This window comes from Saimiri boliviensis, chromosome 7, assembly GCF_048565385.1.
Source record: "Saimiri boliviensis isolate mSaiBol1 chromosome 7, mSaiBol1.pri, whole genome shotgun sequence".
Taxonomy (NCBI): Eukaryota; Metazoa; Chordata; class Mammalia; order Primates; family Cebidae; genus Saimiri; species Saimiri boliviensis.
Genome location: NC_133455.1, coordinates 99,868,456 through 99,921,263, shown reverse-complemented (window position 1 = coordinate 99,921,263; position 52,808 = coordinate 99,868,456). Strand labels below are relative to the sequence as shown.

Below are 52,808 nucleotides of genomic sequence, written 5' to 3'. Positions count from 1 at the left end.
TGAATACAATATAGCAAACATAGATTTTTGTCTCCTGTTTCTTTTAAAATTCCACCAAAATTCTATTGCGTGAATAAAAATTTTAAGTCTAAAACAGTAACACACAGAGTCTCAGGGTTCTATCAGTTGATGAAAATTTTCAACTGATTCCTGGAAAATGGAGAGTAGATGGAGATGCGATCATTGATGAAATAAAATCAGAGAAAAATGCTGCTGAAACCATACAAGGGGAAATAATGGAGGAGAACCTAGCCACCTGTAAAACCATCGTAGGACACAGAACTCAGAAATCTCAGATATGAAAAATGGTGGGATCCATTAGCTTATGACCGGTAGATTAACTGGAAATCTGCGTATGTAAAAATTGGTTTTCTCTATACCCACACAAGTGCATTCTTAATCTAAACTGCAGTCACCTCATCCCTACCCCTCATCCAAGAAATTTAACTTATGTTAATTAAATAGCTAGAAGACAGATCCTGGCTTTACGGCATTTAGGGATCCCTGGATGGGGCTTGAGCATTGACCTCTGTCTCTTAAAACTGCCATGACACTCTCTCTTTTCTGGGTTGTTCTAACACTTTGTATGTGACTAGACAATATCTACTACGTTTTGATCTCCATTTTACACATGAAAACCTGACTTTTAGAGTTTATTATCTGCAGGTGGCTGCATAAACAGTACATTTTAAGAGTGATAACTGAGTTCTAAGTCCATGCCATAATTCAGTTATGCTCTCTAGACTTTGAGGGTAAGAATCAAATTCTATTATTTTTTATTTTCATCGCTTAGTTTTGTATGAAACACGACAGTCACTCAGTAATTATGTGCTAAATTACCAAATCAATTATGCTATACTGAATGTTATAATTAGACTATGATAGTTTTCCAGAATGAGAAAAATCATTTTTCACTAACAAGTAGACTTTTATTCATATGAAAAATATGACTAATGATCTAGTCATACAAAAGTAAAAAAAAAATAGCGTGAAGAGTGTTAAAAAATTACGATAAGCATGTCCATTTCTGCCAAAAAAAAAGTCATCTGGGATTTGGCAGATCAATTTTGGAAATATTGCAAACTAAGTAATATTAATTTTTTCAATTCATAATCTCTTTTTATTTAGATATTCCTTAATTTATTTCAAAGATAGTTTGCATTGCTCAGAGTATAACTCTTACACTTCTGTTATTAAACTTCCATTATTAAAATTATTTTTGATGTAATTTTAAGCAGAGAATTTTTAAAATTTCATTTTTGGATTGTTTATTGCCAGTGTGTAAAAGCACTATTATTTATATTGATTTGTAGCCTACTGTCTTGTTAACCTTGTTTGTTACCTCTAATTTTTGTTGTTTCTGTGAATGTTTTAGGATGACATCATATGCAATATCATGCTATCTGCAAATAAAGATAGTTTCACTTCTTCCTTTACGATTTGAGTCTGTTTTCTCTTTCTCTTATTTAATTGCCTTGGCAAGAAACTCCAGCGTGGTGTTGAATGGAAGAGGTGAGAGCAAATCTACTTCATCATTTTCACCAATATCATTCCCAGGTTGGGTTATCAAGGACTGGTTTTTCAGCAACAGGGCAATGAATCCTTGTTATGTACAGTGTGAAGACTTAGTCAATGAATTTAAAATGATGAAAGTTTATTTTTACCTGGTTCTTTGATATGTGTTACATTTTTAAACAAAGGTTATCCTATTATATTTTCCCTCTGTGTTAGAAATGCTTAAATTAAAATTTAAATGTGTATTGGTGGACCATAAATCATATCCAAATCTGACTTAGACACAGACACATAATTTTGAGATCCTGGAGGTAAAGATAGAGGCAATAATTGCATAGAAGTATATTTCTCTTAATAGAGGGGCTTCATGTTTATTTATGTATACATTTTCAGTAGTGGTTTGTGTAGTTAAGTTTTTGAAAAAGTAGGTTTTTAAATATTTAGTTTGAAAAGAAGAATGTGCCTACATAGTCAATACCTAAATGCAATTATAAAACAGTTTTAACATCTTTGTCTGCTAGTTTCTTCATTTCTGTCACTTCATGGCAAATATATTTTAAATTTACAGTTATTTGTTATTGTTCGTATTTTCTGCTTCTTGGCATGTTGAATAATTCCTTATTAGATGCTGGATATTGTGATTTATGTTTACAGATGCCTTGATTTCATGGTCTTTGTTTAAAGCATGTTATGTTGGTTATCTTAATTTAAAGATGTCTTCATTTAAAGACTATTAAATCCCCTGCATTAAGAGAAATATACTTCTATGCAATTATTACATTTGTCTTCACCTTCAGGATGTCAAAATTATGGGTCTGTGTCTAAGTCAGATTTGGATATTGCTTGTGGTTCATCAATACATATTTAAATTTAAATTTTAATTTACCTTACCAATTAATTTACCTTACCTGGAGATAAGTTTAATGCTTTCGAAAACTGTTTTTAATTTTTGTTAGGTATGGGCTAATCTCACCTCCTCTTCAGGGATAGTTTATTCCTGATACCAAGGTCTGATCTTTCTGAATGGCCTTGGTGATCACTGATGATAACACAATAAGAGATCAAGGGTTAAAAGCATTAAATTGTCAAAGATGCAGAACAGACAGTCAGTTTGATAAATAATTAATGACATTTTAGGGGAGGCTAAGAAAAAGGAAGTTGTGCAGTTACAAAAAGAGGAAATATGTTCTAAAATAAAGAGTAAAATATTAGCTTAAAAGAAATCATTAACTTCAAGTGTCGATAAAAAAAATGGACGTTTACACAAAAGTGGAGGGGCCAGTATTCTCTAGGAAATGATGTCAAAACTCAGTAAGCACACACATTTGCTCAAAAGAGTTTTGTTAATGAAGACAAGATAAACGGGAGAGAGACAAAGAAGAGAAAAATTTTCAGTAATTTAGCTGGAGAGAGTTTTATTGTCCTTATGTACTTGAAATATAATAGTTGGGCTGAATATAGAAGTTTAGATCCATAATCAGATTTCCTCTGAATTTTAGTGGCACTTTCTGCCAGGTGACATAATTGTTAAAAAAAAAATACAATTTTCATTTCTGATCCTGTGTCTGAGGCCTAATTTTTCTATTTGGAGACTTTCAGGATCTTGAATTTATTCTTAGAATTCTGAAATTCTGCAGTGAGGTGTCTTGTAAGTCTATTTTTATCCTTTCCACCGGGCATTCAATGTGAAGCTTTAAACAGGAAACTCACACCCTTAGCTTCTGAGAAAATTTTTTTATACTTACTTCCTAATTTTTCCTCCTATCTTTATGTCTTTTTCTGGCATTTTAATGAAATATTAGTGCTCTTGGGTTGATGTTCTATCATTATACTTTTTCTTTTACCTCTTCCTCTTTAGATTTTATTATCTAGGAAAGTTCTTAAGTTTTCCCTCCACCCATTTCATAGAATTTGTTTTTCTCAATTTATTTAGTTATAACTTTAATTTTCAAGAATTATTTCTTGTTGTGAAATGATCTTTTTTTAATATATAGTTTACTCTTTTTGTTTGATATGGTGTTTTCTCTCTCCACTCCTGAGATTGTGAATTATGAGAATATTTTAAATCTTTCTTTTCCTTTTACCATCAGTTCTAATTTGAACTTCATCTTATATGTGCTTGTTTTGATCTCTACATTTTTTTTTTTTTTTGACACAGAGTCTTGCTCTGTCGCCCAGGCTGGAGTGCAGTGGCGCGATCCTGTCTCACTGCAACCTCTGCCTACCAGGTTCAAGTGATTCTCTTGTCTCAGCCTCCTGACTGGCTGGGATTACAGGCATGTGCCACCACACCCAGCTAATTTCTTTGTATGTTTAGTGGAAACAAGGTTTCACCATGTTGGCCAGGCTGATCTTGAACTCCTGGTCTCAAGGGATCCTCCTGCCTTAGCTCCCAAAATGCTGGAATTTGGGTGTGAGCCACTGGTCCTGGCCTGATCTCTACTTTTATTGGAGGCTCTAAATATCTGGTAGTCCTTAGTTCTCTAACAGTGAGCAAGACTGAGGTATTAAATAAGCAATGGAATTTCTGTGTCTGGGACCAGTGGACATCACTGGATGTTCAGGCAGAGGTTGACTATTTCCTCTTGGTCTCAATATTTGTAGGACTCTATTATTAAGCAGGTCAGTTTTTTTTTTTTCAATCTTCCTGGGCACCTGAAGCCTGATTGTCAAGGATTTTGAGGTTGATTAGCAGATGGGTCAAAGCATCTCTCTGGTTTTCAGAATTTAAATTAATTCCTCAGTCTTTAATAAAGCACTTCTTCCCTTAGCCTTGCCTAGATACTTCTACCCTGAATTCGGCCTCATTTTGGCACAGTAATGCCAGACAATAAATGTCCAATCTTCGGTAGACATACAGGGGTGAAGTTTGGTTTGGTCAAGGTGCTCCTTGTATAGATTTTCTAACAATTCTCCAGTTTTCCCTCATATGGAACCCATGCTGTGTTAGCTTTCTATTGTTAAATAACAAATTATTTTAAGCTTTGCAGTTTAAAACAATGCACAATTGTTACCTCACAATTTCTGTATGCCAGGAGTCTAGGCGTGGCTATGCTTCAGGCACTCGCAAGGTTGCAGTGAAGGTGTTGACTGTGGCTCTCATCTCATCTGAAGCTTGACTGGGGAAGGATCTGCTTCTAGGCTCACATGGTTGCTGGCAGCATTCACTCCCTTGTGGGCCATCAGCAGAGGGCCTGAGTTTCTTGGTGGCTACCAGCCAGAGGTGGCTCTCAGTTTCTTCCTATAAGGACTTTCCCAACATGGTACCTTGCTTTCTCAAAGCCAGCCATGGAGAGAGTTGTTTCTGGTAAACAGAAATACAATTGATTCTTTTTTTTGAGATGGAGTTTCACTCTTGTTACCCAGGCTGGAGTGCAATGGTGCGATCTCGGCTCACTGCAACCTCTGCCTCCTGGGTTCAGGCAATTCTCTTGCCTTAGCCCTCTGAGTAGCTGAGATTACAGGCACGAGCCACCATGCCCAGCTATTTTTTTGTATTTTTAGTAGAGACGGGTTTTCACCATGTCGACCAGGATGGTCTCGATCTCTTGACCTCATGATCCACCCGCCTTGGCCTCCCAAAGTGCTGGGATTACAGGCATGAGCCACAACACCCGGCCTGATTCTTTTATATTGAATTTGCATCCAGCTACCTTATAAACTCCTTTATTAATTCTAATAATTTATCTATAGATTTTCTATAAACAAAATCATATCCATGGTTGACATGTGCTATATTTTTCTTTTCAAATTTTTATAACCTAAAAATCATATTGCATCTGTTAATATCATGAGCAATGATGATAAGTAGAAGTGATCACAGTGAGTACCTTGTCTTTCTTGCTCCCAATGTCAAAGGGAAAGTTTTTAATGTGCTATTAACTGTGATGCTTGTTCCAACTTTGTCTACTTGTTAGATTGATTGGTTGTTTTGGGGGGAGATGCTGAGCATACATATTATCAGATTAAAAATTATTTCTTCTGTTTCTTCTGTGAAATTAATTTTAGTTACTCTGGATTTTAGTTCTAGCGTTTCCATTTTCTCCTTTTTCAAAAATTCCAAGTGTCTTTATAATAGAATGACTTATAATCCTTTGGGTATATACCCAGTAATGGGATTTCCAGGTCAAATGGGATTTCTATTTCTAGATAATTGAGGAATCGCCACACTGTCTTCCACAATGGCTGCACTAATTTACACTCCCACCAACAATGTAAAGGTGTTCCTATTTCTCTACATCCTCTCCAGCATCTGTGGTCTCCAGATTTTTTTAATGATCACCATTCTAACTGGCATGAGATGATATCTCAATGTGGTTTTGATTTGCATTTCTCTAATGACCAGTGATGATGAGCATTTTTTCATGTTTGTTGGCCTCATAAATGTCTTCTTTTGAAAAGTGTCTGTTCATATTCTTCACTCACTTTTGAATGGACTTGTTTTTTTTTCTTGTATGTTTTAGTATTAGTTCTTTGTAGATTCTGAATATTGCAGGCAAGGACTTCTTTACTAAAACACCAAAAGCAATGGTAACAAAAGCCAAAATAGACAAATGGGATCTAATTAAACAAGAGTTTCTGCACAGATTGTTTCTGCACAAAGAAACAATCATTGGAGTGAGCCGGCAACCAACAGAATGGAAAAATTTTTGCAATCTACCCATCTGACAAAGAAATTATTATTTAATGTCCTTTGACAATGAGGTATTTAAAACACAAGTGCAGTAATCTCATACAATCACTAGATGGCACTGCCGCTGTTGGAAGAGGGGACTTTAAGACGGAGGCAGGAGGGGTTCTTGAAATAAACTCATTTTTTTTGGTGACTGGCAAGATGGCCAAATAGGAACAGCTCCGGTCTGCAGCTCTCAGTGAGATCAATGCAGAAAGCAGGTGATTTCTGGATTTCCAACTGAGATGCCCAGCTCATCTCACTGGGACTGGTTAGACAGTGGGTGCAGCCCACAGAGGGTGAGCAGAAGCAGGGTGAGCGGAAGCACAAGGGGTTGGGGAACTCCCTCCCCTAGGCAAGGGAAGCCATGAGGGACTGTGCATGAGTAATAGTGCATTCTGGCCCAGATACTATGCTTTTCCCATGGTCTTCACAACCTGCAGACCAGGAGATTCCCTTGGGTGCCTACATCACCAGGGCCCTAAGTTTCAAGCACAAAACTGGGCAGACATTTGGGCAGACACCAAGTTAACTGTGGGAGGCTTTTTTCATACTCGAGTGGTGCCTGGAATGCCAGAGAGAGAACCATTCACTGCCCTGGAAAGGGGCCTGAAGCCAGGGAGCCAAGCCATCTAGATCAGCAAATCACCCCCACAGAGCCCAGCAAGCTAAGATCAACTAGCTTGAAACTTTCTCTGCCAGAACAGCAGTCTGAAGTCAACCTAGGATGCTTGAGCTTGGTAGGGGCAGGGACATCCTGAGGCTTGAGTAGGTGGATTTCTTCTCATAGTGTAAATAAAGTCACTGGGAAGTTTGAACTGGGCAGAGCCCACCACAGCTTGGCAAAGCCACTGTAGCCACACTGCCTCTCTAGATTCCTCCTCTTTGGGCAGTGTATCTCTGAAAGAAAGGCAGCAGCCCCAACCAGGGGCTTATGGATCAAACTCCCATCTCCCTAGGACAGAGCACCTGGGGGAAAGGACGGCTGCAGGCACAGCTTCAGCAGAGTTAAACGGTCCTGCCTGCCAGCACTGAAGACAGCAGTAGATCTCCCAGAACAGTGCTCGAGCTCTGCTAAGAGACAGGCTGACTATACAAGTGGGTACCTGACCCCTGTGCCTCCTGACTGGGAGACACCTCCTAGCAGGGGTCGACAGACTGCTTTTACAGGAGAGCTCCAGCTGGGGGTGCCCCTCTGAGACAAAATTTCCAGAGAAAGGAACAGGCAGCAATCTTTGCTCTTCTGCAGCCTCCACTGGTGATCCCCAGGCAAACAGGGTCTGGAGTGGACCTCCAGCAAACCCCAGCAGACCTACTGCAGAGGGACCTGACTGGTAGAAGGAAAACTAACAAACAGGAAGGAATAGCATCAACATCAACAAAAAGGACATCCACACATAAACTCCATCTGAAGGTCACCAACATCAAAGACCAAAGGTAGATAAATTCATGAAGTTGAGGAAAAACCAGTTCAAAAAGGTGAAAATTCCTAAAAAAAGAATGCCTCTTCTCCTCCAAAGGATCACAACTCCTCTCCAGCAAGGGAAGAAAACTGGATGAAGAATGAGTTTGATGAATTGACAGAAGCAGGCTTCAGAAGGTGGGTAGTAACAAATTCCTCTGAGCTAAAGGAGCATGTTCTAACCCAATGCTAGGAAGACAAGAACGTTGAAAAAAGGTTAGAGCAATTGCTAACTAGAATAACCAGTTTAGAGAAGAACATAAATGACCTGATGGAGCTGAAAAACATAGCACAAGAACTTTGTGAAGCATACACAAGTATCAGTAGCCAAATGGATCAAGTGGAAGAAAGGATATCAGAGACTGTAGATCAACTGAATGAAATAAAGCATGAAGACAAGATTAGAGAAAAAGGGATAGAAAGGAACAAACAAAGCCTTCAAGAAATACGGGACTATGTGAAAAGACCAAACCTATGTATGACTGGTGTACCCAAAACTGATGGGAGAACGGAACCAAGTTGGAAAACACTCTTCAGGATATTATCCGGGAGAACTTCCCCAATCTAGCAAGACAGGCCAACATTAAAATTCAGGAAATACAGAGAACACCACAAAGATACTCCTCAAGAAGAGCAACCCCAAGACACATAATCATAAGTTTCACCAAGATTGAAATGAGGGAAAAAATGTTAAGCACAGCCAGAGAGAAAGGTCAGGTTACCCACAAAGGGAAACCCATCAGACTAACAATGGATCTCTCAGCAGAAACCCTACAAGCCAGAAGAGAGTGGGGACCAATATTCAACCCTCTTAAAGAATTTTCAACCCAGAATTTCTTATCCAGCAAAACTAAGCTTCATAAATGAAGGAGTAATAAAGTCCTTTGCAGACAAGCGAATGCTGAGAAAATTTTGTCAAGACCAGACCTGCCTTAGAAGAGCTCCTGAAGGAAGCACTAAATATAGACAGGACAACAAACCGGTAGCAGCCACTGCAAAAACATATCAAATTCTAAAGACAATCAACACCATGAAGAATCTGCCTCAACTAATGGGCAGAATAACTAGCTAGCATCATAATGACAGGATCAAATTCACACATAACAATATTAACCTTAAATGTAAACTGGCTAAATGCCCCAATTAAAAGACACAGACTGGTGAGTTGGATAAAGAGTCAGACGCATTGGTGTGCTGTATTTGGGAGACCCATCTCATATGCACTAACACACATAGCCTCAAAATAAATGGATGAAGGAAGATTTACCAAGCAAATGAAAAGTAAGTAAAGCGGGAATTGCAATTCTAGTCTCTGATAAAGCAGACTTTAAATCAACAAAGATCAAAAGAGATGAAGAAGGGCATTACGTAATGGTATAGAGATCAATGCAACAAGAAGAGCTACCTATCCTAACTATATATGCACCCAATACAGGAGCAGCCAGATTTATAAAGCAAGTTCTTAGAAATCTACAAAGAGACTTAGACTCCCACACAATAATAGTAGGAGACTATAGACATCTACAGAAACGTTCACCCCAAATCCACAGAATATATGTTCTTCTCAGCACCACATTGCACTTATTCTAAAATTGACCACACAATTGGAAGTAAACCACTCTTTAGCAAATGCAAAAGAATGGATATTATAACAAATAGTCTCTCAGACCACAGTGCAATCAAATTAGAACTCAGACTCAGAATTAGAAATTCAATCAAAACTGCACAATTACATGGTAACTGAGCAACCTGCTTCTGAATGACCACTGGGTAAAAAATGAAATTAAGGCAGAAATCAAGAAATTCTTTGAAACCGATGAGAACAAAAACACAATGTACCTGAATCTGTAGAATACAGCTAAAGCAGTGTTTAGAGGAATATTTATAGCCCTAAATATCCACAGGAGAAACTGGGAAAGATCTAAAATCAATACCCTAACATTACAATTAAAAGAACTAGAGCAGCAAGAGTAAACAAATTCAAAAGCTAGCAGAAGACAAGAAATAACTAAGATCAGAGCAGAACTGAAGGAGATTGAGACATGAAAAACCTTTGAAAAAAACCTATGAATCCAGGAGCTTTTTTTTTTAAAAAAAGATGAACAAAATAGACCACTAGCTAGACTAATAGAGAAGAAAAGAGAATCAAATAGACACAATAAAAAATGATAAAGGGAATATCATCACTGATCCCACAGAAATACAAATTACCATTAGACAACACTGCAAACACCTCTATGCAAGTAAGCCAGAAAACCTAGAAGGAATGGATAAATTCCTGGATACATACAACCTCCCAAGACTAAACCAGGAAGAAGTCAAATCCTTGAATAGACTACTAACGAGTTCTGAAATTGAGGCAGTGATTTGTAGCCTACCATCCAAAAAAAGCCCAGGACCAAATGGATTCATAGCCAAATTCTACCAGAGGTACAAAGAGGAGCTGATGACATTTTTTTCTGAAACTATTGGAAACCGTAGAAGAAGGACTCCTCCCTAACTCATTTTATGAGGCCAGCATCATTCTGATACCAAAACCTGGCAGAGACACAACAACAAAATTTCAGGCCAATATCCCTGAAGAACATTGATGTAAAAATCCTCAATACTATACTGGCAAACTGAATCCAGCAGCACATCAAAGAGTTTATCCAATGGCATGAAGTCAGCCTCATCCCTGGGATGCAAGGCTGGTTGAACATATGTACATCAATAAATGTAACCTGTCACAGAAACAAAACCAATGACAAACACCACATGATTATCTCAATAGATGCAGAAAAGGCCTTCAATAAAATTCAACACCCCTGCATGCTAAAAGGTCTCAATAAACTAAGTATTGATGAAATGTATCTCAAAATAATAAGAGCTGTTTATGAGAAACCCATAGCCAATTTCATACTGAATGGGCAAACACTGGAAGCTTTCCCTTTGAAAACTGGCACAAGACAAGGATGCCCTCTCTCACCACTCCTATTCAACATAGTATTAGAAGTTCTGGCCAAAGCAATCAGGCAAGAGAAGGAAACAAAGTGTATTCAAATAGGAAGAAAGGAAGTCAAATTGTCTCTGTGTGCAGGTGACATGACTGTGTATCTGGAAAACCCCATCGTCACTGCTCAAAATCTCCTTGAGCTGACAAGCACCTTCAGCAAAGTCTCAGGATACAAAATCAATGTGCAAAAATTACAGGCATTCCTATACACCAATAATAGAGAGCAAAATCCTGAGTAAATGCTGATTCACACTTGCTACGAAGAGAATAAAATACCTAGGAATACAACTCACAAGGGATGTGAAGGACCTCTTCAAGGAGAACTACACACCACTACTCAAGGGAATGAGAAAGGACATAAAGAAATGCAAAAACATTCCCTGCTGATGGATAGGAAGAATCATATCATGAAAATGGCAATACTTCCTAAAGTAATTTATAGATTCAACTCTATCTCCATCAAGCCACCATTGACTTTCTTCACAAAATTAAAAAAAAAACTACTTTAAATTTTATATGGAACCAAAAAAGATAGCCAAGACAATCCTAAGCAGAAAGAACAAAGCTGGAGGCATCACTTAGTTGACTTCAAACTATGCCACAAGGCTACAGTTACAAAAATAGCATGGTACTGGTACCGAAACAGATAAATAGACCAATGGAACAGAAGAAAGGTCTCGAAAATAATGCCACACATCTACCACCATCTGATCTTTGAAAAATCTGATGAAAACAAGCAATAGGGAGAGGATTCCCTATTTAAAAAATGATGTTGGGAAAATTGACTAGCCATATGCAGAAAACTGAAACTGGACTCCTTCCTTATACCGTATACTAAAATTAACTCAAGATAGATTAAAGACTTAAATGTAAGACCTAAAACCGTAAAATCCCTAGATGAAAACCTAAGCAGTACCATTCAGGACATAGGCATGGGCAAAGACTTTGTGACTAAAACACAAAAAGCAATCAATGGCAACAAAAGCCAAAACTGACACGTGGGATCTAATTAAACTAAAGAGCTTCTGCACAGCAAAAGAAATTATCAACAGAGTGAGCAAGCAACCTACAGAATGGGAGAAAATCTCTGCAATCTATCCATCTGACAAAAGGCTAATATCCAGAATCTAGAAGGAACTTAAATCAATTTACAAGAAAAAAACAACCCCACGAAAAAGTGGGCTAGGGGTATGATCAGACACTTCTCAGAAGAAGACATTTATGTGACCAATGAACATACGATAAAAGCTCATCATCACTGGTAATTAGAGAAATGCAAATCAAAACCACAATGAGATACCACCTCACGCCAGTTAGAATGGCGATCATTAAAAAATTAGGAGGCAACAGATGCTGGAGAGAATATGGAGAAATAGGAATGCTTTTACACTGTTGGTGGGAGTGTAAATTAGTTAGTTCAGCCATTGTGGAACACAGTGTGGCAATTCCTCAAGGATCTAGAACCAGAAATACCATTTGACCCAGCAATCCCATTACTGGGTATACCAAAGGATTATAAATCATTCTGCTATGAAGACACATGCACATATTTTTTTTAATGTTTAATCTGTCTTTAATGATTAAGGCCATCATATTACACATGAATTGTCATTATACGGTAGTTGTTGGATGGACATGTCAATAACAGGCATGTTAGATACAGCATCAAATCCTGCTCCATAGGTTTAAATCCTCCACCATTTGCCAACTGTGCCTTGACTCATCTTTGTGCCTCAGTTTACTAATCTATAAAATGGGAATAATACTGTTCATCTCACAGAGTTTGACAAAGACTCTCTCCTTTGATTGAAACTTTAGTCAGGCTCCTCTGAGTCCTCAGCTTGACTGGGCCTGAACTTGGGGTCCCTCTCTGGCGTTGTAGAATCCATTTGAATCAAGAATCTTACTAACAAACAAAAATTTTCAGCCGGGAGCGGTGGCTCACGTCTGTAATCCCAGCACTTTGGGAGACCGAGGCGGGCAGACTACCCAAGGTCAGGAGTCCAAGACCAGGCCGGCCAACACGGTGAAACCTCGTCTCCACTAAAAATACAAAAATCAGCCAGGCATGGTGGCGGGTGCCCGTAACCCCAGCTACTTGGGAATCTGAGGCAGGAGAACACCTGAACCTGGTAGGCGGAGATTGCAGTGAGCCGAGATCACATCATTGCACACCAGCCTGGGCAACAAGAGCAAAACCCCATTAAAAAAAAAAAAAAATCCTCTGCCCTTGGTATCTAATCACCCTGGCCTGCCATCAACAAATATCCCATCATGTTGGTTTAGCCAGCAACCCCCCTTATCCTCAATGTTCCTTCTTAGTTATTTTCTATCCACTGACTGCCACCCACTCCATGGCTATAAACCACTCGTCCTTGTCAGAGAAGGAGTTGGGTCTACTCTCTCCCCTCTTCTGCAAGCTCCACGTGCAGGGATCCCAATACCGATGGCCATGATCCCCAGGAATAAAGTCTGCCTTACCATCTTTAACATGTGCCAGAATACTTTGCATTTCACAGGTTGAAGTGAGAATTTCGCAATTAATGTAATCCAGGTATAGAACTGGATACCATATCCCGACACACAGTCAGCTCTCTGTCAATCATTGCTATTCCTGGAAGACAAGGTGGCACAGACTGCGGAGAAGCACCAACATCTCTCTCACGCCTCACACCTTGATGGTTCTCTCTGGACCCTTGAGATATAAAAGAAGTTTTTGTTGTTGTTTTTCTTCTGTCACCCAGGCTGGAGTACAATGGCACAGTCTCAGCTCCCTGCAACCTCCATCTCCCAGGCTCAAGCCACTTTTCTGCCTCAGCCTCCCAAGCAGCTGGGACCACAGGTGTGCATCACCAGGCTCGGTCAACTCTTTTGTATTTTCAGTAGAGACGGGGCTTCACCACGTTGGCCAGGCTGGTCTCAAACTCCCGACTCCAAGCGATCCAGGCTGGTCTCAGACTCCCGCCCACCTCAGCCTCGACTAGTGTAGCTGCGAATCTAGGCCTTTTAGGATGCTGGCATCTTATCTGACACTCATCACAGGCAGGGCCTGCTGCAGAAATGAGGTGAAGCTCAGCCTCCGAACTTTGAGATCCTTGAGTCTTGCCCACATATATGTTTATTGCAGCACTATTTACAATAGCAAAGACTTGGAACCACCCAAATCCCCATCAATGATAGACTGGATAAAGAAAATGTGGCATATATATACCATGGAATACTATGCAGCCATAAAAAAAGGATGAGTTTATGTCCTTTGCAGGGACATGGATGAAGCTGGAAACTAACATTCTCAGCAAACTGACACAAGAACAGAAAACCAAATATTGCATGTTTGCACTCATACGTGGGAGTCGAGTAATGAGAACACATGGACACAGGTTGGGGAACATCACACACAGGGGCCTGTTGGAGGGTGGGGGCCTAAGAGAGGGATAGCATTAAAAGAAATATCTAATGTAGATGTTGGGTTGAAAGGTGCAGCAAACCACCATGGCACGAGTTTACTTATGTAACAAACCTGCACGTTCTGCATATGTACCCCAGAACTTAAGTATAATAAAAAATTTTAAGAAAAGAAATAAACTCATTTTTTATATTTGTAATTGGCCACTAGAAATTAGAGTCATGCCTTACATAATAAAATTATTCCCTTTAAGAATTAATATATTTGTAGCTATTTAAAGAAAACACTTTTTCTTAAGAATAAAATAACTTCATTATAGGAAAATTCAAAATTGGCCTGGTGTGGTGACTCAGGTAGGTAATCCCAGCACTTTGGGAAGCCAAGGCTGGCAGTGGCAGATCTCCTGAGGTCAGGAGTTTGAGACCAGCCTGGCCAACGTGGCGAAACCCCTTCTCTACTAAAAATAGAAAAATTAGCCGGGCGTGGGGGCACAAGCCTGTAATATCAGCTCATTAGGAGGTTGAGGCCGGAGAATCACTTAAACTGGGGAGGCAGAGGCTGCAGTGAACTGACATTGCACCACTGCACTCCAGCCTGGGTGACAGAGTGAGACTTCTAAAGAAAAGGAAGGAAGGAAGGAGGGAAGGAGGGAGGGAGGGAGGGAGGGAAGAAGAAAAGGAGGATGCAAAATTATAGAAAAACATAAAGAAAATAAATACTTCCTATATCTGTACTTCTCAGGGAAAACCACTGTCTTTACATCAGTGATTGTAATTTCTGTCAGCATATAGAAATAGAAAACATGTTTTTTATATTTAATGTTGAACAGAAAATAATCCTATTGCATATATTATTTTAAACTGGAATAATAGTTTGAGTATTCTTTCATATACATAAATTTTCTTCATTTTTTAAATGTTGGGATACCATTTCATCATGTAGGAGAATTATATTTATTTAACTGAATCTCTGGTTTTGGACAATTAGGTAGCTTCTGATTCTTCACTACTAGAAATATCTCATTGATAAACATTTTTGTGGTTATGTCTTGCACATCCAAGTTTATTTCTTTAAAATCTCCCTCCCTCCACAATAAGTATTGTCAAGCTTCTTTCCAAAGGTTAAATGAGACCAGTTTATACCATCCCCGGCAATCTTACTGGTCATATATTTTCCAACATTTTTCCCTGAAAATCATTTATATCTTAATATCAGTTATAATAAATTTTCAATGTGTAAAAATCGAATAAAATTATGAAAGTTGACAGTGAACTTAAAAAGGTTTCTGTATTAGTGTCATGCAGTTTTTAAATAGTTGAATACTGACTATAGCACCTAATAGCCTTCTTAAAAATAGTTTTATTGAATCTCTATAATTATGTGAAATGTGCGGCTGACATATTCCCTTTCCAGAGGAAGAAGTTGAAATTGTGCTGAAAAACCAAAGCCAAACACGGGTAACTGATGGTTTTATTTTACACGTATTTATGTAACTGTCCAAGATGAAGGTAGCCTACGGAGTTGAAATTTTGATAATTAGCTAAAGGCTTGAATACCGACGTATATCTTTGATACGCTTCCACAGCATCCTACGTTTTTCCTGTTATAACCACACCACATGAATTTACCTTCTTGTTTGTTTTACAAGTAGACCAGGAATTCCACAAGGCCAGTTGCCATGTGGAATTTGCTCAGTATTTTAACTCTTGTGTCCACCACAGTAGTAGCTGCTTAATAATTACTTGTCGCATGGAACTTTAAAAAGGCTTTCTAAAAAATAATCTAAATAAGATATATTATGTAGAAACAGACATGTGTAGAACCCTGCTTTATGCCAATACTGGAAGTTTGAAGACAGTGTTTGCATTTATAATAATCATGATGAATGCTTAATACATGCTTAAGGTGTACTAGGAGCCACATAATGCTTCAAGTTTGTTCTTATGTACTAATTGAAGCTGAATTTTGAACGAGTTCTGATAAAATAGGTAGTCAGTCCGCGAGCGGTAGAGATGAAACTTGGGCGTGCTGGTCCGGGTGCCCCGCCCTGAGCAGCTCCAAGCTCCGCATAGATTCTTGGCAGCACCCTAAAAACAGAAGTGCAGTAATCCCATGCCGCCACCAGAGGGCACAGCAGCTTTTGTAGCAGGGGACTTCGCCTGCGGCAGGAGGGTTCTTGAGACGAGGCGGGTGGATCACGAGGTCAGTAAATCGAGACCATCCTGGTCAACATGGTGAAACCCCGTCTCTACTAAAAATACAAAAAAAAAAAAAAAAAAAAAAAAAAAAAAAATTAGCTTGGCATGGTGGCGCGTGCCTGTAATCCCAGCTACTCGGGAGGCTGAGACAGGAGAATTGCCTGAACCCAGGAGGCGGAGGTTGCGGTGAGCCGAGATCACGCCATTGCACGCCAGCCTGGGTAACAAGAGCGAAACTCCGTCTCAATAAATAAATAAATAAATCATTTTTTATATTCATAATCAGTCATAGCAAGTAGAATACTTTAAATAATAAAATTATTCCCTTTAAGAATTCTATATTTTTTAATCTATGGAAAGAAAACAGTTTTCCTTAAGGATAAAAATAACTTCAAAATATGTCTAAGAAAACTCAATAATCTGGGTTTTGCTTTGCTTTTTCAACATAATTTCAACTTCTTCCTCTGGCAAGGGAAATACATCAGCTGCTCGTTTCACATAATTATATGGGTTCAATAAAAGTATTTTTAAAAATGGTAAAATGCCACTGAATTGTTAGGTGCTATAGTCAGTATTCAGTGATTCAAAAATTGGATCGTACTAATATTGAAATGATATTTTAAAGCTTACTCTCAATTTTCATAATTTGATTTGATTTACGGACATGAAAAATATGTTATAACTAAAATATGAATCACAAGACACCGTTTTCTAAGAGGACTCGGGAGTGGATTGTTGTGAGTGATAGAATATTAGAGCTAGGAGGCCACTTGTTTCATTTTTTCCCAGAGCTGTGGGAACTAAGGAGTACAGAGGTCATTATTTTTTACTAAGCGGTGTCGGAAATCCACATTTCTGTTTGCCGTTTGTCAACAGTTTAAAGATACCATACATATCATACATTTCCAACATGTAGAGTAGTATATGGCAAATTACATTTATAAAACAATTTTGAAGATAATCGAGTGTATTAGGTCATTCTTGCATTGCTATAAAAAAATCTGAGACTGGGTAATTTATAAAGAAAAGAGGCTTAATTAGCTTCCCTTTCTGCAGTTTTTACAAGCATAATGCACACACTGCTCAGCGTCTGCAGAGGCCTTAGGGAGCTTTTAGTTACGGTGGATGGCGACGTGGGAGCAGGCATGCCACATGGAGAAAGGAGAGAGAGAGAGAGGAGAGGAGAGAGAGAGAGGAGACAGAGAGAGAGAGAGAGAGAGAGAGAGAGAGAGAGAGAGAAGAGAAAGAGAGAGACAGAGACAGAGAGAGGACAGAGGGGGAGAGAGAGAGAGAGGAGAGAGGGAGAGAGAAATGCAGGAGAGGGAGAAAGAGAGGAGAGAGGGAGAGAGAAATGCAGGAGGGGGGAGAGAGAGAGAGAGAGGAGAGAGGGAGAGAGAAATGCAGGAGAGGGAGAGAGAGAGAGGAAAGAGGGAGAGAGAAATGCAGGAGCGGGGGAGAGAGAGAGAGAGAAGAGAGGGAGAGAGAAATGCAGGATAGGGAGAGAGAGAGAGGAGACAGAGACAGACAGAGAGAGAGGAGAGGAGAGAGAGAGAGGAGACAGAGAGAGAGAGAGAGAGAGGAGAGAGAGAGAGAGAAATACAGGAGAGGGAGAGAGAGAGAGAGGAGAGAGAGAGAGAAATACAGGAGAGGGAGAGGGAGAGAGAGAGAGAGAAGAGAGGGAGAGAGAAATGCAGGAGAAGGAGAGAGAGAGAGGAGACAGAGACAGAGACAGAGAGAGAGGAGAGGAGAGAGAGAGGAGACAGAGAGAGGAGAGAGGGAGAGAGAAATGCAGGAGAGGGGGAGAGAGAGAGGAGAGAGAGAGAGAGCGGGGGAGAGGGAGAGAGAGAGAGAGAGAGAGAGAGAGAGAGAGAGAGACAGAGACAGAGAGAGACAGAGAGAGGTGCACACTTTTTTTTTTTTTTTTTTTGGGAAATGGAGTCCCACCCTGTCGCGCCATTGCGCTCCATCCAGGCTGGAATGCAATGGCGCGATTTTGGCTCACTGCAACCTCTGCCTCCCGGGTTCAAGTAATTTTCTGCCTCAGTCTCCTGAGCAGCTGGGATTACAGGCGCCCGCCACTAGGCCCAGCTAATTTTTTTTTTTTGTATTTTTAGTAGAGATGGGGTTTCACCATGTTGGCCAGGCTGGTCTTCAACTCCTGACCTCGTGATCCACCCACCTTGGCCTCTCAATTACAGTTGTGAGCCACCAGGCCTGGTTGATGCCGCACACTTTTAAAAGACCAGATCTCCTGAGAACTCACTCACAGGTGCAAGGAATTCAATCCGTGATCCAATCACCTCCCACCAGGTCCGACCTCCAATGACGGGGATTGCAATGCAACATGAGATTTGGGCAGGGACACACATCCAAACTATATCATCAGGTTTTTTGCTTATTGACATATCCCATGAAGATTATGCCTTATTTCTATGCACTGAATTATTTTATGTAAATAACCAAAGTATATATAGCACCTCAGAATTGAACAAGATACTTTCAGAGCATTGACTATGAGGAGTAATTATTACTAAGCATCTGCTATATACAGAAAAATGGATATGGACACATACACCCTTTAACATATATGTATTTGAAAACAATTTGAAATGTATACGCTATTATAAAACTAAGGTTTTACTCTAGATGGAACTTTTTAAAAGTCATAGTACTCTGTTTTCTGCTTTCTTATATAGCATATACTTTTTAATGTATTTTGAAGGAATGAACTTTCTTGGAAACCATTGTTTATTCTACTTTTATTGTCACATACATAAAAACAGCTTATAATTGTACTGAACACAAAATACAAACAAATATATTTTATTGCACATTGAAATACTTTAAATGAAGTATTGCACATAATAGAATTGATTAGGAAAGTCACAAAGACTAGTATTATTCTAGGTTTGAACATTACAGAATATTTCCTGATAGAAACTTGCCAAGTCACATATTGCACGTTTTCCAACACTTTTCTCTGTTTTACAGATATTCCTCATATTCTTTGCTTTTGTCTTTTCTCTGGAAAACACTGTATAAAAGGTTGTAAAGGCAAAGAAATATGTACCATGGAAAAGGATCAGTCTACAACTGAGTAAGTAAAAAAATAAATAATCATCCCATTCTTTGTGGGGCAAAAAATTACAGAGCAAATTGGAAAATTCTCTAAAAAGAGAGAAATATTACAACTCTTAGTTTCGTGAGCATTTGTCCATTTATAAATGCTCTCTGAGCTTAAGAGATTCAGTTAGTTTAAATACCTCTGTTACTGGCCATAATTCCTTTGTTTACATTCAGTATTTAGTACCAACATCTAACTCCTTCCAATAGAGCAAACGCACGAAGGGCTCTCACTCTCAAATGTTGGTAGTCAGTCAGCAATAAATAATGTCTATGCCTAGTTGTTTCATTATTTCTGAATTCAAAACAATGTAAAGTGCATCCAAAAGGTTCCATAGTCATTCTTCTCATTCGTGGGCATGATTATCAGTCAACCTGTGATGCTTTCAGCGCATGGCAATAAGAATCCACAATGCAGATTTTCCTGGAATTTCTTCCTTTTTTCCACAGTTCTGTTTGGAAGAAAATTCCCAAGATACTTCAAAATTTTTTTGACAAAGTCTGTATGGAAAACTTGGGAACCCAGAGCAGCATCAATTGACACAGATTTCCTTGAGTTCCATCCTATAATGGTCAATAAGTAGACATGTTTCTTTATTATTTATAAGGTTTGTTACAGATCCAGTGTAAATTCTTCTCACATTCCATGCTGCTGACCTCTGTGCTTTTCAGAAAAACACACTTCTCAGACCCTGTAAAGTTGAACCTGTCAAACAATAAAGAAACTTAGAATTATTTTCAGCTCATTGTTTTCATTCCGTTATGTGAGAATGAACCCTATGATGGTGACCTCTGCTTCTTTTAAATTCTTAGTAGGATACATAAGTTAAATAATCATTGACTAATCTGTAGAGACAATGGAAAAGAATGGAAAGAAATAGTATGTGGAGAAAACACGGAGAAAAGAGGAAAGCATGTCATTTGTTTGGCTGGCATGGCACCAGAGAAGTGATTGTTGGACATTTTTGAGTTCATAGATTTTTCTTTTTTTTCTTTTTTTTTTTTTTTTGAGACGGAGTTTCGCTCTTGTTACCCAGGCTGGAGTGCAATGGCACGATCTCGGCTCACCGCAACCTCCGCCTCCTGGGTTCAGGCAATTCTCCTGCCTCAGCCTCCTGACTAGCTGGGATTACAGGCAAGTGCCACCATGCCCAGCTACTTTTTTGTGTTTTTAGTAGAGACGGGGTTTCACCATGTTGACCAGGATGGTCTCGATCGCTCGACCTCGTGATCCACCCGCCTCGGCCTCCCAAAGTGCTGGGATTACAGGCTTGAGCCACCGCGCCCGGCCTGATTTTTCAATAAATAATTTCCCAAAATTATATCCACGCAGCAGCCAAGCACACTGGTGCATACAGCTGTAGGGGTCTTATGGCTCCTGATGCCCGTTTGTGGATATGGAATCATAGGACAAATATTAGGAATCCCTTTTCTAGAGACCTGAATTTTAATCTTGATACCTTATCAGTAATTATCATAAAAATATTATGATAGTTGGAAATTTATTCAACTCTTGAGTTTTGGATGCCAAAGATCAACAACAAACTTATAAAATGATCTTCAAACATTAAACATATTTTAAAAATAGAGTGTCTTTAATTCTGGACAAATTTTCTTTCAGCTCTATGGAAACTCTTAATTAGGCATTGAAAATGTTCTTTATTCTGTGGGGATGAAAACTGAGAAATAAATAGGGATTTATTTTCCAACAACTATCTTATTAGTAAAGTCTAAATGTGACACAAAAATGGGGTTTTGTTGCATTATGATAATTATTAGAATATTTCCAAATTAAGTAGATCTATTACTCAATTAGAGTTTGCTGAGAAGAATTAGGATAAGCATTTATTTTATGAATTATAAGTGTAGATAAAGAAAAAGGAATAATAATAAAGCCTGTCTTTAAAGAATTCCAGAGTATACGCATTCAGAAGAGTTTGTTAGAGCTCTTGAAGAGCTCAGCCTTTGTGTCTAAAGTGCTTTGAAAGGAGAAAAGGAAAATGATTGTCCTGACAAGCTACCTTGGTGAGAATAAAGAGACTTCTGGAGACTTACCAGTTGTTAAATTCTTTGCCGTTTGACCACTTCCAAGTCTGACCGGGTTCCTTTTTCAGTCCAACCCAGTGTTCACCTCTACCTGCATACCGTTTTAGAAAGTTCTTTAAAAAAGTACAAATAAGTTGTTACGTTAAACACCTTTGGGAAGTAGATGCTAAATTCTGTTTCTCAAAAGTTGCAACCTGAGGCATGGCAGTTCATCTGACCATCTGCTTATTCGATATTTCTGGTCGTTGAAGCTAAACAATCAAATCAAATTAAAAGATGAAATTAGGCTGGACGCGGTGGCTCATGCCAGTAATCCCAGCACGTTGGGAGGCCGAGGTGAGCAGATCACCTGAGGTGGGGAGTCCGAGACCAGCCTGACCAACATGGATAAACCCCGCATTTATTAAAAATACAATAAATTAGCCAGGCATGGTGGCACATGCCTGTAATTCCAGTTACTCAGGAGGCTGAGGCAGGAGAATTGCTTGTACCCAGAAGGCGGAGGTTGCGGCGAGCTGAGGTCGTGCCATTGCACTCCAGTCTGGGCTATTAGAGCAAAACTCCATCTCAAAAAAGAAGACTAATTTCATTTTGACCTCAGGCTGATCACATGGCTCTCTGAGATGACATTTTTCTACAACTGTGGTAGGTACAATGTTTTTTCACTTAGAAGGAAACCACTGATTAGCCATGTGAATTAAAATAATAATATTTTATCTCTTTTTTGTTCTTACCATGTCCTTTTCAGAGTCAATGACAGCAAGAGTAGCACCATGTTCAGAACAAGCATTTTGGGCAGAAGTCCAGCTCTTCTTCACAGTGGAAATAAAGTAGCACTTCCTCTGGTAGCCAACCCAGTCATCCGGGCACGAGAAACCATTGCTGTCTGGTGACACTGAGAATGTGTATTGACCTGGACAATTGTATTTTCCCACTGTGAACAGAAAAATGCTTTGTTTTAGTAACAAAAGAAACCAAATACCTATAGCATGCAAAACTAGCCCAGGAGTGCTACGTGGTGTTCAGTGGTGAAAAAGCAAAGGATGAAAGCTAAAAAGGAGAATTCTGAAAAAGATAAGAAGAAACGAAGTTCTGAGGAACATATCGAATCTTCCGTTGTGCCTCATCATGATCAGATGGGGGTGTGAGGATAAGGGGTGTACCTTTGGCCCTACTGTCAGAAAATAACAGAAATACAGAAAAAATTCTTAAAATTTGGAATAGATAGTTTTTTGGAACTAAAACAGGTCAAGTGCGTTATACATTTCAAATAAGGTTTTGAATCTGAAAGCAGAGGTGGAGGTATTTGAAGATGCAGTATTTATAGCACAAAGGTGGAAAAATGGAGAGAGTAACTTTTAGGGAACTAATTCACAATACAGAAAGAGGTAGGGCTGAGAGTATCTCAAAAAATGGTAAATGTTCCCATTTGTAAAAGACACAAATATGTCTTGGTATAGCTGTACGTATTGAATAGCATATCATTACCGAGTCTCTGGGAACTTTTAAATATAGTCTTAATTATTCAGAACTACCATTCTGTGGCCTTTGAGAAAAAACACAGAATACTGGTCACTTCCTGATTAATCTATGGTGTTAGATGTGATTTTTTCCCCCATAATCAATGGATGGGAAGTTTACATTTTTTTCTAGCTAATTAGCTATTTATTTGGAAATCAAATCAGCTGCCTTCATTCTAGATGTAAACATCTTTTCAAATGCAATTTTATTCTACAGTAATACATAAATCATAGATACTTTTAATACTTATAAAAATATTATGTTAATCGTTCAAGGATTGTGGAATTATGTTTAGTATTGATTCGGAAATTGGCCATATATGGTAAATGGGATAATTCTAAATTAGCTACAATTACTGATTAGCTAGACCAAACTAATATTGATTTCAGCTGGGCATGAATGGCACGGCTAGGAGGCTTTAAAAGAATTGAAGTACAGACCCACCTGATAAAGCAATGAGGGTTATGATTAAAATGGTGATGAAGACCACATTCACTACAGCACATAGGACAGGAACTTGGAAGAACCCTTCACGTTGTGTTGAAAAACGGGGACTGCTGGCATCATCTGGAAGGGAGAAAGTTGATGATTAGTTCAGACAGTCTATAGAAGTACTATATTAACATGTGATACTATTTTGAGGCATTTAAATTTAGTATTTCCCGTCTCCTTATATGAAATTTCCCTAATCCTTATACAAATTTCTAAGCTAATTTCCCCTCAATTTTGAGTGAATATGAATAGTCTCTTGTTGACTTGAAATAAAACAATTCAAACATAATGATGAGATCATAAAATATCTCACCAAAATATTTACCTGTCACATACAATTTATACACTTAATAGCTATGAAAATTCTAAGTATATAATCAGTTTATTGTTTCAATTGTGACAAGAACATTTATTAAATATCCACATGCCCTAGAAAATACATTAAAAAAGTTGAGGGTGTGGTGGCTCACACCTGTAGTCTCAGCATTTCGGGAGGCTGAGGTGGGTGGATAGATTACCTGAGCTCAAGAGTTCAAGACCATCATGAGCGACATGGTGAAACTCTGTCTTCACCAAAAAAACAAAAAATTAGCTGGTCGTTGTGGCTTGCACCTGTGGTCCCAGCTAGTTGGGAATTTGAGGTAGGAGGATTGCTTTAGCCTGGGAGGCAGAAGTTGCAGTGAGCTGAGATTGTGCCACTGCACTCTAACCTGGGTGACAGAGTGAGACCCTGTCTCAAAAAAAAAAAAATAAATTCAAGCATAATTCCTTAACTTCCTTGGGGTTACTGTGTTGGAGAGAAATAATATGAATGGGATAAACATGGATAATATAATAAAGTAAAACATTGAATTGATATATAAATATCTAATATTAAAATGACTGAAAAAAATTTAAATACGACGGTGTTTTTTGGTGAGGTTGGAATTGGAATTTTCAGATATTATTAGTGGGAGAGTAAATTGGAAAAACACTTTGGAAACTGTTTCTTATAAAATTAAATATATGCCTTTTCTATGACCCAACAAATCTACTCCTATGTATATCCTCAAGAAAAATGAAAACATGTTCTCAAAATGCCTTGTGCAAGACTGTTTCTAGCAGCTTTATTCTTAAGAGCCAAATTCCAGAAATAACTCAAATACTCATCAACAGGAGAATGAAAAAACAAGTTATGGTATATCCACACAAGGAAATTCTGCTCAGCAATTTAAAATAAAACAGCTGATACATGCAACAAAATGACTGAATCTCAAAAAAATAAATAAATAATTTTGAGGGAAAAAAAATCCAGCCACAAAAGACTGTATAATAAATATTTCCATTTATATAACATTAATGAATAGTTTACCTAAGCTCTGGTAACAGAAATCAGAACAGTAGTTGCCTTTGTGTGTGTAATTAAGGTAATTTAACTGGAGTGGGATATAGGGCAAACTGTCTGGGGTCATGGAAATATTCAAATGTTGTCGGGTCTTGTGGTTATACAATTGTCATGACTCATTAAACTATACACCTATGAGCTGTGCATTCAGTGTATGTAAACGAAACCTCAATTTAAAATGATGTCTGAATGAACAGTGAAATGTTTGATTTTTTCAAAAGATGTTAAAATAATAGAGGAAATTTAACAGTATTAGAGAGCAAATATTCAGTGGAAGATTTTTCATTTACCCTCTGTACAGTGGTTAAACGAAGTAAAAGGCTTTTTTTCCCTCCAACAGGTAATGTTTCTGTGGAAGGATTTAGAACAGGAATATGATGTTAATGATAACTGACAGTTACAAAAAAATTCTAGAAGGATATCTGTTCTACAGTGTAAGTAAACAACTGAGGAAAGAGAAAAGAGAATTTTGTGACTTAGATTTTGGATTTTAATTTTGCATGAGAAGCTGTCAGGATTCTTAAAATGGGGCCCCCAAGAAGTACACAGGTCCCTATTGTAGTCTCAAAAACCGAAATGTAAAATGGCTACTTGAGTAACTGGCAATGCAAAACAGTTTCAAAATAAAAAAAGTTCTTTCTTTCGGCACGGATGATTTTCATAACTTAAAAAAAGTTTACGTAAGATGTATGTTGAAATCTACATATTTTTACCCTTTAAACATTTGTCTAAAGTTAAACTGGACCAAGAGATGTTGGCTTTCTTTCTTAGTAATTTACTGGGTACTGGTGTCGACATCAACTTTTGCTTTATCTGGAAGTTATTTTTCCCATCACAGATCTGCACTCAGATTTTGCAGAAGATGTCTTTACTTCACTGCTATCCAGCTCGATTTTCTAGCTTCTCAAAGCAAATTTTCCTTTTTTCACCTATATAGAATCATCATCGGAAGCAGCCTTTGCTGCTTAAGGTAGCAAGTTCGGAGCTCTGTCTAGTTCCACTTCGTGCTACGCGAGAGTCAGTTGTGCTGCTTGAACTACAACAGCTCTGTCTCCTCAGCCAGCACTAACACACCCTAATAACCCATGGGATCCAGGGTCTCACTGAGCCCATTGCCTCAGCTAGGGAGAAAGCTTTGAGATGACTCTCAGATGATACTTTATTCCCATTAATGAGGGCTAGTGTTACCCACAGTAACACCTCTCTCCTAGATGACAAAAGGTTTCTCTCAACAGCACACTTTTGCTTTGATTTCAGGTCCTACACATTAATAGAGAAGTTGAAAATAAACCCAATTTGCTACCTACTGAATCACCCAAGGGTGACATCCAGCGATTCTTCATGCTAATAAATCACCTTACTAGGGCAGCCTAAATTAGACATTCAACAGAAAGTTGAAACAGGAAAAGTTAAGAATGTCTGCATTAGGTCTTTCTTTCAGCTGTGCTCTCTATTTATTAATTATTATTATTATTATTTCTTTTTCACAGTGTGACTGGGTCATAACTAATGGCTCACCTGATTGCCTGAAACTTTGCATGCTTTGCACTTGTTATCTACACTAAATTTTATGTTCTTAAACACAGGATGGATTTAGAAGAAGTAATTGATGGTTTTCAAAAGGAAACTAATACAGTAGACACATGATTAGAAAATAATCCCTTTCTACAAGATTGTTTTAGTTCTGCTGTTTCTAACATATCCCTTTGTTACTGGCTAGCTCTTGCTGACAAGTAAAGTCTAATTACTAAGTGCTAGTGGTTTAGGGTACCTCATTAATTAAGGAGAAAGAGGAATAAATGGAAAAAATCAAGAAATTTTACAGAAATAAGGTATAGAAAAATAATAGGCAAAATCGCAGTAATAGGAAATAAACCAGATATGTGAATATAATAAACAAATAGAAGAGGGGAAAATTTCTAAGATGACTATATTGTGATGAGAAACAAAGGAAAGGAAGAAAAAATTCTGAGTCACATAGACTTTGAAGCCAGAAATTGGAAGGGTTAAACAGAAGGATGAAATGGAGGGAAACTGTCCGATAAACAATACCAAAGCAGATGATTGCGTTTTCGGGAATCCTTTTGTGACATTCTTTAAGTAAATTACAAATGGACACTGTAAAATGTTAGCTGCTGATATACAATTCTCTCAAAGATGGGAAACTTGTACATTTCCAGCAACCAGAAGATGCTGTCATGAGAACTTGTCATAAGGCACACTGAAAGCAGATAAAGATGCAAGGGAAGGCCAGCGATGTAATTGCTTATGTGGAAAATAGAATTTTTCATAGATATCACTTCCTGGAGAGCGTACAGATGGATATGGAAAATGATGGAGACTCACTGGGCTAGAGCAGGGAGTTTTCTAGTTAAATCTAAACACTGAGATAGTATAAACGGAAGCAAAGAGAACGATCTTTAAAGATCTTCATTTTTGCAGCTTTCTCTCATCTCAGGTATTAGAACTCCTTATACATAAAGAGGGATTCACCTCTTCCCTGAAGTAGAACCCGTCTTCTCTAAAAGACAAAGCCTCGCTTTCTTCCCTGACAACCGTTATAGATCACATATATAGAGATTACCAGTATATTTTCTCGACTATTATATATCATATATAGAGAGATTACTAGTGTATCTTCTGTAACTGCTGTTATATGTCATATGTAGAGATATTACAGAGTATATATGAAATCAGATCCAACTTACTTTCTTGTCCACTCTCTGGATGCAAAGAGCTGTTCTCTGTTATGAAACAATTTTCAGAGCTCATCTTTATTCTCAAGATTCCTTAGTTAATCTGAGGTCACGCTGATGGACAGTGAAAGTCTTTGCTGGAGCTCTTGTTCAGTCTCGGAGATGCTGAGGCATCCCAGAATTTATACCGCCTGATGGTGTCTCCGCCCTCTTCCTCTTACTGCCTGCTTGCTTGACTACATTATTTCTCTTTAATTTATGCTTCAGTGGCCCAGACAATGTACAGCGTGTTGTTGTGGTGAAGTATGGGTTTTCCCTGTTGTCTGAAATGTGCTTTCTCACAACTGTGAAGAGGCAAGCGGGATTTTCCCAGACTCTGAGACATCCTTCCTTAAATTTCTGGAAAACAAAAATAGTTTAGAAAACACCATAATCTAAGAAAAGAGTAAAAGTTAGAGATTCCTGTCTTTGAGATGGAAATAATTTGGATACAAGAGAGTGTAGTATTTTCCAGGAATCCCATTCATTTGCTTCTTCATACATTTAACTGATATTTAAATAGGGGGACTATTAACTGATATTTAAATAGGAGAACACCCCCTATGCACCTAGCACTGTCTGGAACCACAGGATTTATTATCGAATATGAATTTTAAGCTCTCTGTGTTCATGGATCTCTTTCCAGCCTGGAAGAGTTTTATTTATTTATTAGAAAGCTACGAATTGGTTTTTGAGTGTGTGTCATTCACTTCTTCCCTGGGGGCTAGATGTACCATCTAGTAAGAAGTTGTTTTAATGCAGGAAACAGAAAGCTTGTGGTTTGGAACTTCCTTGCTATGCTGTAAAACTGTTTATCTTAAATGATCTGTTTCATTTATCTCCTGCCAATTTTCTTGTCATTATTTACTGGCATTTAAACTGCTTTTATTTTAACTTGGTAACATCTTCTTCAATTCTTCCCCTCTGGTCTACGCTATTCTCTTCAGATACCCCTGAGACTTCAGTCATCTGAAGTATAATTATTATTTAAAAATACTGCTGTGGTATCAGTCTCATTCAGATAAACAATGACAGTCAACACAAGATGAATGCAGAGTGCTATGTATGGTGATTTAAGGAGCGAAATCAAAATACTGCTCTGGTTAATAATCTTGGTGCCCAAACTTTTATTACTAATATTATTTCTTTAGAATAAAGACATTCTGCTTTCAGAATAAAGCCTTGATGTGAATTTTATGCATAGGTGGGTTGGAAGTTCATTGGACCATTAGATGCATTTGTCTATCTAATACACAAAGAGGTACATGTTAACCCTAAAGGCTCCCTTTGCTTTCATTCTTTTTTTCAGTTAATTTCTTAGGACCTTTTTCACATGGCAGCCAGAAACATTGTTTTATAATTACGTTATATTATTTTGTAGAAGTGTTTAACTCCTTCCCCCTTCGCTTTGAAAGGCTTCTTATCAAAAGTACCGTAAAACCCAGAGTCCTAATAGTTGAGAAGGCTTTATACATAATATGGCCCCTGGTTATCTCTTCTACCATTTTTCCTGTTATTCACTCTCCTCTCTGACAGTAACCTCCCCCTTAAAAATGCCAAGCATCCTACCACTACAGGGCTTTTACATTTTCTCTAAAAGATTGTTTTTTCATCAACCTGCATGTCTTGCTCTCCCTTTGACTCACTCTTCAGCAGCTACCTCCTCAAAGAAATCGTCACTTGTCATTCTATGTAAAATAGAACCTCACACTCTGTGCCTCTATAGATCGTGGTCAATATCTGATGTTATATCATGGTTTATTATCTGTTTCCCTTACGAGACTGCAAGCTGCTTGGGGGCAAGGGTTTTGACTTGTCTCCTCTGTGCCTCTAACACCTGCCATAGTAACCGGAACATGTATTCCATGAACTTACCTAATGAGTGAATGAATGAAAAATATGCATAAAACTAAAAGTTCTAAAATTTGGAGTGCTATTTATTGCGGGTTTGTAGGATTGTTTGGTTAAGAAGTGTACGGCCTTAGATTGCCACATGCAAAGAATAAGGCAATACATAGGGACGAACGTGAGGTCATTTACACTGGTCATCAGGCATGGTCTTGTTGAGGAGGTCATATGTAGAATCAAATAAAAATGAGAGAAAAGATTTAACCATGGAAAATCTGAGAACAAAAAGAACAAGAGCAAGAACACACTCTGTAAAATAAAAATAAGTTTAGCTTCTTTAAGGAAAAGAATGAAGGTCAGTGTAGTAAGCCAGGAGTAGCTCAGGAAACTGACCACACAAATCCACTGAGCTTTGGCTTTGTTATCTGTAAACTAAAACTCTAACATCCAATTTATGAGGTTTTTATAAAGAAAAATTATGAGTTATAACGTGTAATATAGTATTTGGTACATGCTATGCATTCAATGATATGTAAGGGAGTGACAGTTTGATACATGTCATGAAAAGAGAAAGTTCCTCATTCGATGTAAGGAATTCAGAGATAGTAACTGAGCAGTCATAACGTAATTGCTGATGCAATGTGATGTGTCTCTGCTCTGAGAAAAAGACAGGAAACTGCAGTCTCCTACAACGTCCTCTAACAGGTGCATGGCACTAAGACTCATGTGCTCAAGGCTTCTTGCCTCTTAAACCATAATCGAGTAAATGAATATGTGTATACCCACAAATATATACACACATATATACATGCACATGTTTATATATTTATATATATATATATATATATATATATATGTTATATATAAATATATAGTTTAAATATATGGCCTAAACCACAGAAAATGATACCTAGAAATCGTATTTTTAAACATGTCAACATAGATCAAAATCGATTAACTTTATTTTGTAGTCATTTTTCCCTGCCTTTTTTTTTTTTTTTTTTTGAGATGGAGTTTAACTCTTGTTGCCCAGGTTGGAGTGCAGTGGCCTGATCTCAGCTCAGTGCAACCTCTGCCTCCCGGGTTCAAGCAATTCTCCTGTCTCAGCCTCCCGAGTAGCTGGGATTACAGGCTTGTGCCACCACACCTGGCTAATTTTTGTAATTTTTCAGTAGAGACAGGGTTTCACCATGTTGGCCAGGCTGGTCTCGAACTCCTGACCTCTGATGATTCGCTCGCCTCAGCCTCTCAAAGTGCTGGGATTACAGGCGTGAGCCACCGCGCCTGACCTTTCTCTGCTTTTTTATAAATGGGAACAGTCCATGTATTTTGTTGAAATCAGCACTGGGGTGTGTGGGAGGAGGCAGTCACTGCAAACAAAAGGCAGTCAATTTGCCAAGGACGTAGTTGTCCGTGGTCTCCTGGATAGCCACTGGGCCCGCTGCTACTCAAGGTCTTCAGCAAGAGTCTGAATTAAGGAACTTTTTCTTCATTTCTCTTCCCTCCTTTACATAATTCTATTTTTCTTAAGTGCCAGAAATCTCTTTCAGATTTGAGAAAGCAATCAATTTAAACTCACAATGAATAGTGGTTGCCCGGCACTGTCCTAGCTGATACCTGTTGTTAATCATTAACAACATGTAATTATTAACAGCATGCTATTTACTAATTATTAAGAGTATGCTATTTCACTTGTGAGACTGTCCTCTTAGGTACAGTAAACTCTATGCCCACGTACTAATTAATACTTGTTAAGCTGAAGAAACATATCTCTACATGTGAAATTCAGAGAAAAACAAAGCAAAATGTAGAGGGTCAAGATGCAGTGTGGGAGAGATTTGGGGATCAGGGGTTCTTCAGTGCCCCTTATTTATAAAAACATGGAAGCAAACTTCTTGTGGCCACCCCTGATTGGTTTAACTCTAAACAGAAAGAAATGCATAAAGAAATAGCTCTTGTGCCAATAAACCCTTTTCAATCTGTTTATAAAGCACAGATGTCAATAATATGTAACTTCATTTTAGGGAGACATTTTATGTGTCTTCTTTCATAAATGATATGTAAAAATTAAGGGAATTTCTTTTAGGGCAGAGATTATCATTCACATTTCATAGTTTGGCTGAGAAAACCGAGGCCGAGAGAAATTACGTGGGGGACAAAGTTGGCAGAAGCCATTTAGGGCACCAAAACTCAATGCAGCTCTCCTTCCTGTGTGACCTTATATGATGATTCCGGGATGAGGCGTCAGAAAGGAAATAAAGATGAAGTAATATGAGCTAGATACAAAGCGTGCAGAGAAGGCGGGGTGCACCGTGCTTATCAGACAGCTGCAGCAGCAGGATGCTTTGAGGTACATGTGAACAGGGACCACAGACTTCCGACCTAAGACAATTTCCGGAGACAACTTGCTCATCTTTTTTTTTTTTCCTTTCAATGGGTGAATTAGGTTTCTGAATGGCTTTAATCTTGTGAATCAAAACTTCAATTTAGAATACATCATCCTCTGTTAATACAAATTATGCTAATCGGTAACATTTATTTTTAAACTGCAGGTGCCTGTGTGTTTTCGAACTGTTTACTGTACAGGGTCAGTGAAGGTAACCATGAGTAAATGGAGGATTTCCAGTTTTAAACACTTTCCTATTTTCTCTCCTCTTCAAGTCTTTGAACTTTCTAATTTTCCTCTTCAGTGGAACATCTAAAACACAAGAATGAGCGTGGAAGATGTGAGCTGGCATTTTCTTCTTTTTGACTTGAGGTGGTGAAGGCAAAATATAGTGGTTGTGTACACATAAACTTGGACTCTGAAAAATTTGTTTCTGAAAGTAAAATATATAAAAGAATAAAAGAAGAGCTATACTAAAGATGAGATAGAACGCTTAATCACGTCTGAGTACTTTACCTAAATTAATTCCAGATTTATCCATATAAAACATTTTTGGAGATTACTCTCAAAGATAATGGCGTGAAAATGGCAAATATATGACATAGAATTTTGGGGTAGGCCAGGGCCTGGTCTACTACGTCGGTATAAAATGTATCCAGTTGTACTTGGATCTTGCTTGATAGATGCATTATGAATTTGAACAGAGCTGCTTATCCCACTTCCTGTGGATCTATGTGCACCTAACTTACCTAGTGCGAGAAACGCCTCCAGGTGGAAGACATTCTGGGACTTTTATCTTTCCTCTGGCCAATCAACCAATGTGAACTTCAAGTGTATTGAAATACTTCTGATGGATGGGATTGGACTTCACTGAAGCGAGATATTAGGAAAGGAAAATGGAAGGCTTAAAAGGGAATTCACAAGAAAGTATTGTGAGAGGTTGAAGCAGACATGAAAAATTACAATAGCATAATGTGAATAATTTTGGGCTGTCATATATTTGACAACATAAAGTAAAATAAACATATCCTAGACAAACGTCTCTTCCAAAACTGAAGCAAGACAAAAATAAAGAATTAAATATTCTATAACTATTAAGTTAATTGAATCCATAATTAAGTACACTCTTTTGGGGAAAGAATAAAACAAAACAGCTAAGCCTCCCAGCACTTTGGGAGGCTGAGGTGGGTGGATTACTAGGTCAGGAGTTCGAGACCAGCCTGGCCAAGAAGGTGTAACCCTGCCTCTACCAAAAATATAAAAATTAGCCAGGTGTAGTGGCAGGTGCCTGTAATCCCAGCTACTCAGAAGGCTAAGGGAGGAGAACTGCCTGAACCTGGGAGATGGTTGCAGTGAGTTGAGATCGCACCACTGCACTCTAGCCTATGCAACAAAGCAAGACTCAATCTCAAAAACAAAAAAACAAAAAATAAAAAAACAGAAACAACAAAATCCCTATGTTCAGATGGTTTTATGTTATAATATAACAAACATTATGAAAAAATAGCAAATTACAATTTATTTGAAAGTCTATAAGAAGATCAGATTAAGAAACCACTGCAATCAAAAGTTGACCAGTGGTTCTTACTTATAAGAATGGATGACAAAAACTTAAAATTAAATTTAGAAAATTGTACTCAGCAACATGCAAAAAACAATACACCACAGCAAAACTTGGTTTATTACAGGAGTCTAATGTTGATTTTTCAAAAATCAGTCAATACAACTTGTCACATTGACAAATTAAGAGAAAAATATATCTCAGAAGATAAATAATATTTGATAATTTTAACCATGAGTCAATAATAAAGGTCTATAGCACACTAAGAATCAATGAACTGCATTATTTAACAGGGTATAGATTATAGAAAATGGTATCCATAAATGATATTATACTTAATGGTGACCAATTGAGAATGTTTCCTGTGAAATCAGAAATGAGATTAGATGCCCCATTTTTAAGATAGTATTTCCCGATTTAACATGCAGTAAAGCTAAATAAATAAATAGAAAAATAAATATATAATGATTCTGGAGAAGAGTAAAATATGTTTTAATTAATATTTTTTTGAATTTTGAAATAATTACAGATTCACACAAAGTTCCCTTTAAGCTTTTAATTTAATTTTCTTTTTTTTGAGACTGAGCCTTGCTCTGTTGCCCAGGCTGGAGTGCAGTGGCACTATCTCTGAATCCCGGGTTCAAGCAATTCTCCTGCCTCAGTCTCCCGAGGAGCTAGGATTGCAGGCACCTGCCACTATGCCCAGCTAATTTTTGTATTTTTAGTGGAGATGATGTTTCATCATGTTGGCCAGGCTGGTCTTGAACTCCTGACCTCAACTGATCGGTCCAAAACCTCCCAAAGTGCTGGAATTACAGGTGTGAGCCACCAGGCTAGGCCCCCTTTAAGCTTTAATCACTTCTCTCATTAGTAACGTCTTACAAAATTAAGGTGCAATATCACAACCAGGATATTGACGCTGACACAGTTAAGATACAGAACAAATCCATCACCACATGAATGTTTTTGTTGTCCTTTAAAGCCAAACCCATTTCCCATTTCCCTTTCCAAGCCCTGGTTTATTAAGAAATTGCCCAACTCTGTTCCAGAGTGGCTATTCCTTTTTACATTACCATCAGCAATACATGAATGATTCAGTTTCTCCACATTTTTGCCAGCACTTGATGTTGTCACTTTATTTTAAAAATTTCAGCCATTCTGATAGGTGCGCAGTGATATCTCCTTGTGGTTTTCATTGGCATTTCCCTAATGGCTAATGATGTTGAATATCTTTTTGTGTGCTTAGTTGCTGCTTATATGTCCTCTCATGAACTATCTGCATCTTTTGCCTGTTCTCATTGATTTGTTTGTGGTTTTACTGTTGTTTTTGAAACAATCAATATGAAATATGAACCCATATTTTCAACTGTTGTTTCTCATACTGCTTGTGCCTGTGGATGTCATTGTTGACATATTTCTACATAAGATTCTTCCCTCAAACTAAAATAAAATAAACCTGAATTTTTTTATGCAATCAAATTATGCAGGACCACTAACACAAACTCTGTAATAGATTTTTAACTAATATCTAATAAAATCAAGACTATTTTTTAAACTCTAATGTATAAAGCTAATATATAACATATGAATCATTTTTAAAAGATTTCACATAAACACAATTAACTGATTAGAACAGAAGTGAACTATATTTAGAGGGAATTTTTAATTATGTGACATCAAAGCAGCTAATAATCTCTGCTATGGTCTCTGCTATTGTATTAAGACAAATACAATGAAGACAGTTAAACAGGAGAGGCAAAGACAATTAAATGTGAATTGCATTAGTGCAGGTGAACCCTTTTGTTCATGAGCTATATTCGCAAGATGAAATCTCTTCTGCAACTAAAAACCCAGTGATAAAGATATAGGGTGCTTTGTACTGCTTAAAAAAAAAGGATATTCACTTCTGTGGGTAAAATAACTGTCCAATACTAATAGAACAAGTACAGCAGGAGCTCTACTCTCGAGAATCGGCCTGTGTAGTTGTTTTTATCTGCATAAACTTATGGCACTGGGAAGTTTATTCTGGGTAATTCAACTATATTGAATTTTCCCCTATCTATAGTGAATAGTGCTTCAACTGTCTTAAACACTAATATGTCATTAATTAATCAGTAAGTTGGTACATTGCACAATTTTTTTTATTGCTTACAAGATTCTGAACAGTGTAGTGGATGCACTTTAGGGGGACAAAGAGAAATGTGTGACCTGGTTCTATTCCTCTAAGTCCTGATGACCTACATAGAATACAGGAATCAAAATAAGTAGGACAATGATAAAAATATATTATATTGTCATACTGGAGTGTATCCCAAATAAAAGGTTTAGGTTAAACATTCTATAGAAAGAAAATAAATTTGTTCAGGTTGCAGTGGCAGGAGACATTTCTCAAAAGAGTAGGAGGAAATGGGTAGAAACTGAAGGCAGAACTAAGTTAATAAATTATATCATTGCAGTATTCTAAATGTGAGATAATTAATTGAATATAAAGAAGAATGTATATGTCTAAAATACCAAAAAGAGCTAGTGAAATGATTTTGATAACAGAAAGTGTGAAGGTGATAAAAAGGAAATAGTTAAAGATGACTGAACTAGAGATTAAAAAAGGATTCTTACCTAGCCAATATTTTCATAGGTTGTATTAACCACAATGAATTTATGTTTTCCAGTTTTCCCAAATGCGATATGCAAATTATTCCCAAGCACAGATGCAACCACATCTTACTCATCCTTTAACAGAAATATCATTTATACACCTATTATTTTATTTTCCATGCCAACACCATATATTCTGTTCTGTTCAACTGTCAAATACTGCCCCATCTGTTGTACAAGTTAATTAAATTCTTATTTTTCTGTTAAAAGAAGTCTACTTATGTGCATCCTCACAACCTTCCTTAACTAACATTTTTTGGAAATCTTCTTTTAAAAATGATCAAGTGTTTGGCTGGTCTTATAAAACAAGTTTGACAGTGTTTCCATACCTACTATTTTTCTGAAAAAGTTTGTGTATGTTTGTTACTACTATAGTTTTGAATGTTTAAAAGAGTTGACTTGTGAAATCATCTGGGCCTAGAGGTTTTTTGTTGTTTATTCTGCTTTTTAAAAAAGTCTTTTTTTTTTTTAAATAGCAACTTCAGTTTTTTTTTAATAGATATGAGGCTATTTTCTGTTTCTCGTTGTGACAGTATTATTAAGTGGTAATTCCAAGTGTTTTGCTGTGTAAGTTGTTAAATTTGTTTATTTTCTGCTTTAGTTATCCTTTTAATGCCTACACAATAGGTAGTAACAGTTCCTCTTTCATTTCTGATAGTGAGAATTTGCAGTCTCTATTTCTTTTTCATTTTTTTTTTATATATTAAAAAAGAAAAGCTTTTATTGGGGGAAAAATTCAGTTTATTTAATGTATTTCTTAGTAATGGAATCGTGGGGAAGAACAAAGTGGGCTCTGGGACTCACATTGCTTTGGGGAAGGCTCAGGCTTCCCAGAATCCCTTGTCCCTCCTCACTTTGGGCACTTAGGGGTGGGGCTGGGGAGCGAAAGGGACAAGGCAGGGCATGATGGAGTAAAGCTGCCAAGCAGACAGAAGGCCCTGGCGGGTCATATCTCAGGCCACGGAGAGGGAGGGCGTGGGCCAGGCCCAGGTATCACCAGGGGCTCCTCGGCGTCCAGGCTTGGCCTCTAGTCCTATCCCTTCCCTTTCTTGGCTTTGGCTTTGGCTTTGGTTTTGGGGGTGCAGGGCTTGGTCACGCGGATGGTTTCCTGGCACTGGGCATTGTAGCGCACCTTCTTCAAGGCGCCCTGCCGGTGCCCCCATCACACGCACCCCAGTTCTCAAACTTGTACTTGCAATCCGCTCCAAACTCCTTCTTCCAGTTGCAGGGGATCCTGCACCGGATGCGCTGGGTCTGGGCCCCGCAGCTGCCCTCGCGGAAGCCCACGCCGCAACGCTTGCTGCTGGGGGTGCAGGGCCCCCAGGCCCACTCCTCCGCGCACTCTATCCCCGGGCCGTCCTTCTTCTCCTTGTCTTTCTTTTTGGCCACCGCTGAGGTGAGCGCCAGCAGAGCCAGGAGAGAGAGGAGGAAGAAGCCTCGGGGCTGCATCCTGGGGCGGCCGTGCGCTCGCTCGCTGCTTCGTTCCCTCCCGCGCCAGGCCTCTGCAGTCTCTATTTCTATCTCTTTCTTTTATTAGTCTAGCTAGGAATTGTCCAGGATTTTTAAAGAAATAGTCTTTTCATTTGTTACTTTTCTCTCTGCTTTCAGTTTTTTTCTTTTTTTGTGTTCTTTATTATTAGCTTCTTTCTACTTTCTTAGGATTAAATTCATATTTTTTTTTTTTTTAGTTTTTAAGGGTAACTTTAGGTTACTGATTATAGAGTTATTTTCTTTAATAATTATATGCAAAGCAGAGATTAGCCAACTATGGCCTGTGGGCCAAATTCCTCCTGTCACCTGGGTAAATGAAGTTTTACTGGAATACAGCCATGTCAACTTGTTTACATATTGTCTATTGCTGTTTGGGGGCTAGAAGACCAAACTGGAGTTTTGTGATAAAGGTTATATGTCCTGGATGACCTAAAATATTTACTCTCCCACTCTAACACACACACACACACACACACACACACACACACACACACACAAAGTGTGGATGGCTCATTTAAATCCAGAACATTCACTCCAAAAACTGTTTTAAACCTCTTCCCCCAATTTTGAGTGTTATGTTTTTATCATTGTTCAACTGAGAATATTTTCTAATTTCCTCATGATTTGACACATGCATCATCTAGAAAAGAGCTGTTTAATTTGCAAATATGTGTTTTCTCTATTTTGGTCAAAGAACACATTGAGATTTATGTATAGGTCAATATATGGTTTATCTTAAATGCATGTGCCATGTACAGTTGAAAAAAAATGCATTCTGAAGTTGTTGGGTGTATTGCTCTGTAAACATAAATTAGACCAAGGTGATCGATGGTGTTGTTCAAATCTTCTATGTCTTTACTGATAATTTGGTCTGGTTATTCTATCAATTATTCATAGAGGAATGTTAAAATACCATTTGGTTATAGAATGGACAATTTTTTTTCATTAAAATAGGTCAAAATTTCTTTAATGGATTTTGAGAATATGTTATTAAACATATTTATATTTAAAATGTTTGTGACTCTGATGCATTGCCCTTTTAGATTCTGCAATATGGTTCTGAATATATATTTAAAATATATTGATGTTTTTGTTTTAGTGCCCAATAACCCATTAGACTCAAACTAGAACTCTCTTAATTTCTGTGGATGGTGGTTGTGGTGGTTAATCTCATGTGTCAACTTGACTGGATCATAGGGTACCCAGATATTTGGCTATGCATTTATTCTGGGTGTGCCTGAGAGGGTGTTTCTAGATGAAATTAACCTGTAAATCTGGTCTAGGTAAAGTTGTTTGCCTCCCCAATGTGAATGAGCACTGTTTAATCTACTGAGGGCCTAAAAAGGAAAAAAAAAATTTATGAAAGGCAGAATTTGGGCCTTCCTGCCTGACCGATGAACTAGAATATTAATCTTCTCCTTCCCTTAGCTTCTCTGGTTCTTGGGCCTTCAGATTTGAACTGAATTACACCACCAGCTTTCCTGGGTCTCCAGAAGATGGCATGTAAATATATATTTATTAGTTTGCATTATTACCACTAATGGTCCGAAAATGAATGTGTCTGTTCCGAGAATCACATGCAGACACAAGAGAAACCAGTGAGGGAGTAGTAAACAACTGTATATAAGAGAACCAGTAAGATTATCTGTCTGTCTGTCTATCTATCTATCTATCTATCTATCTATCTATCTATCTCTATCTAGATAAGATATACATATATATATATATTTATTAAATGAAGCTTTATCATATATATAACTTCATTTACTAAAAGAGGTGACAAGAGAAATTTGGCCCACAAGCCACAGCTTGCATGTATGTGTGTGTGTGTGTGTGTGTGTGTGTGTGTGTGTGTGTATGTCTATTACAATTGGCTAGATTGCAATATATATATTGCTACTGTAGCAATATATGTCCTATTGGTTCTAATTTTCTAGTGAACACTGACCAATACAGTGCTACATTTTTTTTTAGCCTTTGCTGCATTGCAATGAAACTGTCCCCTGTCCTGCGCATGCCTGTTTCAGGGGCCAGCCTGGGTATTTTATAACATTTGAACCCATTCTCTGGCTCTTTTCTCTCTGGGATTGTCTCTTTCTCTGATAACTACTATATTAGTCAGGGTTCTCCAAAGAAACAAAACCAATAGGATGGATGGATGAATAGATAGATAGATAGACAGATAGATAGATAGATAGAATTTATATTTGTCTTTTATGACACATAAAATTAACCATCACACTGTCATTTTCTTGATTCTTTGGTGTTATCATTTGTGAAAATGGTATTTTCAAATCTTCACCCCCAGATTTTGCCCGCGGAACTTCCTCACCACGTTTATACTAACCAGTCTTTCCATATGTGTCTCCCAGGCAGTGAGTGGCCTTGGAAGGACACGGAAGCGGGCCTGTTCCTAGATGTGGAATTCCTCTGGCAGGCAGCTTGGGTTTGATGATTCCCCGACAGTCTTGACAAACATTTTTAGAACGGCACTACATTTTAATGCTTGTACCTCTTTTCCTTCCTTCTTTTCCTCACATGGTATAATATGAAAACTCCACCATTCTTTTCTGGAGTCTTCCTCATTTTTTCTCAACTGTAATTTCTCTAATAAATATGTGTACATCTAATTCTTTATTGAAGTCTGCTTCTCAGGGGACCCAAACTAACACAATTTGTCTAGTTTTTATAGTTAGAAAAACTGCAGAGGTTGTATCGCCAATTTATCACTCATAACCAAACATCCTACAGTATACCTGGTGATAGAGCTGTAATTTCACTGGGAATCTCATCTTCATGCTGGTAATTTCTCCAAGTTGTGATTATTTTCTACATACAATTATTTTAATTGCTCTTGTAGGTCTTTAGATTACTTGGGTATTTTTTGTATTTTGCCTAGGTGATATATTCCTCATCAGTAATTGTGTGGGTCCGTGTGTGTATATGTTTGTTGGGGTAAAGGGGGGTATAGATAACACTACCATGTGGAGGCTGAAATTTACTCATTGTTTCTTAATGTTCAACTTGTTACTTCTTAGATGCTAAGATTCCTTTTGGGCTGGTTCCATATCTTTTCACTCACCATCTTTAATATCTTTTCTTTGCGTTTGAATAACAAGAATGACTTGAGCTGCAAATAACAAAAATTCTGTGTCAGTTGATTTAAACAATAAAGAATCACAATCACTTAAAACAAGAAAGTCAGAAGTAAGGCATCTCTGCAATTATCTGGATGTATGTACCAGATAATTGACTCAACATAGTTTAAACATTATTATCTCATTGTAGGTTGAGAGGTGGTGATTTCAGCAGTTCAAGAATACAGGAATTATCTTTCTATTTGGCTATTCTTATTAGTCTGCATCATTTCCACTAATGGTTACAAAATTGCTATGTCTGTTCTTTTTTTTTGTTTTTTTTTTTTGAGACAGAGTTTTGCTCTTGTTACCCAGACTGGAGTGCAATGGCGCGATCTCGGCTCACCGCAACCTCCGCCTCCTGGGTTCAGGCAATTCTCCTGCCTCAGCCTCCTGAGTAGCTGGGATTACAGGCATGCGCCACCATGCCCAGCTAGTTTTTTGTATTTTTAGTAGAGACAGGATTTCACCATGTTGACCAGGATGGTCTTGATCTCTTGACCTCGTGATCCACCCGCCTCGGCCTCCCAAAGTGCTGGGATTACAGGCGTGAGCCACCGCGCCCGGCTGCCGTGTCTGTTCTAAGACTCACATGCAGACACAAGAACAACCAGCAAGGAAGACATAAATAACTGTATTTAACTCATATTCTAATTATTATTTTCCTTCAGGTTCTTTACACATGAACCAGAACCTTTGGCAATCTCAATGTTCTACCCTAGATACAGCATATGTCTAAGAAAGCTCATTCCAGAGAATCTATCCAATTCCTCTTTATCAGAGGCTGTCAAGTCTAGAATAATCAAGTTCAAATTATCTTAACTGTTCAACTTTTTAACCTTGAAATGAGATAACATGTATACTTATCACATAAAATAGTTGCAAATCTTGAGTTCATATTTCAAAAAAATGTATTGTTGAAAGTTGGTACTCAACCAATGTTAACTACGAATGTTAGCCTTACTGGCCTTTTATAACTCAGTTGCTAGCATAGACTTGATAGCACCATGGCTATATGGACCAGTTAGGATTAGTCTTCTGAGTTATAGGACAGAATCTGCTGCTCTTGAATCACCAGGACCACATGAAAAATGGTGAGCATCTAAATAGACTCCAATTTCCAGTAGGAAAGACGAAAGAAATAATAGCCTGCTGGCTATGAAATCAACACAATCTGCAACAATTGTTGCAAAATATTTGCAAAAAAAGAAATCTTTGTTACCAATCTTCATATTCAAGCTCTGGAACTTTATGTCCCTAACTCACATTTGTCTTATTTTCCTAACAGGAAATTTTAAAACCACATCAGATAACACGAAACTAAAAAAAAAAAAAAAGTGCTATTGTCCAAATACCATATAGAGGTTTTCTATGAAGCAAAGCTTAGAGAAGTGGGTGGGGAATAGCAGAATCAGATAAAGAGGAAACAAAATAGAACCAGTGCACATCAGTAGTAACAGCTTCAAACAGAGAAGGCCTAAGAGATATTTTGTGATCCATGTTGTAGAGACTCAAGCTGGAAATCATAAACGAATGTGATTTAAAAACTGAGTGTTACTAATGCATGAAATTAAAGAAGTAACTGCATTTCATTGAATTGAATGAATTCATTAAATATTCATCCTATATTTAATGCACACTTATGTTGTGCCAAACACTGAAATAAATATGCTGTAAAGATCCAGTATTGAGCAAAACAATGATAACTATTCTTTTAGGGAGTGTGCAGTCTAGCAAGTAGGATACACAATGAATAATTCAGTCTCTCTCTCTTTTTTCTTGGTCATTCTAGTTAAAGTTTTACCAGTTTTGTTAATCTTTAAAAACAGTAGCTTTTGATATCACTGATTCTCTTTATTGCTTTTCTATTCTATATTTTGCTTATTTTCTCTTAAATTTTTATTTCTTTCCTCTTGCTTTTGGTTCAGTTTGCTCTTCTTTTTTTCCATTTTCTTAAGATGAAAGTTTAGGTTATTGATTTTGTTACTAGCAGTGAATTTGTATCAGTTTGCAGGAACCTCAATTTTTGTCTCCTCAGAAGAAAGAATTTGACTAAGGGGTATAGGGCAGAAGGAGAAACCAAGGCAAATTTTAGAGCAAGAGTGAAAGTTTATTAAAAAGTCTTAGGGCAGGAATGAATAGAAGTAAAGTACACTTGGAAGAAGGCCCAGCAGGCCACTTGAGAGATCAAGTGAACTGTTTGATCTTTGACTTAGGGTTTTATACATTGACACACTTCCAGGGTCGTGTGTCCCTCCTTTCCTGATTCTTCCCTTGGAATGGGCTGTCCATGTGTACAGTGGCCTGCTAGTACTTGGGAGGGGAGCATACATAGTGTGTTGTATGCATGCAACTTTGAGGCATTCTTCCCTTACCAGTTGAATGCCCCTAGAAGGTGATATGCCAGTTAAACGCTGCCATTTTACTGCTTAGTGTGCAAGGTTGAGCCCACTTACCCAACTCCTGAGATCTTATTGAGAAGCTAATCATCAGTTTCAGGTTTTTCTATCTATTGAGAGACTGCCTTGCTCTGGTGCTAGCTGCAACTAATAATTATTTTGGAGAGACAGGGTAACAACTGCCTGACCATCACCTGACATTCCTGGTTGGGTGGAGGACCCCTCCAACCTTCTCATGTCTGTGTGATCACCTTGTACAATTTGAGGTCTATCTTCCTTTAAATGTAGGTGTTTATTGCAGTATATTTTCTTCAGAGCACTGCTTTTACTGCATTCTATAAATTTTAGTATGTTGAGTGTTTATTTTCATATATTCCAAAGTCTAATTTTCCATGTGATTCCTTCTGTGGCTCATCGGTTATTTAGAAGTCTGCTGTTTAAGTTTTACATATATATGAATTTGTCAAATTTCTTTCTCTTATTGATTTCTAATTGCATTTTCATAGTGGTCAGAGAACATACTCTGCATGATCTCTATCACTTTAAATTAAGACATTTAAAAACTTGTTTTGAGCTAACATATGGTCAACCTGGAAGATTTTCCATAGCCACTTAAAAGAAACATGTATTTTCCTGTTGTGAAGTGTCCTGTGGATTCTCTGTTATGCCTAATTGATTTGTAGTGTTGTTCAGGTCTTCTATTTCCTTGTTGATCTTGTGAAAAGAAAATCTCAGGACCCCAAACCCACTATGCCAAAGGGAAAATTAAGTACAGGAACCGAGTCATGCAAAAATTGCCTTCCTTTTGCTACCAAACCAATCGCTGTCATTTCCCATGCTTACTTTATCTTATGTGAAATGTAGATTTACTTAGTGTAAAAGGAATGCATAATTGTTCCTCTAATACCTCTTTCACATGTAAAATGTAGATCAAATATATGCTAACCAAGGCCTCACAGGAATGTAAACATTTGCTTCATTCCTTTCCCTCTCCTGCTTTTTTTTTTCAACCTCTCCTTCTTGCCTTCCTGCTCACTCTTCCTCCTCTAAGTATTGAAGTCCTCTAAACCCTCTTTGGAAAAAGCACATGTCACAAATCTTCATCTACATGACAAAGTCTCCTTTGCTAGCCAAGCTTCTGCCTTTCTTTCCCTCATAACATGTGGTGACTCTAAATCTGACTTACCAACATAACCTGGTTTTGGCCATGCCCCGATTCTGCATTCTTTACTGTGGCTTTTTAATCTTATTGTTGGGAAGGTCTTCATTCTGAAGTCTCTTTTGTATATAAATTAAGTAAATTTGTATGTCTTTTATTCTATTAATTAATCTGCCTCATGCCAGTGATTTTTAAGCAAAACTTTAGAGGGCCAATGGCCACAGCCCCCATGATAGTGCAGTTAAAAGGGACTGGATTGAGGGATGCAAAGTATTGTTACTGGGTCTGTGAGGGTGTGGCCAAGTGAGATTAAAATTTGGTTCCATGAACTGGGAGAGGCAGACTCAACCCTCAATCTGGGCAGGCCCCATCTAATCAGCTGCCAGTACAGCTGAAATAAAGCAGGCAGAAGGTGGAGGTACGTAACTTGCTGAGTCCTCCAGCCTTCATCTTTCTCCTGTGCTGGATGCTTCCTGTCCTGAAACATCAGACTTCAAGGTCTTCAGCTTTTGCACCCTTGGACTTACACCAGTGGTTTGCCAGGTGCTCTCAGGCCTTCAGCCACAGACTGAAGGTTGCACGGTCAGCTTTGCTACTTTTGAGGTTTTGGGACTCCACCCACCTCTGCCTTTGAAAATGCTGGGATTACAGACATGAACCACCATTCCTGGCCTTTGTTGCATTGATGTTCATCAAAGATATTGGCTGAAGTTTTCCTTTGTTGTGTCTGCCAAATTTTGGTATCAGGATGATACTGGCCTCATAAAGTGAGTTAGAGACGAGTCCCTCCTTTTAAATTTTTGGAATACTTTCAGTAGGAATTGTAGCAGCTCTTTTTTATGTATCTGATAGAGTGTAGCTGTGAATCCATATGGTCCTGGGCTTTTTCTCATTGATAGGCTTTTTATTACTTAATAAATTTTGGAACTCATTATTGTTCTGTTCAGAGACTCTGTTTCTTTCTGGTCCAATCTTGTAAGATTATATGTTTCCAGGAATTTATTCATTTCTTCCAGGTTTTCTAGTTTGTGTGCATGGAAGTGTTCACAGTAGTCTCTGAGGTTATTGTCTATTTCAGTGGGGTCAATGGTAATGTCCCCTAAGGCATTTGATTACTTAGATCTTCTCTCTTGGGTTGTTCATTAGTCTAGCTAGTGGTCTGTTAATGTTATTTGCTCTTTAAAAGAAACAGATCATGAATTTGTAGATTTTTGTATGGTGTTTCAGATTTCAATTTCCTTCAGTTTCACTTTGTTTGACTTTTTTGGTTATTTGTTGTCTTCTGCTAACTTTGGGGCTGGTTTGCTATTATCTAGTTCCTCTAGTTGTGTTGGTAGGTTGTTAATTTTAGAGCTTTCTAACTTTTTCATGGTGTTTAGTGCTACAAACTTCTCTTTTAAAACTGTTTTAGCTGTGTCCCAGGGATTATGGTACATTGTATTTTTGTTCTCATTAATTTCAAAGAATTTCTTGTTGTTTACCTTAATTTTACTATTTACCCAAAAGTTATCCAGAAGTCAGTTGTTTTATTTTCATGTAATTATGTGGTCGTGAGCCATATTTTCTTGATATTGAATTGTATTTCCATTGTGGTGTGTTCTGACAGCATGGTTTATATGATTTTGCTTTTTGGAATTTATTGAGAATTGTTTCATGTTCAACTGTGTGGTTGATTTTAGAATATGCACCATGTGCAGATGAGAAGATTGTAAACTCTGTTGTTTTTAAGAAGAGTGTTCTGTAGATGTTTATTAGGATCATTTGGTCAAGTGTTGAGTTTAGGTTCTGAATATCTTTGTTAGTTGTCTACCTTAATGATATCTCTAATATTGTCCATAGGTTGTTGAAATCTTCCACTATTATTGTATGGTTTTCTAAGTCTCTTCTTAGGTCTCTAAGCATTTGTTGTATAAATCTGGGTGCTCCTGTGTTTTGTGTGTATATATTTAGGATTCTTAAGTCTTCTCATTGAATCAAGTGCTTTACTACTATGTAATGCACTTTTTTGCTTTCTTGCTTTTTAACAAAAATCTTTTCTGGTTAAACGTTTGTTTTGTCTGAAAGTAGAATAGCAATTCTTTCTTTTTGCTATTTTCCAGATTTTTGGTAGGTTTTTCTCCATCCCTTTACTTTCACTATGGATGTTATTGCATGTGAGCTGGATCTCCTGAAGACAGCATACTGATAGGTCTTGCTTCTTTATCCAACTTGCCACTCTATGCCTTTTTATTTGGAGCATTTAGCCCATTTGCACTTAGAGTTAGTACTGATTTGTTCAAATTTGCCTGCCATTATGTTGTTAGCTGGTTATTAGGCGGAACTGTTTGTGTGATTGTTTTATAGTGTCACTGGTCTCTGTACGTATGTGTATTTTTGTAATGGCTGGTAAAAATCTTTCCTTCCCATGTTTAGCATGCCATTCTTGACCTTTTGCAAGGTAGATCTGGTGGTAATGAAATCCCTTAGCATGTGCTTGTCTGAAAAGATTCTTATTTCTCCTTTGCTTATGAGGCTTAACTTGGTTAAATATGAAAATCTTGGTTGGAAATTCTTTTCTTTAAGATTGCTGAAAACAGGCCCCCATTCTCTTCTGACATGTAAGGTTTATGCTAAAAGATTCACTGTTAGACTGATAGGGTTTCCTTTGTAGGAGATCTGCTCCTTCTCTCTAGCTGCCTTTAATGTTTTTTATTTCATTTCAACCTTGGAAAGTCTAATGACTATGTGTTGAGGGGATAGAATTCTTGTATATTATTTTACAGGGCTTCTCTACATTTCCCAGTTTGAATGTTGGACTCTTTAGCAGATTTGTGAAGATTTTCATGGGTGACATCCTGAAATATGTTTTCCAAGTTGCTTGCTATCTGTCCCTATCCCTCAGGGTCACCAATGAGTTATAGATCTGGTCTCTTTACATAATCCCATATTTCTTTTTTCTCTTTTTTTTGATCAGTGTATTAATAAGTTTTGTGCTTCTTATGTATTGCCAAAAATATTATTATAATTTAGATTGCCTCTTGCATGGAAAACTGCTTCACTTAATAATCTGATATATGTTGGAGGAGTTGTTTACTCTCTGATTGTTTTTTCTGTAATTTTGTCTGACTGAGTTATTTCAGACAGCTGGTCTTCAAGCTCTGAGATCTTTCCTCAGTTTGGTCAATTCTGCTCTTAATACTTGCAATGGTAATTCTTGAAGTGAGTTTTGCAGCACTATTAGCTCAGCTTGATGCTTTCTTAAAATGGTCATTTTATCTTTCACCTCTTGTATTATTTTAATGTATTCTTTTAAATCCTTGGAGTGAGTTTTGACTTTCTCTTGATTGTCAATGATATTTGTTCCTGTCCATATTCTAAATTATATGTCTATTATTTCAGCCATTTCAGTCTAGTTAAGAACCATTGCTGGGGAACGAGTACAGTCATTAGGAGGTAAGAAGACCCTCTTGCTTTTTGAATTGTTAGAGTTCTTGCACTGACTCTCATCTGTGTGGGCTGAAGTTCCTTTGATATTTGAAGTTACTGTCCTTTGGATGGGTTTTTATTTTTTGTTTTGCTCTTGTTTGATGTCATTGGGAGTTTGCTGTGGTATAAAATGAGTGCAGTTGATTGACTTTGTTTCTGATAGATTTTTGCGGGGGAGGGCAAGATTCAGCTCAGCACTCCTGGGTTGTGCACTCTGGGAGGCTGGTATAGGGCTCCCAGCTTTGCTCTGTGGACCATCGAAGTTGAGAATCTGCTTCAGTGAAGGGGATAAAGTGTTCTCAGACCACTGGCAACAAAAATTCAAAGGGTAATCTCAGTCAACACACTTTGTCAGGCAGTGGCAGCAGGATCCGTGCTTGTTCACTAATGCCAGCAGCAATGTCAGCATAACATGGTGCATACTTTGGTGGTTAGATAGGAGTGCTGGCAGGCCCAGGGCTGTCATCCTCCGTGCAGACACTGACAGCAGCAGCAGTCTTCATTTAGGGTGGGCTGGTGGGGACTCTGGCCTCCTTCTGTGCTTTCATACCTGTGGTGATGTTGGCACCAGGGTGGGTCATGGTGGACATATAAATATACATACATACACACATATACATAAACACATACACATATATTATTTTAAATGTATACATAACTCATATATATATATATAGGTGTCTGATACATAGATGATCTATATATAGGTAGGTCTTTTATGTTTGTCTCTTTTTGAATCCTGCTTGGGGATTTTTTTTTTAGTTGACTAAAGCCTTTTAAAATAAATGCTTGTGCATGGATTTTCTGTTCACCTTCCTTTTCTTAAAAATTGTTCTTTCGTTTATTTTTATTCCAGTGTATTCATCCTTCCCCTTACTATAATAAATGCCAAGTGAAAAGATGTACAGAAGGCTTCTAATGACCCAGATCCCTTAAAGAACTCAGACTAAAGGCGTCACTTATCCCTTTTCTTGGGTCCTCTGATTTCTTTGCAGAGTTTCAAGAGTCACGGTGATATGGCTTCAATGAGTGGAGGAACACCAGAGCTCCAGTCTTGCATGAATTAGGTAAAGTAACATAACATACACATGGAGTTGTTTCAAGGAGTGGAGAGTTTACTAGGCAAAAAAGAAGGGAGAAGAAAGAAAGAAGCAGCTCCCTTGTACAGAGACAGAGAGAGGGGGCTCCCAGGCCGAGAGAAGACCCCCATATGCGGCAGAAACTTCACTGCTTATATGAGGAAGTTGGAGGTGGTGTCTTATTTGCATAGGGCTGAGAGGATTGATTTGACCAGGCAAGTTACTCACCTAGTCCAAGAAAAAACTGACCCTCCTACCCTAGCCTTTTAATATGCAGATACAGGGTGCCATGATGTTCTACACAAATGGTGATATGTGGGGGCAGCCACGTTGCCAGCAACATGTGGGGCAAGGGCAAGAAGGGGGTGGGAATCACCTTGTTTGAGTGGACCCAGTTTCTAACGGCCTGTATTTGCACATCTAAGGTTGCCACCTGGCATTAAGAGGCAGGGCTTTCATGCTAGACAAGAAACGTTTCTGGAGCTGCTTTAAAATAAAAGAAAACTTTCCAAGGACTCCTTTTCCTCTTTATCTGACTAAAATAATTTCTTAATAACGTCTACCACAATAGGTAGGCACTTCTCAGGTCTAAAACTCTGCATTCTTTTGCATTGTGGTACTTGATCTTTTCAGCTTTGGGGGGTACCAGAAATTACTTTGCTTTATAAGAAAATTTGACCTTTGCTCTTTATGATGGCTAAGAAATGGGCTGATATTTGAGTAGGCTATGGGTTGCCCCATAGCCCTGGTGAAATATCTTTACAATGAGGTACATTGGAAGCATTGCACTGTCTTATCCCATGTTTCCTTCTTTTTCTGATGCCAGGATTCAATGTAAAAATGAGATTTTTTATTTTGCTGGATCTCTGTTTTTCCTTCCAGCTATGGATGCTTCTCACATATTTAAATATTAATGAGGGACTGTGTTATAGAAGCATCTCTTCCTGGTCCATGAAGTGCGTGGTTTCAAAGGCAGGAGTTTTCCAGCTCCCCGCCTCCATCCAGGAACCAGAGGGGTTTCAAACATAAAGTTTTTTGTCTGGATTTCCAGCCTGTGGGCTGGGTAGGGAAAGCCAGGTGAGGCTTCTTTGTCCCCCCCCAAAAAACGTCAAAAGCTCTGGGAGGAGGAGCCTCTGTAACTCAGAGCTGTGGACCAAGTAGCCAATCTGATATCAGAGTCAAAGATCAATCACTCCAGAGGAAGTTTGAAAGAACTCCTCTCATTGGATGAAAACATGACTGAGGCGTGAATAACTCAAGGGTTAAAGCTCCACCTGTTGCTACCTACCAGATTCCTTCTCTGGGTCCTCTCCCGCAACAGCATGGCAGCTATCTCTCTCTCTCTCTCTCTCTCTCTCTCTCTCTCTAATAAATCGCTTCTCTGCAAAACTCTTTGGGCCCACAATATTTATTCCAATGGCAAACTCACTGCACCTCTGGAGCCCCTTTCCCCATTCTTCAGGGTTAGCAAGGCCAAGAACCTCTGATCTCTGGGAGTTGGACAGGCTCCCCTGGTTACATTAGGTCCTAAAGACTGCATGCTGTCCTTCCCATATTTACTAAAGGGCTGGACCTGAAACCAGTAATTTAATTAATAAGACTTAGTAAAAGTCAAAATACAACTTTTTAGCATTAGCTGGCTCTCCTATAAAGAAATAATTTATGTCTTTAAGGAAATCTCCACTTGTAAGGGTGCTTACCTGTGTACATTAGGAATTCTTATCATTGTTTTAAATTTATAAATATGCTTTTCTTTAAAGTACATTTTTGGTTGTCTTGATTGAACTTTTACTTACAGCATTTCGCCCCCTTGGTTTGAGCAGATGATGATGCAATATTTAGGCTTAATATTTTAGCTTTGTGATTTTAAAATATAAATTCTCTATCTTGTTTTACACAAGCTTTCCCTTTAGAAATGCAAATATAAGGTTGCCTAGCCAACGATTGCCTAGGGCAATAAGACAGGTAATTGAAAGAAGTTGATAGTCTAAAGTGGGAGAGAAGAACTTAAAACAGAGGCAAATAATGAACTTATAAATCTGTAATATCTGCTTCAAGGTCTATGTGTTTATACATGTCATTTGAATGTGATGTTTTACTACCAAGATATATAAAAGAGCTCTAATTAATTGGCTTTAAAATAATAAGCAATTAAATTAAATATTTTAACAGAAAAATAAAAATTTTAACTCAAATGCCTGTTAGTTCACATGACTTTACTAAACTTTAGTAAATAGAGATAATTTGCACATTTTTGATAAATGGAATGATTTCAATTTAATTTGGACATTTCATTTGAATTGTTTCAGCAGGTCAGTTGTCTCTGCTGGATGCTTTAAGGCATAAAGCTTTGCTTCTATTTCCCTATAAATTTAGGTATTTAGATTTAAGCCGTTAGGAGCCATGATGAAGCTTAGTTTCCGGCATTGTCCTTTGTCCTGCGCTTTGCTCCTCATACATAATTAAAATTTCTAACCTTCTAGGTTTTCACTAAAAATAAGAATTACTACGAGTTAACGTTATAATATATGTACATATAGCTAATGGATATAAAAAAGTTCTGTATACAAAGTGTGAAAGGAAAGCAGGATATGTTTGGTAAATGAAGGTGTTAAGTGTGTGCTCTGAATGAAGAGACTCCCACAAACAGGCTTTGTGTGAGCGACATGGCTGTTTGTTCACCTGGGTGTGGGTGGGCTGAGTCCAAAAAGGGAGTCAGTGGAGGGCGGTGGGACAGGAGTTGGTTTTATAAGTTTGGGGTAGACAGTAGAAAGTTACAGAATTTACAGTTTAGGGTGTTTTTTTGCAATGAGCCGTCCTTACAATGTGGGACCTATCTTTCTAGGAATGAAGCATCCTAGTGACAAGGGATCAGATCAAGTCTGTGACCAGAAACTCATTTTCTTTTACAATGCTTTCACCAAAATATTTTGAACAATGGTGGTGGGGATATGTAAAAGAAAAATAAAATCTCAAGATTCCGAACGCACTATGCCAAAGGGAAAGTTAGGCTTGGGAATAGTCATGCAAAAACTGATTTAGTTTTGTTACAAGAGATACAATTTTACATGCTTACTTTACCTTATGTAAAATGCAGATTAACAGAGTACAATCCAAATGCATAATTAACGGTTGGTTCCTCCACCACTTCTTTTTATCGTTTTACATGTAAAATGTAGAGTAAATGTGAATCAAAGCCTCATAAGAATGTAACCAGTTACCTTGTGGTTACACAAGAATGTAACTTTTTCCAAAGAAGGTTTTGAGTATATCAGTATTTAAAGACAAAAGAGTTAGCAGGGCTTTTCTTTTCTTTCCTTTTTCTTTCTCTTTCTGCTCACTCTCTTGTGTTTAATACTGAAGCCCTCAAAACCTTCTTTGGAAAAAGTACATGTCACAGATTGTACTGTAACTTGCCTTTTTTTTCTGCATGAATCCTCAACCTTGGCCCAATAAATCCTAAAACTGATTGAGAATTTTCTCAGTCCTTTTTGGTCTTGGTTTACAATTTACAATCTTCTGTTTAGTTCAGTTCATTCAACTCTTAGCACTTAATTGTCTTTTTTTCCCCTTTAATTCTGCTTTCGCTTCATAAATTTGAGAGTACATTTTTAGGTGCACATAAGTTTAAAATTATTATGTCTTTATGACAGATTAACCTTTTCATCATTGTAAAATGTTTTTTTTAGTTTCCTAAAAATAATTTTTTGAAGCCCATTTTATCTTTCATAACTGCATTTGTGGTATACTTTTTTATTACTTTATATTCTAACACTTTGTGTATTTTAAAACGATGTGTCTCTTGTATACAGCACTCAGTTGGATCCCATTTTTTGCCCATTTTTCTAATATCTGCCTACTTTTTTTTTCTTCCAGAAACAGTGTCTCACTCTGTCTCCCAGGCTGGGATGCAGTGGCATTATCATAGCTCACTGTGGCCTTGAACTCCTGGGCTTAGGAGATCCTCCTGTCTAATCCTGCAGATATGCACCACCACTCCTGGCTAATTTTTAAACTCTGTGTGTGTGTGTGTGTGTGTGTGTGTGTGTGTGTCTGTCTGTTTTTATAGAGGTGGGCTT

At 37.9% G+C, this 52,808-nt stretch overlaps 1 protein-coding gene, 1 long non-coding RNA gene and 1 pseudogene across 2 annotated transcripts; 1 reads left to right on the top strand and 2 right to left on the bottom strand.

Annotated features, from left to right (window-relative positions):
• Positions 1 to 1,469: 1,469 nt before the first annotated feature.
• LOC141585172 (uncharacterized) lies at positions 1,470 to 27,395 on the top strand. Its single transcript, XR_012518542.1, has 3 exons — positions 1,470 to 1,512; positions 19,240 to 19,345; positions 22,166 to 27,395. It is a non-coding gene; the product is annotated as an uncharacterized LOC141585172 (long non-coding RNA).
• Positions 18,441 to 27,680, bottom strand: CD69 (CD69 molecule). Its single transcript, XM_003926671.4, has 5 exons — positions 27,523 to 27,680; positions 23,383 to 23,505; positions 22,152 to 22,351; positions 21,427 to 21,530; positions 18,441 to 20,077 (listed from the first exon to the last, which is right to left on the bottom strand). The coding sequence occupies exons 1-5, from the start codon at positions 27,584 to 27,586 to the stop codon at positions 19,969 to 19,971; spliced, it is 600 nt and encodes a 199-aa protein (XP_003926720.1). The 5' UTR covers positions 27,587 to 27,680; the 3' UTR covers positions 18,441 to 19,968.
• Positions 27,681 to 36,995: 9,315 nt separating this feature from the next.
• On the bottom strand, positions 36,996 to 37,469 carry LOC101028275 (midkine pseudogene; annotated as a pseudogene).
• Positions 37,470 to 52,808: the final 15,339 nt, after the last annotated feature.

What these genes read in the sequence shown, in the direction of transcription:
- CD69 (XM_003926671.4), bottom strand. Translation starts at nt 27,586, where the DNA reads ATGAGCTCTGAAAATTGTTTCATAACAGAGAACAGCTCTTTGCATCCA. An exon ending in TCCAGAGAGTGGACAAGAAA is followed by an intron (nt 23,506 to 27,522) that starts GTAAGTTGGATC and finishes TCTCCCTTCCAG; the next exon opens with ATGATGCCAGCAGTCCCCGT. An exon ending in GGCAAAGAATTTAACAACTG is followed by an intron (nt 20,078 to 21,426) that starts GTAAGTCTCCAG and finishes ATTGTTTGACAG; the next exon opens with GTTCAACTTTACAGGGTCTG.